The sequence below is a fragment of the Lolium perenne genome, chromosome 7, assembly GCF_019359855.2.
Source record: "Lolium perenne isolate Kyuss_39 chromosome 7, Kyuss_2.0, whole genome shotgun sequence".
Lineage (NCBI taxonomy): Eukaryota > Viridiplantae > Streptophyta > Magnoliopsida > Poales > Poaceae > Lolium > Lolium perenne.
Window position 1 is genome coordinate 281,271,378 of NC_067250.2, and position 70,764 is coordinate 281,342,141.

A 70,764-nucleotide genomic window follows, 5' to 3' on the forward strand; every position below is an offset into this window, starting at 1 on the left:
TATCTACTTGCGTTTTCGTGCTGAGCTTCGCAAAGTAACTTCCTATAACACCAACCAGTTAGATGAACACAATTTTGATGTAGTACCAATTTCAGGGTCTGTTTTTGGCTATGGCAAAAGGAGCTACAGAGTGGAAGCTAATTCAAATGAAGGTATATACAATTGTGAATGTGCTAAAATCAGTAGGGATGGGATATTATGCTGCCATGTGTTGCGTGTAATGGGACAGTTAGGTGATGTACAAGCAATTCCAGCACACTACATTTTGCCTAGATGGACAATGCCCCCAGATGACATTGTCCAAGAAAAAATGGAATTGCCTGATGTGCCAGCAGACAGGAAATTGTCTAATAAAGAGCGAAAACTACTGCAGTACGGAACACTTTGCAACAATTGGAGTGATTATGCTAAAATTGCAGCTGAATCAGAAAAAGGTACGGCGTTAGCTGATAAGTACATGCGTGAGTTGGGTAAAGAATTATCAGCAATGAAGATTACTGCCGCAGCCAAGAGGAAAGAGAAGAAAAAACAAGGTAAAGACCAAGGGGTGCCATCCATGTCTGAATTAGGGGGTGATGCTGGACAAGAAAGCAGTACCCGATACCATCATGTAAGGGACCCTATAATGACTTCAACTAAAGGTCGTCCTGAAGAAAAGCGGAAGAAATCAGGGCTACATCTAAAGGCTTCAAAACCTCCGAAGTGCAAAGGTTGTGGTTCTGCGCGACACTCAACTGCTGAGTGCCCTTCAAAGATCACTCCTGGCCCAGAACCAAACGAGATCATCTTCTTCCGTGATATGATTTAGTTGGTGATGGCGATGTAGTTATTTATGAGCTTAAATCTAAGTTGTTTTAATTGCTAGAGAAATATTGTTTGCTGAGACTTTGCGGAAATGATGAGATATTGCAACTATGTGTGGACGAGGTGAATCTCTGGTGTTATGCATACATAATCTTCCGCATGTATTATGTACTAAGGTTTATAAAATGATCAACTGTAAGAAAATGCTCTGCTGTTTATAATGTTTGAAATAAAGCTCTGGTGTTATGCATGAAATAAACTTCCGCAGCTACTGAAAGTCAATGGTAAATTGTAAAAAATTACAGGAAGGTTGTTGGTTTCCCAATTACTCATTTCACAACGAAATTGTAAATGTTTCAGGCCCATATATTACAAGCAGAAAAGCTGAGTTGTAAGAAAATTGCAACATACATATGCGGTTTTCTGAAATGTACCTCATTTTTTAGAAGAGGAGATCTTGCCAGGCTATCTTGTTATCGCACCATTCAAGCCACTTGAGTGTAAACTGCTTCCTAATGGTTTCCATGTCATTTTGGTTGATTGAAGCCAGTAGTTTCCTACCGTTCCATAGCTCGATGAACTTGAGCATGAAGTACCCGCAATCGTACCTTGCATGCCAACAAGTAGTTATAGGATGTATAAATAAAACAAAAGTACTTGTGAAACAACAACTAAGAAAAAATGTGATGAAAAGCACTTACGATGTTTTCTGCATCGGGGTAACGATGTGCTCTGTTGGCCAACACTCAATGTTTATCTTCGACTCGCTGTAGTTTGCAGCCCACAAGTACTTTACTGAACCAATGATAGACCTGTAATCTTTCTGGAATCCACGGTTCCCTTTAGCTCGTAGCGAATCCATCACCTCGAACCTCTCCGCCTTTAGGTTCAGCACGATCAGGTAATAATGCCCAGTGAACAACACAATGTCAGGAGTCAGGTCTTGCAACACTGGGAACAATACCTGTAGTAATTCAAAGCCACAAAAATATTTACAAAAAAATGCGGTGGACTGTGGGGAAACAAAATGGTAATGGTTACTCCAAGTGCAAAATGACAGAAGAGTTGAACAGTTACCTGCTCTTTGTGGTCTAGACGATTACTTGGATTCATTTTGAATGTTTTGGCTACATATCTGTCATGAATGCACATCACATCCCTAAGCTTGGTCTTCATGATATCCGGTATCAGCAAAATGGATAAACAGTTGATTATTAAACTACTTGATTGAAGTGTAAAAAAGGGATAAAATTACAATTTGGTTGATTGAAGTTGGAACTCACCGCCATCATCAATGGCATCACGTGTTTCTTCTGCTTTTCCATCTCTGGTGCAAGAATATGAAGTGCCAACTCACAAGTAGTATTGCTTAGTTGTGCTCCTGGCCTAACAGAATCTACTAGGTCTCGGACATGGATGTAGAATTTTCCATCATCAATGATTTTGCGTTTGTTGATGACATCTGTAGATTTCCCGCCATAGTCAAGAAGCCTGTTGTAGACCTCGTTAGCATATTTCGTTGCAGTCTCCTTCTTGCTACATCCTATAAATGGTGACTTCTGAGTTTGGGATGGCTTAACAATCCTTTTCTTGTGTGCTTCAGGAATGGGGGTGGAACTGTTTGGGGCATTCGCTGTAAGAGGAGCATCTTCGGCAACATGCCCCTTTCCGGTTGATGGAACCCTGGTTGGCATGGCAATACTGGCATAAATCTTATCTAAGGAATCCCCACTCTCATTACTTGAGATGACCACTAACTCTTCAGTTGTCCCCACTTCAGCTGTAGTTTTTGAAGAGTTGTGTTCATCGAAACCAAGATCAAAGGAGGGGTAGTACTCGATAAGCTCTTGTCGTTCAATCTGAGCCAATGTTTCAGGTCGATTCTCAGAACTGCCAAATTGGATCTCCAAATTTCTGTTCATGCTGTTTTGGACATCTATAGATTGTTCCACAGGCATATCGTCATCCATATCATTCTCCCTTGCTTGAGATGCAGCAAACCGTGTTAGTCTCCTAGGACTATCTGCAACTTTTCTTGCAAAACTGTTGCGCTGTTTGCTCAGGCTTGGACTTCCTTCTTTACTAACAGATGCCTTCAAAGGAGACATGGATCTGGTTATCGGCCTCCTGCTGTTTGGACTAGATTGCACTGCTACTTCAAGAGGGACTGCATTGCTACAGTCAGTTGCAGAAGTTGCATCCGCTTTGAGATTTTCCTCAGGGTTGTGTTCTGCCTGAAGCACAAATGATACAGTCTTCTTCCTTTTTGAAGATGAAATTCCTTTCATGTCACTACTACTGATGCTTCCCTCACATACTTTGTCTTGGAATTGCGGTGGTGCTGTGTTAGCTGAAGGATCTGCTGAAGAATCCTTGTGCAGAATGTCATTACTCGAAGTCGACCGGGACATTGTTCCATAACTCTGCAGCTGCTTCAAAGCATCAGGAGTTACATCGCAGAGGACAGATGGTTGGCCTATACTTGCAACCAATTCCTTTGTGTCAGGTTCTTCATCGTTCTTTTGTTTTCCCAATTCTTCAACTGGATTATCTTTTGTAGCTGTAACAGAGAATATATCTTCAGAACACAACTTCTCTGTAATCTCATCCTTGTTTGCAGTGTCTTCATGAACCTGATGCTCCTTATCTACATATTTCCTCTTCCTTGATTGGACATCATCAGAATGTGTATCCTCAACCAATGCAGCTTTATCGAGCGGAATGGTGTCCTCATGTACCTCTTGCTTTTGTCCTCCTTGACGGTAGAGCTGCCAGTAGGTACTCCTAGAACCCTGACAACTGATTCAGCGGTTACCAGAATCCTGCCCCTCTCCCCAAAGTCCAGCTGACATTTCACAGGGTCAAAGCATCCCATCAAGAAACGGCACATTTCAGGTATAAGCTTCGAGCACTTCATCTTAATCATCCCTCCAAAATTTGCATCTGTTAGCAAATTCTTTTGTTCTGGAGGCATATCCTTACAAACCCTGACAAGCTTCATGGGTGATGATCGATTGAATAGATTGTTCTGCATTAAAAAACAGAAAGGTAGGAATGCAGGGTTAATATACAAGGCATTATGAATATGTAGTTGAAAAAATCACTGTTATATTACATATCATAGTTACATAGTTGTTCTAAAAAGAGACAGTTACCTGGTTTTTAGTCTTAGTGGCCTTCATGCTGTGCTTCATCATCAGCTGCAGTTGATGCTACCACATTACCTTCTGCATCTGGAACTTTGAGTCCTGGCTCATAATCAACTGGAAGTTCATCAGCTACAACTTTGAGTCCTGGCTCATAATCAACTGGCTTTGAAACATTTGCATGCCCCTTGTCTTTCAACTGTAACTTCTTTTTCATGATGCTGAACTTTGAGTGTTTATCCTTTGCAGGATTCTTAGGTGTGCGAGATGGCTTCATGATGCTAAAAATGAAATGAAAGCCATGATATAACTAAGAAAAATTTGATCCTATCGACATGCAGATAATAACCATAAAAATATGCTGAATAAATGTAATAGGTGAGCAAAAATTACATCACATTACTATGAAAGAGAGGACCAGATTCAGTAAAAAACAACTAAGAACCAACAGAAACATATGCCTATGTTCCCAGGATGTATTTATTGCTGAAATTATAGATCCTATATGGACTGTTCTACATCAAGAGGAAAATCTTAGAAAAATCCATGTCCATGCCTTCCAGAATGTATTTATTTTCATGTCCATGCCACCCAGGATGTATTTATTGCTGAAATTATAGATCCTATATGGACTGTTCTACATCAAGAGAAAAATCTTAGAAAAATCCATGACCATGCCTTCCAGGATGTATTTATTTCATGTCCATGCCACGCAGGATGTAATTATTACTTAAATTTTACATCCTATATAGACTGTTCTACATCAAGAGAAAATTCTTAGAAAAATCCATGTCCATGCCTTCCAGGATGTATTTATTTCATAACCATGCCTACCATGAATGTAATTATTATTAAAAATATACATCCTAACAGAAAATCTCTAACAAGTACTCTTCATAAATTACACTAACACAGTACTGAGAGAAAACAACTGTGAAACACTAACAAGTCATCTGAATGTGATCATCTAACCCATCATCTAATTATGCCCAGCAAACATAGAACTAATGAGGACTATTGCATGATGAACACTATGAACAATGAAAACAAAGCAAGACCAAAATTGACCATGACTACATGACCCGCTGTGACAACAGCAAAATAGCACGGCCATACCACTACATTTGCGCAGCCATAACCTCTGCAACACGCATATGGACGCATATCGAACACCAAATTAGACAACCCCATTAGACAACAACAAAAAAGCACCACAGTGCCTAGATCTGTAGTCGCCGATGCTCTGCCGCAGATACAGGGAACTACCGAATCAATATACATGGATCGAGGATGGAGAACTCACCAAACAGGTCGCCGCAGCTGTCGACGCGAACTGAAATCACGTCCACCACGACTTAGAGGGGCGATTCGCGAGGTCACGGCACAAATTCGGCTTCGAAACCTCTTCAGCAGACTTCAGCCCCGCCTGAGAACCGTTGAATCGATGAGCCGCGGCACCGAAGGAACACTCCAGCCTCCGACGGGGGAATCCAGCTTCCGCGGAGAAAAATCCCTGCCGCTCCTCCGCGGAGAAACTCCAAGGAAACTACTAGTACTACCAGGAACCCCCTGCCGGGGATTCTGGTAGGACTAGTCGCCGCCGGGGAGCTACTGCAGCGAGTGGAGATCTAGGGCGGTGGAGGCTGCGGGGCAGAGCGGAGGAGCGGAAATGGGGATTTCGAAACGGAAGAAGGGAGAGGAAGAGGAAATCGCTCGCCAGCCTTGGACGGTAGCGCCGCTCAATCCACGACATCCAAAAACGATCCGACGGAGGAGCCGCGTGAGCACGCTGTAAGACACCAGAGTGCCCAGACAGTTATTAGATTATACGTTAGCCAAAACTGTTTTTTTTTCTTTTATTAATTGGTGCACCTCTTTTTGCATTCTTGGCAAGTCATGATGAGGCTGGCAAGGATGTAGAAGTGGAACAAGTGATATAAGAGGTAGTATCATTGACTTTCATTTAATTTTTATTTATACTGTAGACTCTTTTTTTTTTCTTTTTATTAATAAATCCGAATTTAATTATCACACTTTCCACATCCATATGGATCCTGGCCGGTGCCTCCTTGCGTCTCGGGCTAGCAAAGTGGCCATATCTCGCCGTGGCCCGTGGCGATGGCAACTCCTATATACCGACCAGGTCGGCAGCTACCGCGCGCCGCACACCGCGCGTTTTTCTGTTTTCTGTTTTCTAGTTTCTTTTTTCTGTTTCTTTTTTATTTTTTAAAAATTTAAAAATGTACAAATATAAAAATGTTCAAAAATGAAAAATGTTTAACTTTTTTAAAAATGTTCAGATTTGGGAATATTTAACTTAAAAAATCTTCAATTTTTTAAAAATGTTCAAATTTGGAAATCATACTAACGTTAAAAATCGTTCAAATTTAAAAATCGTTCAAACATAAAAATCGTTCAAACTTAAAATCGTTCAAACGTAAAATCTTTCAAACTCAAAAATCATTCAAACTTAAAAATCGTTCAAACATGAAAATTGTTTAAATTTAAAAATCGTTCAAAATTAAAAATCGTTCAAATTTAAGAACTGTTCTATTTTTTAAAAAATATATTTTTAAGAACACTCGTATTTGAAAAATGTTCATGTTTGTGAAAAAATATTTTTTTTCGAAAATTACTCAGATTATGGAAAATAAAAAAAACAGCAGAAAAAGAAAAGGAAACAAAACCAGAAAAGAAAAACGAAATTTACCTTCTTGTGGGCCGCGGCCCAGCTAGCCACCGCAGGTTCTCAGCCGGAATCGTGGGCCGGCCCAACAACGGCCGGTGGGTGTGCGGCTCGTCGCTGAGCACCGACCAGGTCGGTGTAAAGCACCTCCCCGTGGCGATGGACGCTTTAAGTAAAGCAGGAGGACAACGAGGCCGCCAGGCGTGCGCGACGCGATATCCCCTTGTGGGCACTGGTGGGCCGGCGCGCGTGGCCAACGCCCATGGGCGGTTATGGTGCGTTTTCTAGTCTGCACCGAAGGAAGAGCACGTCTCTGCTGCCGGCCAGGAATAAGAAACTGAGAGAGCAGAAAATGCTGCCCAAGAGGATCTCAACCCGCGCGCTCTATAATGTTTTGGAGATCGGCGGTGAAAACAAACTCACACCGGTGCGCCTCAAAGAGCGTCGACGTTTTTTCGAGTCCAATAAAAACGCCGGCAACCCTATGCCGGTCCCTTGGCGAACGGCGGAATTAGGCGCACCGGCACCTCGCGAGGCGGAAAATTTTAAGGTGAGAGTCTATCAGCCACACATCCCAAAATTATACATCTTTTTCATCAAAACCCTGTCCCCTCCGTCGTTCATTTCTCCCGCCCGTCGTTCCATCTCCCATCCAGCCTCCAACCCGAAAACCCTCGCCGCCGCCATGCCGCCAAAGAGAAAGGCTCAGGCAAGGCAGCGAAGGTGCCGATGAAGGTGTCGCCGAAGCCGCATGCCGTGGCGCCGAAGGAGAAGCCGACGAACATGTCGCAGGAGGCGTGGGACGACGAGAACCTCCGCTGCTCCATGATGACGTCTGATCGTAGAATGCGCCGCATCGTCGCTCTCGAAGCCGCGAAAGCGCTGGCTGCTGCCGAAGTGTGTCTCAGCTTGGGCGGCGGCCAGTCCGAAGGGAGCTAGCAGCCCGCCAGCCGCAACGTCTCGAGCTCACCATTGTCGCCGGGGTACTATGTGGGGTACTACGCGGAGGGGTCGTCGCTCTCGCAGATGCGTCTATCGCAGATGGACGGCCGCCCCCCTACTCCCCCGAGTGCCCCGACAACGACATGACCTTCGACCCCAACGCGCCGTTCTCGCGGGGTTCGGCGGCGAGGGGCAGCGGTGCCTTTCGCTTCCCCGTCGACCTGAACTCGTCGCCTGACCTGCGCCGCACCGACGGCCACGTGACAGATGGCACCGGCCTTCCCCGCGACCTCTTCCCCTACGAGGGCACGAGCACCCACCAGGTGTTCAGCAACGCGTCCGGCGTGTCCATGGGCGAGGACGAGGTGATTTTACTAACTTTTTATGTGTTATGTGCATCGTAGACACCGGCGGCGATTGAAAGTAGGTAACTTGTTGCGTAGATTGCCGCCGGGGACGAGATCCTCACCGGCTTCATATGCGGCTAAACCTATGAACCCCCAGTCGACGAGTATGAAGAAGAGGCCGAGGAGGACGAAGGTGAGGAGGGGGTCCAGGAGGAGCTGATCGACGCCGACACTGGTGTGACCACGATGAGGACAACGACACGCAGACGTTTCGGCGGCACTCATGGTTCGAGGTGGAGGTCTTTGGAGGATGAATGTCTCATTGAGGCGTGGAAGCAAGTGAGCTTTTGCCCTATCACCGGTGCCAACCAAACCGGAGGCAAGTACTACAAGCGCATCGTCGATTCCTTCAACGAGAAGAAGAACTATGGTGACTACGCCACCATCAACATGAACCGGAACGAGGGCGCCCTCTCCCACCGTTGGAACCACATCAAGGCGGTGTGTAGCAAGTTCCATGACTACTATGAGAATATTAAGAACCGAAAGGAGAGCGACAAGACGATGGTGGATTAGGTATGATCTACGCCCACTTAGTGATGTCTATTTCATAATGCATTATAGTGTATCTATGTGATGATCCATCTTGTTCTATATCTTGTCATTGCATCATGTATTGTTAGATGCTCAACGCCCTCGAGATGTACAAGTACAAAAATGAGGACAAAGACTTCCCCTTCATGCATTGCTTCAACAAGCTACAAGGGTGCAACAAATGGGACGACCTCCGCCTTACTCTAAACAAGGATGGGGTAGAAGGGCCAGTCGATCCAGCCGGCGCCTCCACCGGGCGCCCCATTGGCAACAAGAAGGCCAAGACCGAGAGAAATGCGACGCCGGCATTGGCCGCCATGGACGCCTCCCTCGAGAAGATGATAACCTCGTTCTAAATGGAGAACAATGAAGCGGTGAATAGGGCTGCCGTCGTGTGGAAGGCAATCCTCGACAAGCAAGACATGAAGATCGAGTTGAAGAGGGAGAAGGTGGAAGTGGCGAAGATGGAAGCTCACACCGCTGCCATGAAGGCCACCAATGAAGCGACGCAGTTTTCGTTGGCCAAGATGTCTCAACAATCCAAGATCTTGATGGCCGACATGGATAAGATGGACCCGTTGGCGCGGGCGTGGCACGAGATGTACGACGAGCGCATCAGCCTAGAGGTGATGGCGGCACGAGCTGCCCGGCACCCTCCATGTTAATGTCTCCGTCGGCACCGTCGACGTTCATACCTCCCCCGGTGATCGTGGATCCTGTTGCAGCGACGGAGCTACGGCCAGGGCTCGCCGACGATGAGGAAATCGTCCAGGTTGAGCCGCTCTTGATCCCGTTCATATGATCAGTTGGCTTGGAAGTCGAAGTTGTTTTTTACAGCCGGAGAGGGCGATTCGGTGGCCGTATGTTGGCCAAAGTTTATATTCAAAAACCTATTCGAATTTGGTGGTTGTGCGTTAGCTCAAACTTTTAATTAGAAAACTTATTCGAATTTCTATGCTTTTGTTTGAGTTTTCAATTCAAATCATCTATTGGGGCTGTCGTATGAGGCGTGCCGGTGTTGGAGCAGCTCCCCCAAATGGAGGATGATGTGCCTACGCGCCCCATACGATAATGACGACGCCCCTGCCAGCGACTATATAGGGTGCGGCGGTGGAGATGCTCTAAGTCTACTCACTGATCTCACATCAATTCTACTCCCTCTGTTCCAAATTAATTGATTTAACTGTAGTATAAAAGTCCTACAGCTGCTGATGCATACTGAAATTATTAGCTTCGCATTCAGATGCGTTGCATTCTGTTACCGATCCAACTTCTCAACAGTCCTAAAGATGATGTGTACCTAGCACCTTGCACGGTTCGCATCTAAGCAAAAAAAAAGTTCAGATATCTTGGCAGCCTGATCACTCAAATTCGCAAAAAAAAAAGGAGTCAAATATTGCCTCGCAGTTTCATGGAATGCCACAAGTGTCCAACCTAGATATGTCTACATTCTCAAGACATCAGAAGATAATAATTAGAAGGTATTTCTCGTGCCATCGCCGCCCTGAACCTGAAGTCGTATGATGAAACTGAAGCCATTGATGGGCATGCATGTGCTTTGATGCCAATCCATCACCGGACGGCTGCTCTGAGCTAAATTGAATCATGGCCAAATGCAGCCAAAGAACTTTAGCATATACCCCTTATATATCCCTGTCGATTTGACCTGCAAATGGATCATCCTTGATCATAGGCTCAACCGTTAAAGTACATAAGTACTACTATATGTACGTCAAGTTTGTGAACATGGTATGCTCCCAGACCGCGTGCAATTAACTACTGATTGGACCACTTCTGTATCGCCACATTGCTAGAACTGCACATTCACATGCACCCAACTCTTGTACTAATTGGTCTACATCATTTAAGATATACAATTTGCATCATTGTGAGAGCACATAGATAACTGCATTATTGTTAGTACACATAATTTACAGCATGATTGCGGGGGATATTGGATTTTTTCTTCAAAATAGGTAAGCACGCTACTGATTGACTGGGCAAAACAGAAATGACTGGGGTGGGTACACACAATTATTGCATTATTATGAGGGAACATAAATTATAGCATGATTGTGGAGACTAATGGATTTTTTTCAAATTCATTGACTAATTGAAGCAAGCATAATTGCATAGTAAGCATTTAATTAATCACTGTCCTATGATTGAATTTTATAGTCTGGAATCAATTTCCTAATATATCGAGTCAACGGTGCATTGCACACTATAAGTAGCGCAAATATGAGCCCAATCTTGGGGCATCCATGTATTCATTTGTCACACTAATACATAGCACCATGGATCAGGTGAAGAGATTTTACCATGATTTCTTCCATATCAAGATGCATAACTTCAGTCGCATCAGCAGATGCATTGTCGACTCGGTTCTTTTCCTCTACCGATTCGTTGCATTGCATGTTCATCCATTATGGATCCAACTCTCATATTTCATTGCCATTGATATACTCGGTTCAGTCCTCTTGATGTCGCTGAAACCAAGCAACCCTGAGTTCAGCCCTCCTTTTATTGACATGCTATACTTGTCAACTTCTGCTCTCACAGTTTCCGGCCTTAGCACCATCAAAATGGAGGACCTCTCAAGCTCCCAGATTGTGGTCTTGACACTGCTCATGCTTGTAGGAGGGGAGATCTTTGTTTCGCTCCTAGGCCTCATGCTCAGAGTGAATCATCAAGACAACCAAGATCTTCCAAGCGTGAAGATCAGCTCAGTTCCCGTTGAACTTGAAGCTATAGATGGTGATGATTTTCCGCTTGACGAAGCAGCTCATTCAAATCCACCTAAGAGTTCTGAAGAGTTTAAGAGGAGAAGGTCTGTCAAGCGCTTAGGATATGTGGTCTTTGGGTACTTTTCTGTGATCCATGTCGTGGGCTTTCTGCTGGTTCTTCTGTATATAACTCGTGTGCCAACTGCAAGCGCGCCACTGAACAAGAAAGGGATCAACATCGTGCTCTTCTCAATGTCGATCACCGTCGCCTCCTTTGCTAATGCAGGGCTCGTGCCGACGAATGAGAACATGGTCATCTTCTCAAAGAATCCAGGCCTCTTGCTACTGCTCAGTGGCCAGATTCTCGCAGGCAACACACTGTTCCCTCTTTTCCTGAGGATGCTGGTATGGTTCCTAGGGAGGCTGACAAAGGTGAAGGATCTGCGGCTCATGATCAAGAACCCTGAGGAGATGCATTTTGGTAGTTTGCTTCCAAGGTTGCCAACTGTGTTTCTATCCTCAACTGTCATTGGCCTGGTAGCAGCTGCCGCTACATTGTTCTGCGCTGTTGACTGGAATTCTTCAGTGTTTGATGGGCTCAGCTCTTATCAGAAGACTGTCAATGCATTCTTCATGGTGGTGAATGCGAGGCACTCAGGGGAGAATTCCATCGACTGCTCGCTCATGTCCCCCGCCATTGTAGTACTATTCATCATCATGATGTAAGTTCATGACTGCATGACACCTCATTGATTAATGTTTCATGTCACTTGACTAGTATACAACTTGGTTTAGAATATCACGATACATGTCTGACATTTTCTTTTTTTGGTTTCAGGTATTTGCCATCAACAGCAACATTTGCACCATCCAATGGAGATACTAAAACCACCAACGAGAACACGAAAGGCAGGAGATGGTCATTTGTGCAGAACTTCGTCTTTTCACCGCTTGGGTGTAATGCCATCTTTGTGATAGTTGCCTGCATCACTGAAAGGAGAAGGCTCAGAAACGATCCACTCAACTTCTCCACCTTGAACATGATATTCGAGGTCATCAGGTGTGTTCCTCTTTGTTCCTTCATATGATCAAAATCCTTCCATTACTCAGTAAGGCTACCATAGAGTAAAGGTAAAGGGAAATTGCAGCATAACAAAAGAATTAACTTAATTCATAAATAGAGCAACTTGTGTTTGCAAGAGCTAAACACAACACTAGACTAAACTATGTTAGGAGATAAGATCTAACTCATAAATGCCTCTGAGTAAGGAGAATAATTTTGTAAGCTTTATTTTGCAGCGCATATGCCAACGCAGGGTTATCCACTGGTTACAGTTGTTCAAGGCTACATCAGCTGCACCCAGAGATCATCTGTCAGGACAACCCATACAGCTTTTCTGGATGGTGGAGCGATGGAGGAAAGTCTCTGCTGGTCTTGGTCATGCTTTATGGCAGACTTAAGGCCTTCAGTATGGGCACTGGTAAATCTTGGAAGGTGGCACACAGCTGAACAACACTACTTGCAAAAGCATGTGTATTGGATCGGTATAACCATTGTCAGCATACTGCCTGAAGATTCAGGTTTCTAGTTGGATCATAGTAGATAAATATACATATCTGTTCGTCCATGTTGCACTTGCAACAGAAAACACATTTGTTTCCACCACTCAAATGTGCTTTGATCTTTATGTTAGCAGTCAAGATCAAGAAATCAATGCAACTAAAGCAATGAGCCATCTGTCCTCATGTTGATGTAAGAGCAGGGTGAATTTTTTGCATGTTGCAGTGGAAAAACACAAATTATTATGCTTATTGTTGGAGTGAGCGGTTTAATATTGTTACACAATTTACAAAGTAAGTGACGGAAACACCCACACCCATGTGTGAGTGTACAAAAGTATTTCCCCAAAGTAAATATAGTTGGTTTTCACACCATGTACACACACACGATGACAATGTTGTCCTGTTCTAGTAAACAAAATTCCAAGACAAACTCAAAAAAGGTTTATGGAAATTGAAAGCCTAAACTGGCATGATAATAATGAACAATATCTCTGTATACTTTGTTGAGGCATCAGGACAGCGTGCCATAAAGTTAATCAGCCTTCTTGATGGGCAAGCCGACCAGGTGAGCTAACATGAAGGTTCAGCTACCCACTAATTCTAAATTACTTAGTGATGTGAATATGTGATGAGGATATGAATCCACGTGAAGAAATAATTGTAGTAACAAAACATTAAAGATTGAAAGGCCACCAGAGAAGCTAAAGCCACAACAAATGTGCAAATAATGCAAGGGATAGAGCAATTGAGTTCCAAACTGAGACGAATTCATTAGCATCTTTTGATCAGACATCTACTGACTTTACCTCAAGTTTTAAATCAAGCAACACCTCTCCATTCGAGCAAAGAAATGAAGTGTGTTGGCCCTAAGAAAAGTCCTAACCATATGCACCAGGACAACCTTAGGTATCATCCTACCTCCTCAGCACAGGATCAATCAAGATGTAACCGTGTCCTGGATTTACGATTCATGGCTAGCAAGGAAGTAACTAGGAAGTGACTAACTGAGGAAGGTTATGATGCATTATCATAGATAAGAATCATATGATCAAATTATCCTCAGAGGCATGAATGCTTTTGTGTCACACGCATATATAGCATCATGGATCGGGCGAGAAGATTTTACCATGATTTCATCCATATCAAGCTGCATAGCTTCAGTCATCTCAGAAGACTTGTCGATTCGATCATTCCCGTCTATCAACTCCTTACACTGCATATTCATCCATTTTGGATCCAACTCTCATATTTCATTGCCATTGCTATAATCGGTTCAGTCCTTTTGATGTCGCTAAAACCAAGCAACACTGAGTTCAGCCCTCCTTATATTGACATGCTATACGTGTCAACTTCTGCTCTAACAGTTTCCGGGCTAAGCACCGTCAAAATGGAGGACCCCTCGAGCTCCCAGATTGTTGTCCTAAAACTGCTCATGCTTGTAGGAGGGGAGATCTTTGTTTCGTTCTTAGGCCTCATGCTCAGAGTGAATCATCAAGACAACCAAGATCTTCCAAGTGTGAAGATCAGCTCAGTTCCCGTTGAGCTTGAAGCTATAGACAGTGTGGCACTCTGATGATTTTCCGCTTGACGAAGCAGCTCATGCAATTCCACCTAAGAGTTCTGAAGAGTTTAAGAGGAGAAAGTCCATCAAGTGCTTAGGATATGTGGTCTTTGGATACTTTTCTGTGATCCATGTCGTGGGCTTTCTGCTGGTTCTTCCGTATATAACTCGTGTGCCAACTGCAAGCGCGCCACTGAACAAGAAAGGGATCAACATCGTGCTCTTCTCAATGTCGGCCACCATAGCCTACTTTGCAAATGCAGGACTTGTGCCGATGAATGAGAACATGGCCATCTTCTTGAAGAATTCAGGCCTCTTGCTGCTGCTGAGTGGCCAGATTCTCGCTGGCAACACACTGTTCCCTCTCTTCCTGAGGCTACTGGTATGTTTCCTGGGGAACCTGACAATGGTAAAGAACCCTGAGAAGATATACTTTGGTAATTAGCTTCCAAGGATACCAACTGTGTTTCTCTCCTCGACGATCTTTGGCATGGTAGCAGTCGCCACCACACTGTTCTGCGCTGTTGACTGGAATTCGTCAGTGTTTGATCGGCTCAGTTCTTATCAAAGGATTGTCAATGCATTCTTCATGGCCGTGAATGCAAGGCACGTAGGGAGAACTCCATCGACTGCTCGCTCATGTCCCCTCCCATTCTAGTACTATTCATTTTAATGATGTACGTTCATGACATCATGGCACATCAGTAATTGATGTTTCATGTCATTCGACTAATAATACTTGATTTAGAATCTCATCAGACATGTCTTTTGCGTTTTCTCGAAAAGAAAAAAGAATCTCATCATACATGTCTGAGAAATTACCTTTTGGTCTTGTCTTAGGTCTTTGCCATCATCAGCAACATTTGCAGCACCCATGGGAGATACTAAAACCACTGGGACAGCGCTAAATGCAAAGTAGGATGACTGGTGCAGAACTTGGCATTTTCACCACCCATCTGTAACATTGTCTTTGTGACAGTTGTCTGCATCACCGACCAGAGAAGACTCAGAAATGATCCGCTCAACTTCTCCACCTTGAACATGATCTTCGAGGTCATCATGTGTGTTATTGTTTGATATGATCAAAATCCTTTATTACTCTGCCGATTAGAAAAGAAAAAAATACAGTAAGGCAATGGTAGCATAGGTTAAAGGTAAATGATAATTCCAGCAAAACAGAATAATGAACTTAATTCACAAACAAAGCACCTCGTGCTTGCAAGAGCTGCACCACACTAAGCTAAACTATCTTACAAGTTGCAATATAATCTAACTCATGAATGCCACTTTAGTGGGGGGAATAATCGTGCGTGCTTTATTTTTCAGTGCATATGGCAACACTGGGCTATCCACTGGTTACAGCTGCTCTAGGCTGCAGCAGATACACCCAGAGAGCATCTGCCAGGACAGGCCATACAGCTTTTCTGGATGGTGGAGTGGTGGAGGAAAGTATGTGCTGGTCTTCATCATGCTCTGCGCAAGGCCCAAGGTCTTCACTATGGCCACAGGTAAATGTAGGAAAATACGACACAGCTGAAAAAGACTACTTCGAAAGGCAAATATCAAATTAGTATGACTATCGTTAGCGTACTTTCTGAAGTTCAGGCTTCTAGTTGGATCATAGTGGATACAAATACATAATAAATTCCACCAATCAAATCTGATTTGAACTTTATATTAGCAGTCAACATCAAGAAATCAATGCAACTAAATATTGAGCCATTTGTCCTCATGTTAATGTAAGATGTATCAAGGTGAATCCTCTGCACTAATGTTAGATTATTTAGTGATGTGAACATGTGATGAGCATCTGAATTAAAAGAACACCCAGATCATGCAAATGGAAAATGAAAGGCCACCAGAGAAGCCAAAGTCACCAAAAACACGCAAATCATGCAAAGGAATAGACATCTTCTGTTCAGTAACATTTACAGGTTTCACCTCGAGTTTTCAATCAAGCAACACCTCTCCATTCGAGCAAATATTTATGTCGGCCCTAAGTGAAGTCCTAGCCATATGCACTAGATTAACCTTGACTCATCCTACCTCCTCGGCGCAGGACCAATCAAGATATAACCACATCCTGGATTTATGATACCATGGCTAGTAAGGAACTAACTAGGAAGCTAACTGAGGACGGTTCTTGTCCACTTGTGTCTGTACATTTCCCTTGAAGCATGTCATTAGAATACTTCCTGGCCATGGGTTTGATTACAGCTAAACAGGCTCTGTGTCATTGTTTCATAGCAGCTGCAATCGCTTTCCGACTCATTATTGCTGGACATCTTCAAGGGAAGAGCCAAATGCAAAGCACCAAAATAGTTCTATACATGCATATTCTTGTTTACAATGCAAGCTTCAGAGATTCTCTTACATCCATTTAAAAAACAAAGTATATACCATAACTTCCAGGCAATTCCACTACCAACACTTACGAGCTGTTACACCACCTGATCAAGGTTGCCCTCAGTGGCATGGCAATTGGAAAATTGCCTTCATATGTAAACAGCACTATCACTTGCCGACTCTGGTGAGCTGGTAATAGTTGCCTTTAGCAAGATGACAATTGGCAAAGGGTTGGACAAATATTTAGCACGCATGCAAACTGTTCTTTCCTAAGGTCTAACGCTCCTTTGAGCATATTGCTGCATGCTCCGCACGCATAGCATTAAGTTCTGAAAGGTATCTTTATTCCGTATTATTTTTATTTTTTTACAAAAGGCATCTCAAAACCATATTGTGCATGTCTGGCTCTCCACTAACTTCAACCGACGGGCTGTATATATACTCCCATCAATCACTTTTCACTTGTAGCCTGCTGAATCAAGGAACATACAGCAAAGAGAAAGAGGCACCGCCATCTAACTCCAATGCCTATCCAGCTGAATGTCATTGTTAGTTCTGCAAGACATGCCATCCATTCATCTGTGTTCATTTTTCAGTTCACTGCTTTCCATTTTAGCCCCCTTTTGATTCACTTGTCCTATTTTGTTATCATTGATGTACTTGGTTTTGTTGCCTTGATGGCGCTGAAGCCAAGCAAACCCAACTACAGTCCTCGCCATGTCGACATGTTTTTCCTCTCGACATCCGCAGTCACAGTTACAGGATTAGCCACCATCAAAATGGAGGATATTTCTAGCTCCCAAATAGTGGTCCTAACTATCTTGATGTTCTTAGGCAGTGAAATGTTTGTTGGCTTGCTTGGCCTTGTTCTTGAGTGGAGCAAGCAAAACAAGCATGATCCTGAAGATAGTAGAGTGAGATCGGTTATCAACCTCGACGAGTCGCAGGTAGAAGAGGCAATCCCGGCAACACCATCAACAAATTCCAATGGGCTCGAGAAGAGTTGCCTCAAATACTTAGGGTTTGTGCTCCTGTCCTACATGGTCATGATTCTTCTTGTAGGTTCTCTATTGGTGTACTTGTATATAGCAAATGTTTCAAGTGCAAGAGATGTGCTATCAAGGAAAACTATCAACACAGTGCTCTTCTCGATATCAGTCACTGTGTCTTCTTTCACCAATGGAGGGTTGATTCCGACGAATGAAAGCATGGCGGTGTTCGCCTCGAACCAGGGCCTCCTCCTGCTACTCACTGGTCAAATTCTTGCAGGCAATATTCTGCTTCCTGTGTTTCTCAGGCTGGTGATATGGGCATTAAAAGGACTAGGAATAACTAGAGCTGGAACTGCCGAGTTTAAGCTCATGATGAACAACCCAAGGACAATAGTTTTCAACCACCTGCTTCCTAACCTGCAGACAGTATTATTCCTTGGAGCCACAGTTGGTGCCCTTGTAACCATGGCAGTCACACTCTTCTGCAGCTTGAACTGGGATTCTGCAGTGTTTGCAGGGCTCACCCCAAATCAGAAGATCACCAATGCATTTTTCATGGCGGTGAATGCAATGCAGGCAGGAGAGAACTCCATCGACTGCTCCCTCATCGCGCCTGCAGCTTTAGTATTGTTCATCACTATGATGTCAGTTCTGCACTCTAAGCTCTTGTCTTCAGGCAAACAGTAGCATAAACAGTTGGCTGACATGTGTAGATTTGCAGGTACATTCCAGCCTCTACAACATTTTTCTCAATGCAACATTATGACAAGAGAGGTGGCGAAGAACAAAAGGATGGACCAGCGAAGAGAAGCCTAAGGCTGAATAACATGTTGTTTTCACCGCTCACCTGCAATGCTGCACTGATAATGCTCGTCTGCGTCACCGAGAGGAGATCACTCTTCAGAGACCCTCTCAATTTCTCCACATTCAATATGATATTCGAGGTGATAAGGTAATCAACCGGACATATCAAAATCTTCTTTCCCAAAACTGCATGTGGTCTCTCATGCGTGCAGAACATATTCGAAAATTTACCACCTGGCTGCTTGCCGTGCCTGCAGTGCATATGGGAATGTGGGGCTGTCCACCGGCTACAGCTGCTCGAGGCTGCCGCACCTGGAGAAGGAGAGCATCTGCCAAGACAAGCCGTACAGCTTCTCGGGGTGGTGGAGCGACCAAGGGAAGGTGGTTCTTGTTCTGGTGATGTTCTATGGGAGGCTCAAAGGGTTCCACAAGCGCAGGAGCTAGTTTATTGAGCCAATGCCAGATCAGCTGGCCCTTATTTTCTTTTCTTAAGTTCTTCATCCTGGTGATGTTCTACGGAGTCTAATATGAACCTATGTGATGTCCATATGCATCACTTCATGAGTTTGTAAACATCTTGAAATTTTCTCAAAATATTCAGTGTACTACAAAATGTTAATTCAGGTTCATGTAAAAAACTTAAGAGGAAAAAATATGATCACATGTTGTAGAATGTACAGAACGAACAGATCGCTATTGTATAACTTAATCTACTCTTGTTTTACTACAGTACACAAATGATGATATGTTTTATGGAGTTTTCTTTGGGGGTACGGTGCCTAAATTCACATGAACCCAATGTTCACAAAATCTGCTTTAGGAGAGATACGCTAGTACGTACTACCGGGTAGCGGGCGCTGTGGTCACCGAGCTTGAGGCGCTTCGCAGCACGCCGGAGCTTGAGGCGGTTCCCATCGCCACTCGCCAGCTATGGCGGAGAAAGCCACCACAGCTTCTGCCCCCGCGAAGATAGATATGCCGGTCGAGTGGCGACGGAAAAACAGGCCAGGCGGGGCGGCGGCGGCGGCGGCGGCGGCGGTCGCCGCTTCGGCAAGGGGGGGCGGCATTCCGGGCTTCGGCGAGAGAAAACTTTCAGTAGTGGTTATGTCGATCCGGCCCAATAAGCCTTACAATCGAGGCCCATTTCTGTTAACACGGCCCAGTAGTTGCCATCCCCGCCACTGCTACATAAGCCCGCCCCCGAGCTAGGGTTTGCGTCTCTTGCATCCACCCATCACCAACCTCCAAACCCCTGCTCCGCCGCCGCCGTCGCCGATCCCAGACCGGAGCCATGGGCGTGTTCACCTTCGTGTGCCGCAAGTCCGGCGGCGAGTGGGAGGCCAAGCAGCACAAGGGCGAGCTCGAGGGCTCCGCGGCCTCGACGTACGACCTGGAGCGCCAGCTCGTCTCCGCCGCCTACGCCAAGGACCCGTGCGGCGGCGTCCAGTCCTCCTTCACCATGGTCTCCCCCGACTCCGCCGTCTGCCAGGTACGGAACCCCCTCCCGCGCTTACTGTCTTGTGCTGCGTCGGCCCTGCTGATCTAGCTTTATGCGCGTGTCCTGCACTGTGAGCTAGTTGCGATCCATGAGCTCTGATGAGTAATCGTTGTAGTGATTTTTGTTAGATCTGAATAGCTTGGTCTTCTTGTTTGTATTTGTGAATTCAATAACGCAATTCAGCATTCGATCTATCGAAGGTTCGTGGAGCTGTCAGTAAATTGATTCACATTCATTCGTTTGCTTGTGATTTGTTGTTCAAGATAAGTAGGTTGATAAGTACCGAAAGCACATCTTACATCAGCTGGTGGATGAATTATTTCTGTAGATTGTGGAAGAAAGTCATTATGGCTTTTTGTTTCATGAAGCTGTAGTTTTAGTTCAGCGTTGCATTTAGCGTCTTAGAGGTAAAAATTTGTTTATTTTCTTGTGGATGTGAAAAGATGCTAGCATCTTAGGCTGCACTTATTGTAAACCGTCTTCTAGTTCTTGGAGGCATGATTCCCATTAGTTGTAGCACTAGGGGTCAGTCCTAGTGATCTTTCTTCATGTGTTGTGTACTGAACCCAGCTAAGATTGTGTGGTAGCTGATTGCCAGAAGTGATATTAGCTACTTGTATATTCATTCTTCAACGAAAATTTTCTGTAATGCTGATCTGAAATTTTCATGCAGGTGATCATTGGAGCTGCCGCTGCTGGTCCGGCAGTTGCTTCCGCTGGTGGTGCTGCTGCATCAGGTGGAGGTGCCGCTGAGGCCCCAAAGGCCGAGGAGAAGAAGAAGGAAGAGGAGAAGGAGGAGAGCGAGGACGATCTTGGCTTCTCTCTCTTTGATTAGATCTTGTTTCCTATATTGCATTGCCCCACGAGTTATGCCATGGTCGTATTGCAGTAATTTTGGGTTGTGAACTTGCCTAGTTGACTGTTAAGAGATCTATGTTGTCACTCTTCCGTTCATGTGAGGATTGGTTATGTTATTCAGCATCAAAATATCCAGCCACTGCTTTTGATCTCACTAGCGTAGTTTCTGTGTTGCATCCATGTATTGCTTGTTTCTTGTTTGGCTTAAATCAGTGGTTCAGAAAGCAAATTTTTGATGTCTTATTCTTTTGGCTGCTATTTTGGAATTTCTTCTGTCGTCACCTTCACCGAAATGTATCATCGGCGTTCTCTGGTGTTGGCACATTCCCATGGGTATCCCAAATCTTCTGCAAGACATTTTTTGTGTTCCATCCTGGGCTTAAATGAGTTAAAAACTTGAGTGACTGCTGTTCTACATTTGCTTGCAAATTGTGTAATCATATCTGCTGAAAAGATTTGGAGACACGTTATTGTAGCACAGATAAATGCGGAAACGTCTATAGGTACTCCAAAGCAATAACACGTAATCAGCACATATAGAATGGAGAAAAAAAAAGGGAAACCCAGCTTCTTCTACTTTTTTTTTCTGAAATAATTTCTATATTAAGCTAGCAAGCCGCTTCATTAAAAACCTAAGGCAGGAAAAGAATGCGTCTAATACTTGCTTCACCAACACAAAAGGTTATATCATGAAGAGATTTACATCGTTTGCTAACTCAATCCATATACAATCTAGGGGGTCATCAATACAAACGACAGAGTGATACCCATTGGCATTAGCAGCTAACTTATGAACAATCTGATTACTTTTCCTTGAACAGTAACTAAAACACACCTTAACAAAACCCCTAGCTAGGAAAGCACACCTCAAAAATCGCTGCAGCCGCACCCGATGAATTACCATTGTCTTTCATAGTATCAATCACCTCTATGCAAACACTCTCCACTTCAAGCTTGGTGCACCCAATATGACCCACCAAGATCAAGCCATCCCGGACCGCCCTTGCCTCCGATGTAGAAGCATATTGATATGCTCAATACCACAGCTACTCCTGATCATAAAAGTCTCTTTCTCATCCCTTATCACTGCCCCGTAGCACCAGAACAAGAATCCGGAGAGAAAGTTGCATCCACGTTTAATTTCACATAATCCTCCTTTGGCTTCTCCCACCCGAGACATCGATCCCTTACGTTCTTCTTCAAGGCACGCCAATAATTAAGTCCAATTGCAGCTATTGGCTGTGCCGATCTAGCAGGCTTCTGGACTTTTTCATCGGGAGCTATTTTCTTTCTCTCCCACCAAATGTACCAGCAAGCAATGGTAACTAGCTCTTTCATCCCAAGCTCTGGAATATGTGGCGTTTTCTTATCTACTTGTCTCAGCATGGCCTCAAAAGCCCCAGACCCCCCGCACGGTCTTCATTGCAAGCATCCAGAATGACATTTGCAATGCCCAAATTTTCCCATATCTCGAACACCCTTGGACACTTAAAAAACAGGTGTTGAGTATCCTCACAGTGAGCCAAGCAAACCGGGCATACACTGCTAGTAATTATGTGTCTATTGGCCAGAATTTCCTTACATGGAATTGCCCCATGCAAAAAGCGCCAAGCAAATATTTTCATCTTAGCTGGAATGCGGAGAGACCAACCATTGACCCAGACCGGGTTCACATTGGCCGACCCGATAGTTCTTGGAACCTTCTCCCCATGTTGATGATCTCATTCCAAATGGTACGCTGAGCGAACCGAGAATATACCAGTCTTCGTAAAATTCCATGACACAAAGTCATCCATCATTCCAACCGAGAGTGGAATCCTTAATATTCTCGTCACGTCCACACTCCGGAATATGGACCTAATCAAATCCTCGTCCCATGTTCTTGTTGCAGGATCAATAAGTTCGGATACTTTAGTGTACACTGTATTGCCTCGTGGAGTAATAATCTTCTTGGAACAGTCACTCGGTATCCAACAATCAGACCAAATATTGATGTTCGAACCGTCCCCAACTCTCCGGATATGACCTCTCTTCAGTGTTTGTAAACCAGCCCAAATACTCTGCCAAGAATAAGAGGACCCTTTTTCAGCTGAGCATTAAGAATATCTTCCGAATGGGTAGTATTTTGCTTTTAGAATCTGAGCACATAAGGAATCTGGCTCACACAGGAGCCTCCAACTATGTTTAGCTAACATAGCTAGGTTAAAACAATATAGATCTCAAATCCCATACCACCCTTCGCCTTCGGAACACACATCTTCCACCAAACAAATCAATGCATATGTTTCTGCTCATCATCATCTCCCCACCAGTAACGGGACATAGCATCTTGTATCCCTTTAATTACTTGTTTGCGCAGCTTGAAGACTGACATAGCATATGCGGGGATCGCCTGGATCACCGCTTTCAACATCACCTCCTTCCCACCATAGGATAACAACATCTCTTTGTACCCCGCCAGCCGAGCACATATTCTGTCAATAAGATGCAGGAAACAATCAGTTCTATCCATACCAATTAGAGGGGGAAGACCCAAGTATTTGTCCGTAATTGCTTCCGTCATAATATTCTACTCGGTGCACACTTCTTCTCTGGTCTCCACACGTGTACAAGGAATGAAAAGAATACTAGATTCCGCCTCACTCACCAACTGTCGTGAGGCAGTACAATAATCCTCCAGAATTTTTCGAAGGCACCTGGCGTTTCGTAAGTCTGCTCTCATAAGAACTAGAGAGTCATCATCAAATAGCAAATGAGAAACCGTTGGTGCCCCTCTACACACCTTAACACCCAGAATATTACCCGCCTCCTCTTCATATCGTAAGAGGCTGGATAGTCCTTCAGCACACAAAAAAAATAAGTAAGGGGACAAGGGATCACCCTGTCATAGCCCCCTCGTTGGACTGAATTGTTCTGTCCTTTTACTATTAAATCGGACTTGGTATTTAACTGACCCGACGCAGGACATAATCAAATCAATCCAAACTTGGGCAAAACCAAATCTGGTAAGAATCTTCTGCAGGAAACTCCATTCAACTCGATCATAAGCCTTGAGCATATCCAACTTGATCGCGCAAGTACCGTATTTACCTTCCATCTTCCTCTTTATCGCATGGTAGCACTCAAAATCCACCAACACATTATCAGTGATCATCCGTCCAGGAACAAAAGCACTCTGCGTAGGTGAGATAATTTCAGGAAGAATTGCTTTTAGTCTTGCTGCCAGTATCTTTGAAATCACCTTATATAATACATTGCAAAGGCTTATCGGCCTATACTGAGAAATACTCTCTGGATTATCAACCTTGGGTATAAGCACGATGTTGGTATTGTTCCATCCTTCTGGTACAGCCCCAGAACTAATAGCGGTCATAACTTCATTTGTAAGCTCCTCCCCAATAAGACTCCAGTATCTTTTGTAGAAAATAGCGTGGAGACCGTCCGGACCTGGAGCTTTTAGATCCCCAATATTAAACAAGGCCTTCTTAACCTCCTCACGTGAATAGGGAGCACAAAGACTTGCATTCATATCTTCGGTGACACAAGGAGTCACCTTGTTAACAACCTCCTCGTCCGGATCCGTCACCTCCCTGGGAACCAAAGACTCAAAATAGTGATTAATATGCACTTCCAAGTGCTTCTCCTCTTCTATCCAACCTCCTCCTTCTTCCTTCAAGCGCTTTATCAAGTTCCTCTTCTTTCGAGCCGTCGCAAAATTGTGAAAAAAGAGGTGTTTCGATCCCCAGATTTCATCCAATTCGCCCTACTTCTTCTACCCTTTTTAATAAAAGGGCCATTTCAACGAAAAGTGTATTTGGCTCCTGGGTACCGGTGCTTCTGTTTAAAAAAAATCGAAAGTCATACATATTTATTTTAAAAATAAATCTGGACATTACAAGCGTGACAACTTTTGATATCAAATTCTTTATATTGTAGGCTACACAAAAAAGACAAAATCTGTTGAAATTTAATATTAGAAATATGCATACCCAGATCCACTTGTCATTTTTGTGTAGCCTAGAATATTTTGTATTTGAAATTAAAATTTTGCACGTTTACGAAATAATTTATTGGCTACACCATAATTTTTTAATGTTTTTTAAACACATAAATGTGATTTTTATTTTTTAAATGGCAGGAGCACGGGTGCCTAGGAGCCAAAGATCTATGTCCCCATTTCAATTAATAGATTAAATTTGGATATCGGTACCCTTTTTTCGCCTCCATGTCAAACGGGGATGGCACATGGTAGAGTGCTCTTGGATCCTTCATTCGATGAAGTGATCTCCTTCCTGATGTCGATGATGGTGTTGGAAGATAAGAATTGTCCCGCAATATTTGTTCCGGTTGTTTTTGAAAATGGTGACTCGTACTTCGGTCCATCACGATGGTTACCCTACTTTTTGACTCAAACTAATTCATTAAATATATTTATTACATTACTAAATTACTAAATTGTCTTATTTACGCTAAGCTATTTATTACTATTTTTACTAAATATATATAAAAAATTCTCTACTAATATTGATTTTATATTGTAAATATTTATATTTTTAGTAACAATAGTTAAACTTAGAGGTGTCAATTTTTTGACGAAATTTATATGGCTTATTTACTTCTTTTTTGAAGTGGAGTACTTCTGTCTCTGCATCAATTGATGCACTCTTTATTAAAACAAATCACATCAAAGCAGTTATAGCGTAAGTATCACTAAGGAGCGTAAGAGTCTCAACATGGATAAACCACCTAAAAAAAGCTAGAAGAAAAAAAAGTGATGGCCATCATAATGTGAGCCTCTTCTCGGACTGCCAACTATAAAAATCCCGTGATTTTGCTCATAGCACATCTTTGATCATATTTATTTAATGTGAAAATTATCCTACCTATTTACACCCCTAATAAATAAATAAGAGATCAACATATGCACGGTAAAGAAACACACTTTTTCTTTTGCAGATATCTAGTATATATGCTCCAAGATCAGACCGTGAGGAGTAGTATCTTTCCCTAACTCGAGCTACGGTTGTATCGGCCGTAGTCCGTAAACGTAACGTATTCCGTCTCGGGCTCCTATGCTGGATTCTACTACAAGTATAGATCGCTTTGACATCGATCCTCCTCCTAGGTCAACGTAAGAAGACGCCGTAGTCCCGTTCTGACGATGGAGTCCACAGCGACCACCACCAAGCCGCTCGGCCCGACGGCGCTCGCCCTACGCCTCCTCGGCGAGCTCGACGAAACGGGCGCCGGCGGCAGCAACCTCGTCTTCTCGCCTTTGTCCATCTACGCCGCGCTCGCCCTCACGGCCGCCGGCGCCCGAGGCGCCACTCTCCAGGAGTTTCTCGCCGTCCTCGGCGCGAGTTCCCGCGACGAGCTCGCCGACACCGTGCGCGGCCTGGCCGAGCAGGCCCTCGCCGACCGCTCGCTCAAGGGCGGGCCGCGCGTGTCCTTCGCATGCGTGTCCTTCGCTCAAGGGCAGATCCGGAGCCACTCCGCCGAAATAGCCGGCCGGAGGCAGTGAAGGTGACGCGCCGGAGTAGTATAGGTTAGTCTAGGTCTTTCCTTTCTCAAGATTTGCTGTTTACCCTTGTGGATCTTGGCTTGATGCCCGTGTTGAGGTGGTGGCGGTGGAGTCTGGGCTTCTCCATGCTGCTGGCGGCGGTGCTGCAGCTGCTCGTGGTGCTCCGGTGGTCGGAGCCAGAGGCGAGCGGCGGCAGGACGGCGTCATCCTCTCCAATAAAGGCCTTCTTCGAGTCTCCAGATCTGGGCGAGCTCGTCTTCGATCCCCCTCTCTCTAGCCACCGCGGCGGTGGAGATTGGGAGAGGATCTCCGACGACCCTGCTTTTGGCAGATCTGCGGGCTCCTTCTCTGGAGCTGATCTTCGACGAGCGAAATACACGGTGACCAAGCTTGTCACTATGATCCATGGCCAATATGGTGGCCCGATTTCAACTACCTCCATGACGGAGGCCCTCTCGGTCGGCTGCTGAAGCTCGACGGCACGAGGGAGACAAGTGGTTCGTCCCCGTCTCTCTGGTGATTGCCAGGGGCTTGACCTTTGCGTCGGCAAGGAGCGTTCGAGCATCATGCGCTCGGAATTCGGCGGAGATGTCTGGAGTTCGCCGGCGGCGCGTGGCGGAGATTACCCTGGACCCGATTGCTTTTTCTCCTTTTTGGTCAGGGTGATTTTTGTAAAGTGGAAGACCCTTTCTTCAAAGTTTAGGTTTATCTGGGCAAGAGATGTAAAAGGGCTTTTCTGTAAAATGTACCTGCCACTTGGTTCAATATAAGAGCTCCACCGGGGTCTTCTGACCCCTTTTATGTTCAAAAAAAAAAGAAGATCAGACCGTAAGGGAGTAGTATCTTTCCCTAACTCGAGCTACGGTTGGATCGGCCGTAGTCCGTAAACGTAACGTATTCCGTCTCGGACTCCTATGCTGGATTCTACTACAAGTATAGATCGCTTTGACATTGATCCTCCTCCTAGGTCAACGTACGAAGACGCCGTGGTCTCGATCTCACGATGGACTCCACAGCGACCACCACCAAGCCGCTCGGCCCGACGGCGCTCGCCCTACGCCTCCTGGGCGAACTCGCCGAAACGGGCGCCCACGGCAGCAACCTCATCTTCTCGCCTTTGTCCATCTACGCCGCGCTCGCCCTCACGGCCGCCGGCGCCCGAGGCGCCACTCTCCAGGAGTTTCTCGCCGTCCTCGGCGCGAGTTCCCGCGACGAGCTCGCCGACACCGTGCGCGGCCTGGCCGAGCAGGCCCTCGCCGACCGCTCGCTCAAGGGCGGGCCGCGCGTGTCCTTCGCATGCGGCGTGTGGCACGACCAGACCCGGCAGCTCAAGCCCGCGTTCCGCCGCGCCGCCGCCCAGGCCTACAAGGCCGACACCCGCGCCGTCGACTTCCGCCAACAGGTCAGTCGGTAACTGCTCTTTCTCCATCTTGTCGTGTCCAAAGTAAGAAACTAAATCTCCAAGGGGCAAGGATTTCGTGAAATAATGGGACAAGCTTTTCAAGTAAAATTTGAATTTCAAACTCAATAATGTTTAAACATCGTGTGAATATTAATGTTCAGGGAAGGAGGAATTCGAAAGATTCTGTACACATGAGTTGGGCATAGCTAGGGTTCTAGCCGATGAAGAGCACACATATATACGGAGGAGTATATGATTTAGTCTAGACTAACCGAACAGCCCAAATTAAAACATAATTTAAATGAACTGATTTTTTTTCCATGGCTAAACTCATTCACTCGTGTCGTGCCTTCTTGTTTCCCAACTTCCCAAGTGACTCTAATCATTCCTTACGCCTACGTACGTGTGGTGCAGCCAGCAAAAGCCGTGAAACAAATCAACGCGTGGGCGGCCGCCGCGACCAACAACCTCATCGATTCGCTCCTCACCGACGGGCAAGTCTCCAGGCAGACCGACGTCATCGTCGCCAATGCCGTCTACTTCAAGGGCAGGTGGCAGGATCCTTTCCTCAAGGAGTACACCGTGGACGGCAAGTTCCACCGCCTCGACGGAAGCACCTTCGACGTGCCCTTCATGCGCAGCTGGGGGCGCGAGTACATCGCCTGCCACGACGGGTTCAAGGTGCTCCAACTCCCGTACAAGCAAGGCATGCACGACCGCTTCTCGCCCCCGCCCAGATTCTCCATGTGTATCTTCCTCCCGGACGCGCGCAACGGTCTCGCGGGCCTCATAAACACCATCGCGTCGTCATCCAGCTCGGACTTCATGCGGGAGCACCTGCCGACGAGTCTCGTCAAGGTCGGAAAATTCCGGCTGCCCAGGTTCAAGCTAACCTTCTCGGGGGACATGTCCACCGTTCTCCAGAGCCTGGGACTCCAGGCGGCGTTCGACGAGGAAGAAGCCGACCTGCACGACATGGCGGAGGGCGAAAGGCCGCTAGCTCTGCAAAGTATCGTCCACAAGGCTGTTATCGAGGTGAACGAGGACGGTACCGAGGCAGCGGCGGTCACCGGCTCCATGATGTGCGGCGCGAGCTTCGTGACGCATGCACCCGTGGATTTCGTCGCTGACCATCCGTTTGCCTTCTTTGTAATCGAGGAGAGGTCTGGTGCCATCGTCTTTGCTGGGACCGTCCTTGAACCATCTCCAACCGTGCCTGGCGAGAAGCGTCTTCGCCGCACCCGAGTGCACGCCAACAATGTTGATGTCAGGCCAGTTCAGTGGCCAACCACAAACGAGAACGCCAACCAGGGCCAACCGTCACGTCTTCATCGCTGCTTAAGAAACATATTAATATGTGTTTTCGTTTACTACTTTATACATTTTCTATTCTTTTAGAGAATGTGACGTACTTTGTTTATGCAGTCCCACTATATATTATCATTATGTTGATCTAGAGGAGAATCGGTTCATAGTACAGAGCACATCATTGCATGTCAATATTTGATCCATGTGCCCGTGTCATCTAGCTAAACATTGGCCTTAATTGCGTACTTGAAACGAAACGATGGGATGTATGCAATGGCAACTATTGTTTTTTCAATGTTAATGGCTGTCAAAGTGGTCCAGCTCCTTTTTAGGAGACTTTGAAAGTTGAATGGAAAGGAAGTTACATATGATGGACATGTATCCAGTCATAATGGAAAAACGGCTCTGAAAACCGCACAACAACATATCCTAGTTGTACACACGGGGCTAATTACTTTTAGGAAAATTTATTGCGCGAACGTGACAACTCTGGGGTAACACCTGACATGATCCGTAAATCCGCCCCGATCGTAGCGAGCGGCCCGATTTCATCCACCAGTGACACCCTGTTGTATCAATTTCCGACTGGGTCACATGTTATGGCAGTCCATTACTTTTAGGTTCTCAAGCTAAGTGTCACTTTCTCTAAGGTCCCAGATCGTTTGTAATAGAGGCTATTTGGAAAGTTCAATGTCCAATTGATAAAATGTTTATTTATATCTTGTAAAAGAGAGAGATGGTTGCAGGCTGCAACTTTTTTGGTGAATGTAGCTCCAAATTAACAGGCCGGCCCGGTGGATGCAGAATTAAAAGTTTCCGACAAAGTAACTTACAAGATTATAAGTGTCATGGCAACTGAGCAAACATATAGTAGTAAAAAAAAAGTTTGCACCACAAATTAATTGTATATAAGTTAATCTTTGAATGCGCTTGCATTTTCTCGAAAATCTCCAATCATGCAAGGGGTGTATAGGAATGACTCCTCTATGCACAATCTAGAACTGCCGTGGCTCAAGATTGTGCAACCTATGTATTGAACTTTTGAGCTATCCAAATGGTAAGCCACTGCTACAGTTGGCTCAATGATGAAGAAAGCGATCTCCTTGTAGGGGTGAAGTCCAAGTAACTGATTGTATGGATGACGGTATCCATAATCATCGTTGGTATCCAGAATATTATCTTCATCCGAGTTAAAATCAAAAGTCTCTCCCGCTAGCAATTTGTTATTGCCATATTCATCAAGAACATGCTTATTATCTAAGATCCAAGGTTTGCAGATTCCCTTCGTGAAGATGCAAGAAATTGATGGCTCAAAGTCAATATTATACTTTAACACCCACTTTACCTGTCCGCCTGATTCACTCGGGTCCAAATCCGAATTCGATCATTAACGACCTCTGCAAACAACACATTCTTCTCTGATCGCCCAAGGTGATGTTGTACATATTTGGGTTCCTTGCTGTAATAACCCAGAACATAGGAACAACGAAGGGTAGATTTAGAAATGGGATGTGCATTTCATCGCAAAACTGGGGAAATTTTCGCGCCTTATTGCAACTAAACCTAAGAGGGATCGAGGTTCTCTCTCATTTTGCACTTAGGGTTAGGCAATGTGAGTTAGGGAAATTTCGACATGATCTCTTTTGTATCTTGTTGATTTGGGGAATTGATTTCATTTGACAAGTGTTACTACATTAAACAATAAACATTGAACAATATAAATGGAATTTAGAATTCAAACAACTTTGAATTTCAAAGTAAATCATAAATACAATGTTTATTTCAGAATATAAATGTCACATAATCAAAAGCTCATAAACAAAAACCTTGGGCTTTATTGATATCAACACAGATTACAAAGTCTTTACAATATTCTTGATACAAGAATGGATGAATAATAAACAGAAATGAAAATAAAGATTACAATTTTGCTCCTAAACTAAAACCTAGACTAAATGACTTGGAGTATATCTTCATGGTCATATTCATCTTGAAAACCTGCAAAACAAAGAACAAATCCTAGCCAGAATGCTAGTGTTAGCCAAATATTCAGTTTGGACAGTTAGCAATAACACAAGATTCAGTTTGGACAGTACAAATTGTCACAGCACACTTGTGCTTGTCCAAAACCAGGGACAGCACAGGATAAGGGCAGCAGCAGACCAAACCTGAGCACACACCAGGGCTCAAGTTTCAGCATATGAGAGCACACAGCTCAAGTGTGCTGGGCAGCAACAGCAAGGCCATGCAAAAGCATAGTCACCAAGCATGCCAGGCTTGTGTGTCAATACAGAGAGAGAAGTAGGGATCATATAAAAGGAGCACAAACCCTAGAACCAAGGACTGACCGATCGAGATAAGATCACCAGGTAAGGGTGAAGCAAAAACAAGCATAGTTCATCTGTTCTTGAGCAAGAACAGAACCAACACACACAACTCCTCAAGCCACCAGAGATCATGGTGACCTAGAAGATCATCCAAGCTCTGGAGGTGAAGGGCTGTGAACAAACCCAAGTCTGCATCAACAAAGCATTACTTTCTAGGAGCTGGAACAAGGTATACCTAGTTCCTGGAAAAGATCCAATGGATCTAATCCATCATATGCATGACATAGTCATGGGGTTGAGCAGATGCTCAACAGGGTGAATCATCACTTGGTTTTCACCAAGGATCATTGCTAGTCTAAAAAGCCACCAAAAATAGAAACCATCCAGATACAGATCTTGTGCACAGAAGCAAGATCACATGCACAGATAGCACCAGTAGATAGCATAGATTAGCAGCTAAGACTACACAGAAGATCCTAAGCAAGAAACCATCAGAAAACCCTAGATTTCTTCACAGGCAAGCATATTGGCATTCATACTTACTATGATCCCCTAATATGCAAGCAAAGTTGAGTAGCCAACAAGATCCAACCAACTAGGTGAGCAACCAGTCAGTAGCAAGGCTACTGAGGTCACATCACACTTAGCACCAATTAAGAGAAAGCCAAATAGATCACATCACTACCCAGAAATGGATTCAGACTTTAATTGCTTGTAAAAGAATCATGAACAGCAAATTCATATACAAGCAAGTCATTTAAATCATCACTGCATAAGCAGTTCATCATAATTAAGTAATCCAAGCATGAATTTATCACAGATCCATGCTAAGCATGACATCAGTATACTGTTAAGCAACAGCACAAGTAAGCAACAGCACAGTGATGCTTGAGCATCAGCATCACCAGATAATTAACTCATATAGCCACAGTATTAGACAGTGAGCCATCACTGACAATCAATTGATCAAATGGATCAATTATAGCAAGCCAAGTTACACATAGAGGTTAGCCAACAAGCAAGAAATGATCCAATGGATCATTGGCTTGCAGAGGTAGCACTGAAGCATATCACAGGCACCACTGGCATACACACAAGTGTCACAGATGCAACACAGGTACACCTAGGCAAGCAAGTATGATAAACCAGTAAGCATAGCAAGCCCATAAGCATGAACAGCAGGGTATATCAAGCCAAAGCAAGCACAGTAGAGCAGGGCAAGTGTAGAGCAAGCTAGAAGTAGCAGAGAAGCAGGCATAGCATGAACAACAAGCAAATCGACATGTGCCGCATTTGATGAATCGGTAATCCGACCATTAGATTGCAAGAAACCGAAGCTACGCAAGATTGCGCAAGAAGAGCATGACTCTAGATGATCACAAGATCACCAGAGAGTGACATAGCATGAGGAGGAAGAAGCACAGTAACAAGGGGAGGCGCACAGAAGAGAAGGAGGAGAAGCATAGGACCTTACCCGCGCCTGGAAGCAGAAGCTATGGCATGGCGAGGCAGTGCCCGCGCGGCCATAGCAGCTGCAAAGCCAGGGAAGTCGCCGGCGTTACGCCGACGAACACCACCACAGCAGCACAGCATGGAGACGACGGCACAGGCGCTGCGAGCAGCACCCGCGCCAGGTCGATCTCGGAGGCGCGCACGTCGACGGCGAAGGCGAGAGCTCGTCGGAGATTCCAAATCGCCCGAGGCGATTCTCCACGAGATCCAGATCGAGGCAATTTGCCAGGAGAGGACGAGAGGGGAAAAACGGCGCGGACAGATCGATAGATCTGCTCGCGGCGGTTCAGGAGCTATAGATGGCTACTGCGGAGGAGGCCGGCGATGGCCGGAGCAGGGCGGCGGCCATGGCGGCGACGCCATCGCCACGGGATCGCCAGAGGCTAGGGTTAGGTTGAGTGAGGAGAAGACCGAGTGAGAGTGAGTGAGGTGGGCCGCTTCGGCGCCACCGAACCCAAAAAGGGGGCCAGCCTATTTGGGCCGTCCCTGGGTTAGTTTAATTGGGCTGGGCCCAATAGGGGTCCAGGGGGTATTTTGGTCATTTTACATTTAATAAAAGACCAAAACTTTACCAAATTTTTATAAATCATAACAACTCTAAAAATCCAATAAAAATTGGATTTATAAATGAAAAATAAATCTTAACCAGAATAAAATATGAAATGGAATTTATGGAACAAATTCAAAATTATGAATTTTCAGAATTTAAATAATAACTCGGAATTTAAATTATTATTTCTTTGAATTTAAAATTCAAGGAAAAATCTCAAATAAGTTCAAATACTTATTTTCCAACATTTCAAAATGAGATTCTATTATTCCAAGTCATTTCTTTTGAACAAGGGAATTTTTCCCAGAAAACTACTATATTCCTTTTTATTCCAAAAACTATAGAGGTTACTCTATAATTTCAAATTATTTTTGGAATGATTAAGGTAATCATTAAGTAAAATCATTTTACTTTGAATTGTTGTACTTTGTGTGAATTACAATGATCAATACTTTTAAATCAATTGTAAATTACCGTCAAAGACATAAATCTTAAATACAACCCTAAATTGTAATAACTCATTGGGGTAAAGGGATTCAACATAAAATAATCCATCCATTATTGCATTATTTGGATTTTTATAACATTGTCCTTACCGGACAATGATGCTTCTTACAGAACCCGAGGTCCAGGTTCCATCAACTGCATTGAACTGCACTATCTCGCGTCCACGTGCAAGTTCACCCTTGCTCATGTCAACTTGATTATTTTCTACTACTTTAATGCAAAGCTATATACTTATCATTCCTGCATCGCAAATGAAATGTTATTTTCCAACTATGAATATGACTATGTGGATGGCAATGGAACCATGGTATGTGTTGATATGGTGGAGGTTCCATTGCAATGGGTTATATCACCCTAGGATTAAATTACCAATGTCGTCCCAGTTGATTCTAGCGCCGTACAAACCGCGTTGACCATGAGATCTATAATGGCTCGGAAAAGCCAGCCGTATCTTTTCCCTTCTGCACGCCAACGGATCGGAGAGACGGTGGGGTGCTGGAGGCACTGCCGCAATAGGTTGGGAAATCCTTTTAAATCCCCATCCATTGGTGATGTTAATCTCTTTCGATCTATGAGGGATTGTCCGGAGTACACCATGAGTAAAGCCGTATTATCGGGGGAAGTCTACTGGAGGTGTACGGTCGGACAAAAGGGTGGGTTTGCAGTCGCGGAGAAGGCGGTGTGGGCTTGGATCTTTATACCTGGCCTCACACCAAAGGAAGTGTGAACGGGGGCAAGTCCCTGCGGATGGCAAAAAGGGTGAGATCTCTTGTGGGAAAAGTAACGCACCTCTGCAGAGTGTATCAAATTGTGGCTGTCACTCCTTGTTCCGGGAAGGGAACTGCGAACGCGGCAGGAAAGGAACTCCACGAAGTTCTGGTCAACCTGTGAAGACTGACGGGCATAGTTTTCATAATAAAAGCAACCTTTTGAAGAAATGTTTTCAAAACATGCATTGACCTGCGATTTCCTGATCAATGGTCGTAGCTAGTGCATCAAACACCTTTTATTCTTTTAGAACTTGCTGAGTACCTCTGTACTCACTTTCTTTCGACACCCTTGCTAGACTGTGATCCGGAAGTAGAGGCTATCAACGATGGAGCACCAGAAGGAAGCTACGAGCTGGTCTACGAAGAACCTGATCTTACCGGCGGAGTGGAAGGCGTAGACTATGGGATAGTCTACGGACCAGATGACACGGAGGTGGAGGAGTAGTGATATACCCTAGTATCATAGAGCCGAGCAACGTAGAACTTACCTAAATAAGTTGTTGAGCTCTTTCATCTTTAGTATGAGTTGTAATTGTACTTTAGTAGTATCTTAAGGTGTTCTCATAGGACCTGTGAGAATACCAACTTGTTAAGACAATGTTTGTAATAAAGTATGGAGTGTTATGACCTGCAATGTTTCTGTTGTACCACTCTGAGGGATATGGCAATTTGTGAGGAAGCCCCTTCACAAAGATCATATCAACGACTTGTATACTACAACATGCGGTGGTATCTTTGGGTCACCGCAGCTGGTATCAGAGCAAATGTTGCGACCTTAGGTTGGAAAAACCTAGTATAGGGAAGAACCTGTAGGAGTCTAGTAGAAATAGTAAAGGATTCTCTAGAAGTATGGTGGTTATTCATTTGAGAATAGCAAAACCATATATTCTAGTGCGATAATTCTTTATTATAGCTATTATGATGCATTATCACTACTAATATTCTGCTTTTGTATACAGCCATAATGGCGAACACTTTTCCTAAGAGGACTTTGAGGAAGGTTGAGGGTTGGCTCGGTGATTATGATGGACCAATAACAGCTCTCCTGTGTGGGATGCTGAAGGAACTTCATTGTGATTCACGGATACCTGTTATCAAGTATACCTACTATGATGGGGAAATCCTAGCCAAGTGCAGAGTATCGGTCCAACTACCGGAAAAACTGCTGATGAGTCGTATAATGCCATACGGAGAAGCCAAAACTATCACCACAGCCTATCATATGGGCCTATTCAAGGCAATCCTTGAGATAAGGCAGCACAAGTCAGTAGAACTGCTATGTTCGTAGTTTTCTCATATACCTCATGCCGAGGAAGATGAGGATCCCACTCAATCATTTGGTGTTAGCACACAAGTCCTGAAGGCTGCAGCCACATCACATGGATAGCTGTAAGTCTTTATTGACCACGATGTATCTTTTACACATGAAGATGAGAGGTGAGATTGACCACATGCTAGCTGAGTTCACGGACCCTGATAAAGTCCAAACTCGGATGCATGATTTGAGGGCACAACCACAACATACTACACCCTTCTTTAACCCAGACAGTGATGTAGATTTGAGTGACCAGTGGTTCAAGAGAAATCTACCTACAAGAGATCCACTTACACCTAACTTTGTTCCGCACTATCCACACGTGTCAGCATCGTATGATACTGGATATGGGGGAGACCACTCATGGAACATAAACTGCTCGGAGTCACCGATTGAAAACTCGACGGGTTGGCGTTTCGGGGAACCTTTCGGTGATGAGGAGGAGCCAATTCCATGTGATACAGGAGATGAGAGTGATGCGGTCAACCCGAATGTTAACCAAAGCTTTGAGCAGAAAGAGAAAGACACCAACTCCATTTCTTTAGATTTGGAGATGGGATTACCCAAAACATCCCAGTACGTTGTAGGTGAGAGTTCTGGAACCAAGAAAAAGAAGAAGAAGAAGATGAGGGGTCAAGTGAATAGGAATCCTCCATGGATGACTGGAGAAGAGGCGCTGTATTCCACTGGGGATATGTATGAGTCTTTATCTAGTTACTTTGGAATGACAGATCTCTGTCTCGGCACTTCGTCCGATTCAGACTACATACCTACGGGAAGAACCTTCATTCCGGACGGTCTTCGGAGGACAGACCGTTGTACCGGATGGACCCCAGGGATGTACGCGGAGGCGAATGAAGACGATGAGGAGTAGAGCTCCAATGAAGAATAAAGTAATTTAGGTGGTATTGTAATAGAACGTATTTTAAATTCCCGTTGGCTTGGGCTTGGAGCCAAATAAGTGGTTTATATATACCACATGTAATATAAGTTTGTGAGTGTGTTATGTATTATACGGTGTATATACATAATAAATGTTTGTTTTGGATTTGCTTTTTGATTTCATTGTGTGACTAGTTCTGGGCATTGAGTTGAGCTCAGAAAACATTCGCATGGTGTAATTATGAGTAATCGCTCTTTGTTACAGGACTAGGGGGAAATGGCGTTAGTAGAAACCGAAGAGGCTCGCAGAGAGCAGGAAGCCAGAGAGAAAGAGGAGGCAGATGCAACAGCTAGAGTAGAAAACGCACCACCACCACCACACCCAATGTTGCACCCAGACTTCCAACAGTATATGAGGTCAATGGAGGAAGATAGGAGGCGTTACCAGGAAAGCCAGAGCAAGAATATGCAGGATTTCTTTACCCATGTCATCAATGATAGGGGTAATGAAGGCAAGGGAGTAACACTATCGGACTTCCAAAATGCAAGACCACTACCATTCACATCAGCCCCAGAACCAATGGACGCTGAAGATTGGCTTATGGATACTGAACGGAAATTGAAGACCGTTGGTTGCAACGATGAGGAGAAGATCAGATATACCACTTATCTGTTGTCAGGACCAGCAGCATCATGGTGGGAGAACCTTGTAGCAGTACACCCTCCAGATAAAGTATTCACCTGGGAGGAGTTCAAGAAGAAGTTTCGGGATGCTCATGTTCCGGACAGCGTGGTGGAGCTGAAGAAGAGGGAGTTTGAAGAACTAAGATGCACACTGCACCAATCATGCAGTATGTTCGGGATTTCAATAGGTTAGCCAGGTATGCACCTGAGGATGTAGATACAGAGGAGAAGCGGAAGAAGCGGTTCATGAAAGGCATGAATCCATACATGAAGATGCAACTGAGGTTGGCACGGACTGCCGAATTCCAGGAACTGATTGACTCGGCAATCACTTTCGAGGATGACTACAGGCAAGTCCAGGAGGACAGGAGGAAGAGGGCTCGTATAGAGCCAAGGAAGTACCCAATCAGTAAACCATTACCTGATCGGAGTTTCAAACCTCGATAAAGACCTACTACTGGTAATCAATACAACCGGGGAGGTCGAAGTCAGAACCCAATTAACCAGATCATCTGCAACAGTTGTGGCCTGAGAGGGCATTTGCAGAAGGATTGTCAGAAACCCAGAATCATTTGTTATGGTTGTGGGAAGGAGGGACACATCAAGCCGGATTGTCCAAACAAGGCGTCCTGGAGCGGACAGAGCTCTGGAGGACGAGGTGGAAACAACAACAACAACAACAACAACAACAACAACAACCGCAATTACAACTACAACAACAAGAAGGGAAAGCCTTATGGAAAGCTGAATTGCACATCTTTGGAACAAGCGGAAGAGTCGGATCAAACAGTCTTAGGTACGCTAAGCATTCTTACTCATCCTGGCAAAGTATTATTTGATACTGGAGCAACCACATCATTTCTTGCATTGGAATTTGTGGAAAAATTCGGGCTTAGATGTTCTAAGTTAGAAACCCCTATAAATGTTCTATCCGCGGGGGGGGGGACGATCTTAGTAACCCACGTGAAAGAATCACAAGTCCTAACCATATGTGACTGTGTGTATTTCGCGGACCTATTCATCATACCCATGAAAGACATATCAGTCATCCTAGGGATGGATTGGTTAACAGAAAATGGAGCGGTGATTAACTGTGGAGACAAAACAGTATCACTTCGCAACTCCATCGGAGGTAGAATAGTGTTCCAAGGAGATAAGTACAGTGAGTTGGAGATCGGATTGGAACTCAATAGCTTGAAGGAAGTGAGAATTGAAGATATTCCTGTAGTGAATGAGTTTAAGGATGTATTTCCTAAGGAACTACCGGGAATGCCACCTGATAGAGAGATAGAATTCACAATCGACCTGATTCCAGGCACAGCACCAATAGCACAACCACCATATAAGATGGGGCCAAAGGAGTTAGTGGAACTGAAAGCTCAGATAGATGAACTGGAACAAAAGGGATTTATTCAAGAAAGTGTGTCACCATGGGGTACACCAGTTATTTTTGTGGATAAAAGAGATGGAGGAAAGAGGATGTGTGGAGATTACAGAAATCTGAACAATGTAACTATCAAGAACAAGTATCCTTTACCCAGAATTCAAGATCTTTTTGATCAAGTTCAAGGAGCAGGAGTCTTCTCGAAGATAGATTTAAGGTCAGGATACCATCAAATCAAGATCAAGAAGGAAGATGTACCAAAAACAGCGTTTGTATCAAGGTATGGACACCATGAATACTTGGTTGTACCATTTGGACTAACAAATGCACCAGCAATTTTCATGAATTTGATGAACAAGATATTCATGAAGTACTTGGACAAGTTTGTGATAGTGTTCATAGATGATATTCTAATCTATTCCAAAGATAAAGAGGAACATGCCAAGCATTTGAAGATAGTTTTGCAGACTTTGAGGGAACATCAGCTATATGCGAAGTTTAGCAAGTGCAAATTTTGGTTAGATAGTGTTGAATTTATTGGACATGTCATAACCAAAGAAGGCATAGCGGTGAATCCAAGCAAGGTTCAGTCCGTATTGGAATGGAAATCACCTAAAAATGCTAAGGAAATACGAGGATTCCTTGGTATGGCTGGCTACTATAGAAGATTCATTGAGGGATTTTCGAAGATTGCAGGACCAATGACCAAGTTACTCAAGAAAAATACTCCATTTGTGTGGACTGATGAGTGTGAAGTCAGCTTCCAAACACTCAAGGATAAGTTAACCACAGCACCGGTGTTAGCAGTTCCTGAGCCTGGAAAGGATTACACGGTGTATTGTGATGCTTCCAAGAATGGACTTGGATGTGTTCTTATGCAAGATCGGAAGGTAATAGCTTATGGATCAAGACAGTTGAAACCACATGAACACAACTACCCAGTACATGATCTCGAGTTAGCGGCAGTTGTGTATGCTTTGAAGAGTTGGAGACAATTTTTATATGGATCCAAGTGTGAGTTATACACCGATCACAAAAGATTGAAATATTTCTTCACCCAGAAAGAATTAAATATGAGGCAGAAGAGATGGCTAGAGTTGATTAAGGATTACGATCTTAAGATCAACTATACACCAGGCAAAGCTAATGTAGTAGCAGATGCCCTAAGTAGGAAGAGTACGGAGAATCAACCTACGGAATGGGAAATTCCAAAGGAACTTCGGAAAGAGTTAGAAGATGCTCAGATTCTGTTTATTCAAGGTGATGCCAAAGGAAGTATAGCAACCATAAGGATTATGGATGAGATGTACTCAGACTTGAAATATGAGATTATCCGAAAGCAAGCGGATGATTTGTTCATCCAAGAGGAAATCAAAAGGATTGGAGAAGGAAGACCATCGGAATTCCATCTAGGGGATTTTGATTCATTATATTTCCAGAAAAGGATCTGTGTACCAGATGATACAGAAGTGAAGTCAATCATATTAAAGGAAGCACATGAAACCCCTTATTCAATACATCCGGGAAGTACCAAGATGTATATGGATTTGAAGGAGATGTTCTGGTGGAACAACATGAAAAGAGAAATAGCACAATATGTCTCGGAATGTCATACATGTCAACGAGTGAAGGCAGAACATCAGAGTCCTGCGGGATTACTCAAACCACTAGAGATACCGGAATGGAAATGGGACGAAATAGGAATGGATTTTGTTACTGGTTTACCAATGACTAGTAAGAGGAAGGATATGATATGGGTAATAGTGGACAGACTTACCAAGAGTGCTCATTTCATAGCCGTAAACACAAAAGATACTGCAGAAAAGCTTGTGGATATATATGTGAAGGAAGTTGTGAGTAAGCATGGAGTACCAAAGAAGATAGTTTCAGATAGAGGTTCGATTTTCACATCAGCATTCTGGAAACAACTACAAGAATCTTTGGGATCCAAGTTGGATTTCAAAGACAAGATATCATCCACAAACCGGAGGACAAACCGAAAGAACCAATCAGATACTTGAGGACATGCTTAGAGCTTGTGCTCTGAACTTTGGAGGCTCATGGGAGGACCATTTACCTTTAGCGGAGTTCTCATATAACAATAGTTATCAGAGTAGCATTCAGATTGCACCGTACGAAGCATTGTACGGAAGGAAGTGTAGATCACCGATTTGTTGGTTTGAAACCGGAGAGAATAAGGAATTTACACCGGACTACATCAAAGAGAGAGACAAGACGTCATCGAGGTGATCCGGGATAGACTCAAGATAGCTCAGAGTCGTCAGAAGAGTTACGCCGACTTAAAGAGAAGAGATTGGGAACCGAAAGTGGGAGACATGGTCTATCTGAAGGTTAGCCCAATGAAAGGACTTAAGAGGTTCGGAGTGAAAGGAAAGTTAAGCCCTCGATATATAGGACCATTTAAGATACTCAGTCAGAATCGAGGAACAGCATTTGAGTTGGAGTTACCGGCACAACTAAGTCAAGTTCATAATGTATTTCATGTATCACAACTCAGAAAGTGTTTGAAGGCACCGGATGATCCTATCACATATGAGGAAATAGAATTGCAATCTGACCTAACTTATGTGGAAAGGCCTGAAAAGATCTTAGAAGTACAATGGAAGAAGTTAAGAAATAGGGCAATCAAATATTGTAAAGTGCAATGGCAACATCATCCTGAGCGAGAAGCTACTTGGGAGACAGAAGAAGAACTCAGGAAGTCTTACCCCGAGATGTTCAGGTACCAATCTTAACTTCGGGATGAAGTTTCTGTTAAGGGGGAGAGGCTGTAATAACCCAGAACATAGGAACAACGAAGGGTAGATTTAGAAATGGGATGTGCATTTCATCGCAAAACTGGGGAAATTTTCGCGCCTTATTGCAACTAAACATAAGAGGGATCGAGGTTCTCTCTCATTTTGCACTTAGGGTTAGGCAATGTGAGTTAGGGAAATTTCGACATGATCTCTTTTGTATCTTGTTGATTTGGGGAATTGATTTCATTTGACAAGTGTTACTACATTAAACAATAAACATTGAACAATATAAATGGAATTTAGAATTCAAACAACTTTGAATTTCAAAGTAAATCATAAATACAATGTTTATTTCAGAATATAAATGTCACATAATCTAAAGCTCATAAACAAAAACCTTGGGCTTTATTGATATCAACACAGATTACAAAGTCTTTACAATATTCTTGATACAAGAATGGATGAATAATAAACAGAAATGAAAATACAGATTACAATTTTGCTCCTAAACTAAAACCTAGACTAAATGACTTGGAGTATATCTTCATGGTCATATTCATCTTCAAAACCTGCAAAACAAAGAACAAATCCTAGCCAGAATGCTAGTGTTAGCCAAATATTCAGTTTGGACAGTTAGCAATAACACAAGATTCAGTTTGGATAGTACAAATTGTCACAGCACACTTGTGCTTGTCCAAAACCAGGGACAGCACAGGATAAGGGCAGCAGCAGACCAAACCTGAGCACACACCAGGGCTCAAGTTTCAGCATATGAGAGCACACAGCTCAAGTGTCGGCAAGAAGCAAAGAAGGCCATGCAAAAGCATAGTCACCAAGCATGCCAGGCTTGTGTGTCAATACAGAGAGAGAAGTAGGGATCATATAAAAGGAGCACAAACCCTAGAACCAGTGACCAGTCGACCAGATAAGATCACCAGGTAAGGGTGAAGCAAAAACAAGCATAGTTCATCTGTTCTTGAGCAAGAACAGAACCAACACACACAACTCCTCAAGCCACCAGAGATCATGGTGACCTAGAAGATCATCCAAGCTCTGGAGGTGAAGGGTTGTGAACAAACCCAAGTCTGCATCAACAAAGCATTACTTTCTAGGAGCTGGAACAAGGTATACCTAGTTCCTGGAAAAGATCCAATGGATCTAATCCATCATATGCATGACATAGTCATGGGGTTGAGCAGATGCTCAACAGGGTGAATCATCACTTGGTTTTCACCAAGGATCATTGCTAGTCTAAAAAGCCACCAAAAATAGAAACCATCCAGATACAGATCTTGTGCACAGAAGCAAGATCACATGCACAGATAGCACCAGTAGATAGCATAGATTAGCAGCTAAGACTACACAGAAGATCCTAAGCAAGCAACCATCAGAAAACCCTAGATTTCTTCACAGGCAAGCATATTGGCATTCATACTTACTATGATCCCCTAATATGCAAGCAAAGTTGAGTAGCCAACAAGATCCAACCAACTAGGTGAGCAACCAGTCAGTAGCAAGGCTACTGAGGTCACATCACACTTAGCACCAATTAAGAGAAAGCCAAATAGATCACATCACTACCCAGAAATGGATTCAGACTTTAATTGCTTGTAAAAGAATCATGAACAGCAAATTCATATACAAGCAAGTCATTTAAATCATCACTGCATAAGCAGTTCATCATAATTAAGTAATCCAAGCATGAATTTATCACAGATCCATGCTAAGCATGACAGCAGTATACTGTTAAGCAACAGCACAAGTAAGCAACAGCACAGTGATGCTTGAGCATCAGCATCACCAGATAATTAACTCATATAGCCACAGTATTAGACAGTGAGCCATCATTGACAATCAATTGATCAAATGGATCAATTATAGCAAGCCAAGTTACACAGAGAGGTTAGCCAACAAGCAAGAAATGATCCAATGGATCATTGGCTTGCAGAGGTAGCACTGAAGCATATCACAGGCACCACTGGCACACACACAAGTGTCACAGATGCAACACAGGTACACCTAGGCAAGCAAGTATGATAAACCAGTAAGCATAGCAAGCCCATAAGCATGAACAGCAGGGTATATCAAGCCAAAGCAAGCACAGTAGAGCAGGGCAAGTGTAGAGCAAGCTAGAAGTAGCAGAGAAGCAGGCATAGCATGAACAGCAAGCAAATCGACATGTGCCAGTACCAGTAACTGGTAATCTGACCATTAGATTGCAGTAAACCGAAGCACAGTAAGATTGCGCAGCAGTAGCATGACTCTAGATGATCACAAGATCACCAGAGAGTGACATAGCATGAGGAGGAAGAAGCACAGTAACAAGGGGAGGCGCACAGAAGAGAAGGAGGAGAAGCATAGGACCTTACCCGCGCCTGGAAGCAGAAGCTATGGCATGGCGAGGCAGTGCCCGCGCGGCCATAGCAGCTGCAAAGCCAGGGAAGTCGCCGGCGTTACGCCGACGAACACCACCACAAAGAAGACAAAGCATGGAGACGACGGCACAGGCGCTGCGAGCAGCACCCGCGCCAGGTCGATCTCGGAGGCGCGCACGTCGACGGCGAAGGCGAGAGCTCGTCGGAGATTCCAAATCGCCCGAGGCGATTCTCCACGAGATCCAGATCGAGGCAATTTGCCAGGAGAGGACGAGAGGGGAAAAACGGCGCGGACAGATCGATAGATCTGCTCGCGGCGGTTCAGGAGCTATAGATGGCTACTGCGGAGGAGGCCGGCGATGGCCGGAGCAGGGCGGCGGCCATGGCGGCGACGCCATCGCCACGGGATCGCCAGAGGCTAGGGTTAGGTCGAGTGAGGAGAAGACCGAGTGAGAGTGAGTGAGGTGGGCCGCTTCGGCGCCACCGAACCCAAAAAGGGGGCCAGCCTATTTGGGCCGTCCCTGGGTTAGTTTAATTGGGCTGGGCCCAATAGGGGTCCAGGGGGTATTTTGGTCATTTTACATTTAATAAAAGATCAAAACTTTACCAAATTTTTATAAATCATAACAACTCTAAAAATCCAATAAAAATTGGATTTATAAATGAAAAATAAATCTTAACCAGAATAAAATATGAAATGGAATTTATGGAACAAATTCAAAATTATGAATTTTCAGAATTTAAATAATAACTCGGAATTTAAATTATTATTTCTTTGAATTTAAAATTCAAGGAAAAATCTCAAATAAGTTCAAATACTTATTTTCCAACATTTCAAAATGAGATTCTATTATTCCAAGTCATTTCTTTTGAACAAGGGAATTTTTCCCAGAAAACTACTATATTCCTTTTTATTCCAAAAACTATAGAGGTTACTCTATAATTTCAAATTATTTTTGGAATGATTAAGGTAATCATTAAGTAAAATCATTTTACTTTGAATTGTTGTACTTTGTGTGAATTACAATGATCAATACTTTTAAATCAATTGTAAATTACCGTCAAAGACATAAATCTTAAATACAACCCTAAATTGTAATAACTCATTGGGGTAAAGGGATTCAACATAAAATAATCCATCCATTATTGCATTATTTGGATTTTTATAACATTGTCCTTACCGGACAATGATGCTTCTTACAGAACCCGAGGTCCAGGTTCCATCAACTGCATTGAACTGCACTATCTCGCAGTCCACAGGCAAGTTCACCCTTGCTCATGTCAACTTGATTATTTTCTACTACTTTAATGCAAAGCTATATACTTATCATTCCTGCATCGCAAATGAAATGTTATTTTCCAACTATGAATATGACTATGTGGATGGCAATGGAACCATGGTATGTGTTGATATGGTGGAGGTTCCATTGCAATGGGTTATATCACCCTAGGATTAAATTACCAATGCCGTCCAGTGATTCTAGCGCCGTACAAACCGCGTTGACCATGAGATCTATAATGGCTCTGGAAAAGCCAACAGATCTTTTCCCTTCGCACGCCAACGGATCGGAGAGACGGTGGGGTGCCGGAGGCACCGCCGCAATAGGTTGGGAAATCCTTTTAAATCCCCATCCATTGGTGATGTTAATCTCTTTCGATCTATGAGGGATTGTCCTGAGTACACCATGAGTAAAGCCGTATTATCTGGGAAGTCTACCGGAGGTGTACGGTCGGACAAAAGGGTGGGTTTGCGGTCGCGGAGAAGGCGGTGTGGGCTTGGATCTTTATACCTGGCCTCACACCAAAGGAAGTGTGAACGGGGCAAGTTCCTCGCGGATGGCAAAAAGGGTGAGATCTCTTGTGGGAAAAGTAACGCACCTCTGCAGAGTGTATCAAATTGTGGCTGTCACTCCTTGTTCCGGGAAGGAACTGCGAACGCGGGCAGAAAGGAACTCCACGAAGTTCGGTCAACTCCGTGAAGACTGACGGGCATAGTTTTCATAATAAAAGCAACCTTTTGAAGAAATGTTTTCAAAACATGCATTGACCTGCGATTTCCTGATCAATGGTCGTAGCTAGTGCATCAAACACCTTTTATTCTTTTAGAACTTGCTGAGTACCTCTGTACTCACTTTCTTTCGACACCCTTGCTAGACTCGTGATCCTAAGTAGAGGCTATCAACGATGGAGCACCAGAAGGAAGCTACGAGCTGGTCTACGAAGAACCTGATCTTACCGGCGGAGTGGAAGGCGTAGACTATGGGATAGTCTACGGACCAGATGACACGGAGGTGGAGGAGTAGTGATATACCCTAGTATCATAGAGCCGAGCAACGTAGAACTTACCTAAATAAGTTGTTGAGCTCTTTCATCTTTAGTATGAGTTGTAATTGTACTTTAGTAGTATCTTAAGGTGTTCTCACAGGACCTGTGAGAATACCAACTTGTTAAGACAATGTTTGTAATAAAGTATGGAGTGTTATGACCTGCAATGTTTCTGTTGTACCACTCTGAGGGATATGGCAATTTGTGAGGAAGCCCCTTCACAAAGATCATATCAACGACTTGTATACTACAACATGCAGTGGTATGCTGGGTCACCGCACTTGTCATCTATTGGAGTTCTTACTACTTGGTACTTGCCATCAGACAATGATAACCTACAAAAACGCCATCAAAATTGTCAACAATTGTTAAGGGAGGTTATCCAAATTCCAGCACACAAGCTAGAGCTGACAAGGGAACTTAGCTTCATTTTTTTCATGATTTCTATTACCTCATGACAAATGTGCCGTGGCATAGTGTTGCGGTCAGAAACCCACCGGCGAGCAGCGACGGGCAACACAGTAGAGCCGGGAGGCTCCCAGGACTGCGGCTGGCCCTGGTCCCTCCGAGCGACGGCCCGCAAAGACTCAGCACGCACGTCTGATGCTGGTGCAAGGGCGTGCCACCTGACCTATACCTGGTCAGGAAGGTGATGGATGTGCCTGATACGTCCCCGACGTATCCATAATTTCTGTTGTTCCATGCTTGTTTTATGACAATACTTACATGTTTTGCTTGCACTTTATGATGTTTTCATGCATTTTCCGGAACTAACCTATTAACGAGATGCCACAGTGCCAGTTCCTGTTTTCTGCTGTTTTTGGTTCCAGAAAGGCTGTTCGAGCAATATTCTCGGAATTGGACGAAATCAACGCCAAACCTCCTATTTTTCCCTAAGGCTCGAACACCGAAGAAGAGTCGGAGAGGGGCCAGGGGGCCACCACACCACATGGCGGCGCGAGCCAGACCCTGGCCGCGCCGGCCTAGGGTGTGGCGCCCCCAGGTGCCCCCCTGCGCCGCCTCTTCGCCTATAAAATCCCCTTCGACCTAAAAACACAGTACCAATTGACGAAACTCCAGAAAAGTTACTGTGGCGCTGCCGCCATCGCGAAACTCCAATTCGGGGGACAGAAGTCTCTGTCCCGGCACCCTGCCGGGACGGGGAAGTGCCCCCGGAAGCCATCTCCATCGACGCCACCGCCTCCATCATGCTCCGTGAGTAGTTCCCCCATGGACTACGGGTTCTAGCAGTAGCTATGTCGGTATACTCTCCCCCATGTACTTCAATACAATGGTCTCATGAGCTGCCTTACATGATTGAGATTCATCTGATGTAATCGGTGTTGTGTTTATTGGGATCCGATGGATGATACATTATGATTAGTCTACCTATAAAGTTTGTGAAGTTATTGTTGCTGCAATCTTGTTATGCTTAATGCTTGTCACTAGGGCCCGAGTGGCATGATCTTAGATTTGAGCTTTATACTTATTGCTTAGATTGTATCTACAAGTTGTATGCACATGTCGCTGTCCGGAACCAATGGCCCCGAAGTGACAGAAATCGGGACAACCGGAGGGGATGGTAGTGATGTGAGGATCACATGTTTTCACGGTGTGTTAATGCTTTGCTCCGGTACTCTATTAAAAGGAGTACCTTAATATCCAGTAGTTTCCCTTGAGGCCTGGCTGCCACCGGCTGGTAGGACAAAAGATGTTGTGCAAGTTTCTCATTGCGAGCACGTACGACTATATACGGAAAACATGCCTACATAATTAATAAGCCTGATGTTCTTTCTTAATGCTTTGAATCCTATCAATTGCTCAACTGTAATTTGTTCACCCAACACTTGTCACTTATTGGAAAGTTACCACTAGTGTAGATCGCTGGGAACCCCGGTCCATCTCTCATCATAATATACTTGTTCTACATGTCATTGGAAGTAGTATCAACTATTTTCCGGTGCCATTGCTCTCATATTGCTATTATCGGCTGTGTTATCGTTACTATTGCTCTCATATTATCGCTACTTTCACATCACCCTCGTTGCTAGTGCTTTTCCAGGTGCAGCTGAATTGACAACTCAGTTGTTAAGGCTTATCAGTATTCTTTACCTCCCCTTGTGTCGAATCAATAAATTTGGGTTATACTACCCTCGAAGACTGTTGCGATCCCCTATACTTGTGGGTCATCAAGACTATTTTCTGGCGCCGTTGCCGGGGAGGCATAGCTCTACTCATAAGTTCACCTGGGGAGTACACTCTACCTCTCTCTCTGTTTTTAATTTGTTTTATTTTGTTTTGCTTAGTTTACTTTTGTCTAGTTTACTTGTGCTTAGTTTATTTCTGTCTAGTATTATTTTGCTTAGTTTACTTTTGCTTAGTTTCTTTTTGTCTTGTTTTATTTGTCTCATATACCCAAAAACCCATAAAAATTTGAAAAACCGAAAAATTAAAAACTGCTATTATGGGAGAACCTACAACCTACTTGGAGCTTATGGAATGTTATAATTGTTATAGAGAATCAAGAACTGGTAAAATAATGAGTGCTATGATAGATAAATTAAATACAATTGCTAGAATCTTGCTTAGACGCCATGATATAAACTGTTGCTCTCGACAGGATACTAAACATCTTAAATTTCAATGTGGCTTTAGTGAGGAATATTTTATTAAGAGCTATAATCGGAATTGCTATATTCATTATGGGTTCGAAGAGGTAGAACAATTTGTCTTATTTATGGGAGCCTCCGAGATAGATCCTTCATGGTTGAGAATTATGAAACTTGTGCTATTTGTAAGGACCTTAAAGATTATGTCTCTACTATCCTTAATTCTTGCATAGAATGCTACAGTAGGAATCCTTATATCCTTGATTATAAAGAGAGACACATTAATGCACAAGAATGCACTCACAATTTGCAGGAACCGGTGGAAGAAGAAACTGATGAACCTGAAAGCTCATTGGATGAAAAAGAGGAGGAAATTGATGAACCTGAAAGCTCATTGGATGAAAAAGAAGAGGAGAGTGACGAACAAAAGGAGGAAGAATGGATTAGCTACCCATGCCAACCTTCTAATGAGAGTAACTCTTCATCTCTTACACTATTTGATTGTCCTCCATGCTTACCAAAAGAGGTTGAATGTTATGTTCCTGTGGATTCTCTTGAAATATTACCTACGAGTAAAACTTGTGAGAATAATTATGCTACTGTTATATATGATAATCCATGCTACTTTGATAAATCTTATGATAATGCTTTGTTTGTGCCTGATGTCGAAATGCATGGTACTAAAGAATTTTGCTTAGCAAATGTTTATGATAAAGCTCTAGATGATGGTCCTATGTTACTTGATAATATTAATTGTACTACTAATGAAAATGGGATTGGAGAGTTCTTGACTTATTCTATGAGTCCCATATCTCTTGAGATTGATCAACTACCTTGTTATATTATTAATAAAAGTAAGTTTGAAAGTTTTAATTCCACTATTCTTGAACTTGATAAAAATTATGTTTTTGGAAATCATGAAAAGTATGCTGCATGTGATAGTTATATTGTTGAGTTTATTCATGAAGCTACTGAAAATTATTATGAGAGAGGAAAATGTGGTTGTAGAAATTTGCATGGTACTAAAACACCTCTCTATATGCTTAAAAATTTGAAGTTACTCTTGTTTTATCTTCTTATGCTTGCTACTTCGTTCTTCATGAATTTATTTGTGTACAAGATTCCTATGCATAGGAAGTGGGTTAGACTTAAATGTGTTATGGATTTGCCTCTTGATGCTCTCTTTTGCTTCAAATACTATTTCTTGCGAGTGCATCATTAAAACTGCTGAGCCCATCTTAATGGCTATAAAGAAAGCAACTTCTTGGGAGATAACCCATGTGTTATTTTGCTACAGTACTTTGTTTTATATTTGTGTCTTGGAAGTTGTTTACTACTGTAGCAACCGCTCCTTATCTTAGTTTTGTGTTTTGTTGTGCCAAGTGAAGCCTCTAATCGAAGGTTGATGCTAGATTTGGATTTCTGCGCAGAAACAGATTTCTATCTGTCACGAATCTGGGCTGTTTTCTCTGTAGAAAAATCAGAAAAATATGCCAATTTACGTGCGTGTTCCTCAGATATGTACGCAACTTTCATTAGTTTTAAGTTTTCTGATTTGAGCAACGGAAGTATTTATTTAAAATTCGTCTTTACTGGCTGTTCTGTTTTGGCAAATTCTGTCTCTGTTTTTTTGCATTGTCTCTTGTGGACTTTAAGCGAGGTTTTCTAGACGTAGAGGACTGTAGCTAATGTTTTATTGAGTTCTTGCAATGTGCCACTACAGGACCAAGGTGGATTCAAATTTTTTGTTGAGTACTAACCCCTCTAATGAAGTTTATGAGAAGTTTGTTGTGAAGGAAGTTTTCAAGGGTCAAGAGAGGAGGATGATATATGATCAAGAAGAGTGAAAAGTCTAAGCTTGGGGATGCCCCCGTGGTTCATCCCTGCATATTTCGAGGAGACTCAAGCGTCTAAGCTTGGGGATGCCCAAGGCATCCCCTTCTTCATCAACTTATCAGGTTCCTCCCCTGAAACTATATTTTTATTCGGTCACATCATATGTGCTTTACTTGGAGCGTCTATGTGTTTATTTTCGTTTTGTTTGTTTGAATAAGATCGGATCCTAGCAATCCTTGTTTGGGAGAGAGACACGCTCCGCTTTTTCATATGAACACTTGTTCTTCGTTTTATTTTTAATGTTCAATGATAAAAGTTGGAAGCTACAATACTTATTATTATTTGGTTGGAAAAGGAAAATGCCTCATATGTCTTGGATAATTTGACACTTGGCAATTGTTTTGAGCTCTCAAGTAGATCATGATTAAGTTTTTTTTCATGTAGTTTAAACCTATTAGTGGAGAACTACTGTAGAGCTTGTTAAAATTGGTTTGCATAATTGGTCTCTCTTAAGGTCTAGATATTTTCTGGTAAAAGTGTTTGAGCAACAAGGAAGACGATTAGTAGAGTATTATAATGCTTGCAATATGTTCTTATGTAAGTTTTGCTGTACCGGTTCATACTTGTGTTTGCTTCAAACAACCTTGCTAGCCTAAGCCTTTGTACTGAGAGGGAATACTTCTCGTGCATCCAAAATCCTTGAGCCAAAAACTATGCCAATTGTGTCCACCATACCTACCTACTATGTGGTATTTCCTGCCATTCCAAAGTAAATTGCTTGAGTGCTACCTTTAAACAATTCAAAATGCTTCTCAATTTGTGTCAATGTTTTATAGCTCATGAGGAAGTATGTGGTGTTTAGCTTTCAACCTTGTCATTTACTTTTGACGGACTCTCATATGGACTAGTGGCACATCCGCTTATCCAATAATTTTGCAAAAAGAGCTGGCAACGGGATTCCCAGTCCCAAATTAATTAACCTAAATAGACACTCCTCCATGGTTTGTGATTGTTGGACGGCACCCGAAGGATTCAGTTAGCCATGGCTTGTGTAAGCAAAGGTTGGGGGGAGTGTCATCATCATAATAAAACTAAAATAAAAAGGCACTCCTTCATGGTATGAGATTGTTGGTAGGCACCCGAGGATTCGGTTAGCCATGGTTTGTGTAAGAAAGGTTGGAAGGAGTGCCACATAAATATGCAAATAATTCATGGGAGCCGCTCTTGAAAGTCCGGTTGGCGAGGTAGTTAGAGTGCCCACTACCATTCGTTGACAACAACAAACACCTCTCAAAACTTTAATTTTGTGCTCTCTTTATGTTTTCAAAACCAAAGCTCTAGCACAAATATAGCAATCGATGCTTTCCTCTTTGAAGGACCATTCTTTTACTTTATGTTGAGTCAGTTTACCTACTTTCTTCCACCTTAGAAGCAAACACTTGTGTTAACTGTGCATTGATTATTACATACTTGCATATTTGCATTCATCATATTACTTTATGTTGACAATGTCCATGAGATATGCATGTTGAAAGTTGAAAGCAACCGCTGAAACTTATATCTTCCTTTGTGTTGCTTCGATGCCTTTACTTTGAATTTATTACTTTATGAGTTAACTCTTGTGCAAGACTTTTGATGCTTGTCTTGAAAGTACTCTTCAGGAAAAGTTTTGCTATATGTTACCTATTTGTTAGCAACTATAGATTATTGCCTTGAGTCACTTCATTCATTTCATATGCTTTGTAATAGTATGATCAACGTTATGTAAGTAGCATGTCACTACAGAAATTATTCTTTTTTATCGTTTACCTGCTCGGGACGAGCAGGAACTAAGCTTGGGGATGCTGATACGTCCCTGACGTATCCATAATTTCTGTTGTTCCATGCTTGTTTTATGACAATACTTACATGTTTTGCTTGCACTTTATGATGTTTTCATGCATTTTCCGGAACTAACCTATTAACGAGATGCCACAGTGCCAGTTCCTGTTTTCTGCTGTTTTTGGTTCCAGAAAGGCTGTTCGAGCAATATTCTCGGAATTGGACGAAATCAACGCCAAACCTCCTATTTTTCCCGGAAGGCTCCAGAACACCGAAGAAGAGTCGGAGAGGGGCCAGGGGGCCACCACACCACATGGCGGCGCGGGCCAGACCCTGGCCGCGCCGGCCTAGGGTGTGGCGCCCCCAGGTGCCCCCCTGCGCCGCCTCTTCGCCTATAAAATCCCTTTCGACCTAAAAACGCAGTACCAATTGACGAAACTCCAGAAAAGTTACTGTGGCGCCACCGCCATCGCGAAACTCCAATTCGGGGGACAGAAGTCTCTGTCCCGGCACCCTACCGGGACGGGGAAGTGCCCCCGGAAGCCATCTCCATCGACGCCACCGCCTCCATCATGCTCCGTGAGTAGTTCCCCCATGGACTACGGGTTCTAGCAGTAGCTATGTCGGTATACTCTCCCCCATGTACTTCAATACAATGGTCTCATGAGCTGCCTTACATGATTGAGATTCATCTGATGTAATCGGTGTTGTGTTTGTTGGGATCCGATGGATGATACATTATGATTAGTCTATCTATAAAGTTTGTGAAGTTATTGTTGCTGCAATCTTGTTATGCTTAATGCTTGTCACTAGGGCCCGAGTGGCATGATCTTAGATTTGAGCTTTATACTTATTGCTTAGATTGTATCTTCAAGTTGTATGCACATGTCGCTGTCCGGAACCAATGGCCCCGAAGTGACAGAAATCGGGACAACCGGAGGGGATGGTAGTGATGTGAGGATCACATGTTTTCACGGTGTGTTAATGCTTTGCTCCGGTACTCTATTAAAAGGAGTACCTTAATATCCAGTAGTTTCCCTTGAGGCCCGGCTGCCACCGGCTGGTAGGACAAAAGATGTTGTGCAAGTTTCTCATTGCGAGCACGTACGACTATATACGGAAAACATGCCTACATAATTAATAAGCCTGATGTTCTTTCTTAATGCTTTGAATCCTATCAATTGCCCAACTGTAATTTGTTCACCCAACACTTGTCACTTATTGGAGAGTTACCACTAGTGTAGATCGCTGGGAACCCCGGTCCATCTCTCATCATAATATACTTGTTCTACATGTCATTGGAAGTAGTATCAACTATTTTCCGGTGCCATTGCTCTCATATTGCTATTCTTCTTTGTGTATTCTTGTTACTATTGCTCTCATATTACTGCTACTTTCACATCACCCCTGTTGCTAGTGCTTTTCCAGGTGCAGCTGAATTGACAACTCAGTTGTTAAGGCTTATCAGTATTCTTTACCTCCCCTTGTGTCGAATCAATAAATTTGGGTTATACTACCCTCGAAGACTGTTGCGATCCCCTATACTTGTGGGTCATCAGTGCCTCTCTTAGTTTCCTGCATGGCATACACGTAAATATTAAATACGAGCCTCAATCGGCTCTCAGGTTGTCCTGTGAATCGGCTCAAAGAGCCGATCCACCCATGATCCGTACGAGGTGTACGAATATATGGTGGTCCTGCTTGATCAAAATAAAGCTAAAACGACCTACTACGATTTAGGGTTTCACCACATAATCGGAACATCCTACTCGTGATTGAGCCTGGCGGCCACGCACGGTGATCGTAAACCGACCCTAGACAAGGCCTAAAAACCAACACGAAGTTGATCCCCGGAACATCCTGTCTAGGGCTAGCAAACTACACCCTACGCGCCACTGGATCCTTCAACCCGTTTGTAAGGCCTAACTATGCGGATATTAAACTAATCCTTGAAGAACAAGGAGCAATCATAACGGATCGGATCTACTAAATAATGATCAAGCGGGGTGCCGCCCTTACACCTAAGATAGGTGTAAGGGCGGCTAGACGTCTAAGGGTTGCACGACGACAGCATATGATACGATGAACAATGCTAACCCTAACACGTCTAAGATAACTACGTTGCTCGCCATCAACAAGGCTTCAGCACGAGCAACGCATGAACAGCGAATAAACATGTACTGCCTAGACCGCAAGATGCGATCTAGGCAGCATGATGCTTACCCGGAAGTAACCATCGAGACAAGGGAGTTGGCGATGCGCCTAGATTGGTTTGTGGTGAACGTTATTGTTGTTTATTTCATAAACCCTAGATACATATTTATAGTCCGTAGACTTTCTAACGTGGGAATAATCCCAACCGGGCACGAGCCAAACTCTATCTAACCGACACGTATCCTACTATATTACAGATACACGGGCAAACTAGCCCAAACTTTGCATATAAGGCCGATTCATGTATTTCTTCCATGTATATCCTTCAAGCCCATCTTTAATCGCGGCCCACCTCTGATCCGGTCAAATTCTGGTGATAACACATAGCAGCACATATAATGCTCCATGCCAATACGCGCTGAATCGCCATCTACTGATCCATTCGAGATCCAACGACCCATGAACCATAATCCTGCCCGCACGTTAACCACTCTCGTCGTAGCCTTGCCTTCCCTAACAAACGACCTCTCCCGCCACTCTCCCGTGCTTGACGAGAAAACTTGGAGTGCCAACATGGGTGGCGGCCATTCTGTCGAGTGCTGAGGAACCTCCACGCTCCACCGAACTTTTGAGAAATAGCTCGAACTTACCGTGAAGTTCTCTTCGACGAGCTCTTCTGGTGGCACTTTGGCTGGTTTGCAGTCACTCAGGTCAAACAAGCCTAGATCCTTGGGCGGGATCGAGAACACCTCGTAATGCGGCGACACGGCAGGATCAAACGCCAAATAGGAGGCACAACATTCTCCGTAGAAAGCCGTGTCTGCCGGAAGACGCTCCCACCATCGCGTCGCGGGGTTGACCACACACAACTCCCTCTCGTAGTCGTAGAGCAGGAGGCCATTGCACTGATCCACGATGGCTGCGGCGTAATCTTCGTCGGTGTAGCCGGGTAGGAAGTGGAGGTTGCCGTAGTCGACGCCGGGATGCTGCGTGGAGGGGCGGCCGAGGAAGTGCGGCCGATGGTATTCGTGGTAGTTTTCATGATTGTAGTCGCTACAGTTTGCGAAGATGCCCTCCACCGAGTGCGGGAGGAGGTGTGGGAGCAGCAGCCGCCGGGCGTCCACGATGGCGCGCCACGCCTTGCGCACGCAGCGGGACGCGGCGAGGTCCCGCGGCCGTAGGCGGCCGAGGATGGCGGCAAGCGCGTCCTCAGCCAGCTCTTCCGTGTGATCCATTAGATCTCAGCTGTTTGAGATTTGGCTGCGACGCCCCGGGTTCCTAAATAGTATTATTATATGCAAAAGATGTACAGAGACCTGATTCTTTGTTGTGTTTATACCGAACTCGTGTACTTTTCTCCCCCTTCCAAATCTGTACCGAAGAACTCAACACCAAAAACAATAAAAACTGAAAGGTGGTAGCAACATCCCTGAGAAAAAAAAGCGATATATAGCAACAAATTTTCGGAGCAGCCATAGCCCAAAGTATACCTCTGTTTCCATAAATAAGATGCATGTATTTCAAGATGAATTTTAACTGAAAATTTGAGCAACAAAATCTTAATTATATTATACTATGTAATTAGTATCGTTGGATTTGTATTGAAAAACAATTTCTAATGATATTAACTTTATACCGACAATCTTTATATTTAGAGTAATTGTTAGTCAAGCAAAAGCATAGAAAATAAAGATGTCTTATTCATTGAAATAGATGGAGTATGTTCATCTAGGCATGGCGACAGCTGCAGAGTATCATCCACAACCACAAGGCTATCATCAATGTGAACGAGGACGGTACCCAAGCGGTGGTGGGCACTTCCTCTAGGATGCTTGGCGCGAGCTTCCCCAAGGAACCCCCGCTTGTGCCCGTGGATTTCTTCATTGACCAGCCATTTGTCATATTTGTAACTGAGGAGTTTGGCACCATTGTCTATGTAGGGGTCGTCCATGAACATCGCCATCGGTGCCTCGAGAAAAGGTTCTTCGGTGCGGCCGAGTGCACGCCATCGTTGACATCATGCCAGCTCAGTGGCCAATCACAAATGAAAACGAGCAATGCATGGGGTCCTACTGTTGTGTCTTAGTCACTTCTTCCGCTGCTTGTTTAGCGAATGACTTAAGTAGGGATGTAAACAGATAAGATAATTTCCACACCAAAAACCGGCACCGAATCCATTTTAAGGTATCCATATTCGATTTTAAATAATTTGGTGGTTAAGGATATCCAATTTTGAAGTGGTGCTCCAGATACGATGTAGAATATAGTATAGCAAATAGCATGTAAATATAGATTATCTAAATTTTAATTAGAATAATTCGAAGATTTTAAATCTACGGTACTCATTTTCACGGCGGCCGCTGCGTGCGCGTGGCGTACGTGTGGCTCTCCCTGTCGCACGAATCTGCGCGGCGACGGCGCGACCTCCACGAGACGGTGGCGAAGAATCTCACGCGAAGCCGCGAGGCCGGGCGACGCTTCTCAACGGGGCGCACGACATGTGGCTGTCAAAAACGCCCCCAAACAAGATTCATTTGACCCACATTGCGTACAAGGGGCGTTGGTGACAACCACACGCATGCAGCTGCTGGTGAGCTACCGCCCACAACCGGCCAGCGACTCCGCCGTCCCACAATGACTACCGGTGCTGCTGACCATTGGAAGTCTCGCAATGCAAGTTATCAGCTGTACTACGAATTTTGTGTTAGTCGAACCAAGTGTGTGCGAGTGTGGGTGAATGCATGATCTTTTATGCACTAGGCTCAGTTTCCAAATCCGGGTGCATGCCAAAATTCACTGTCAAATTTTCAAATCTTTTATGTCGCAAGTAGCAGTCTCTTCAAGTTTCACCTTGGCTTGATGAAGCTTAGGGCTAGATACTGCATGCTTTGTCGGGGAGCTTTCTAGTTTTGTGTTCCCCATCTCTTTTTGGCAGGAGTTGAGATTATCTTTCGGTCCACCGGGAAGATGATCTCCTAAGATCGTGGGAGGTGGTATCGAGCTTTACTCAAAGCGTGCCATCAAGGAATGCATGTGGAAGATGATAACTTTTCAAACTTTTGAGTTTTATTTTCTTTTCTTGTAAATATGTTATTGTAAGAGCAGTTTTAAATAATATATGGTCTTAGGCCTTTTTTTCGTGGAAAAGGAAGAAACGAAAATACCGGTTAAATGGTTGTGCCCTCCTCACCCTGTCGACTAGAATATCGCGTCCCGAATAAAGGATATTATGATTTAGTGGGATACGCATTTTGCCTTCTAAAGAGTTGGAACACTTGCTTCGTGTCGAGAATCCTTTGTGTCATCACGACTCTCATGGGTTGCTGCCAACCTCGTTTTGTTGTCCTTCCACCTTCTTCGGATCCTTTCATATACTTCCTCTCACATTTTTTTTCTGGGAAAGGAGAATATGTCCCAACCTATGCATCGATCGATGCATATGACCTTCTTTATTAATTTATTTAACAATGATCTAATAAAGACCATACATCAAACAAACGAAGCTACTACACAACACCTATACATCCGAGAATGAGTGGAGATCATGCCAACATGGTCATATATCTTAAAAACATGAAAACCCTCAATAACTAAGAGTCCAGAACATCGGATATCCCGAGATGCTCTCTAGGCAAAACGGGAACGCTCATACGATTTACGAGACGCTTAGCGAGCACCTCATGCCCATGCTACAAAACCCGTCACTTTAGAACCACAAATCAATCCCATCTTGCGCGGGTACATCAGGACATGTCGTCACCGAGACACCACTTCACCATGCCAGCGAGACCTACCATCGTCCACATGGCATATGCAACTGCTCCACCTGTTGCCTTCCCCATCTAGCCCTTGCTCCTAAAACAATGCCCTAGGAGGGAGAGAGACACGAGCCATCGTCTGATTCAGGAGACCCAGATTTAGGGGTTCCCCCGGAGCAGCCTGAGCGGCGAACATGCTATGGTTACAAAGTCGTCACCTTCAACGGCGCAAAGATGCCGCCATTACCCGCCCTAACCGCAGTTGGAGCTCGGTTTTCACCGGTTGCCACGCCTCCCGTACTCACATCCGGCTAGGTCACCGCTGGGTGGTGCAGATCAGCTCCGCACTAGCCTCTGCTGACAACGAGGTGGAGAAGTTGTTGCCAGCCGCCGCCGCCTGGCCAGGGGGGGGGGGCATTGCCATGACCATTGCCCTCGGTTATATCCGATGTGACCTCCCCTGCCACCCAAAGAAAAAATGTAGTGGCCTGATCGATCCTGGGCGCCTTTGGCACCACGGCTTGTCGCCACCGCGGTCCAATCCGCAGTCGGTGGCGGGACAGCCGCTCGGGTGCCCCGGGAACGATAAGGGAGCTAGGGGTTCGCGGTGAACGTTTGTTTTTTATAGTTTTCGCTTCACATACTGACTTTTTTGCGGGGTTCACATACACAACTTGTCACCAACCAGAGGTGCAATTAACCGGACAACCATATCATATACCCCAACCAACATGATCTCATCATGTTCCATTTTTCTTGGTAGAGTCGATGGTACCCTTCACTTGCAAAAGAATAAAGGAACAGTCTCGCTCCTGTTGCACTGCTGCTTCTAGATGATGATTTATTTAAGTGGAATGTAAGATTGACCGACTGACGAGTGATGATTAGAACTCGTGTGATCGCTAGGACAACACACGGCTGCAAATATAAAAAGAGCACTGCTACATGTACGACGAAATTCGTCCGATTTTTGTCCGACCGTGGCACATAACCCTTGGATTAAATAGCTGCATCAACAAGGATCACTGGATGATACAGTCGTACGGGATTCGTACAGGAAATGTCGTGTGCAGAGCAATTCCGATATAAAAACGAGATGACGTAAGGGCTTAGGGGCAAGATCACCCGCCTGGAATAAATACCTCGCGCACTGGCTCAAGTACACTGCTCCGACCAAACCTCACAAAAACTTTTTTTCCCTTTTTTCCCCCAATCCCGCGGAGAAATACTCCTAGCTGCCTTTTCCTTTTTTGTTCTTTTCCCAGGTCGTCGGATCCCCGGGGGAATTCGCCGATTTGCTTCCGCGACTGACACGAATCGAGGTAATTTGGTCTCTAGCCTCTTTGCCGATTTCTCGGGGGATAATTTTGCGTCTCTGGCGATCTAGTGGAGCATAAAATTTGCCGCCTTGGGGGTCAAAATTTGTTTCCGTGGTCGTGGATGGCCGGGAGGGGATTCGTTTGTGGGGGTTCCACACGCAGCTGGATGTGATCAGGCGAAAAAAATCGTCGCTTTGATGCTAAGAAATCTCCGCATGCCGTTGGTGATTGAGTTAGATATCGCCTGCGTTTTGGACCCCTGTTTTGTTCAGCAAATGGTTGGTGTTCATCGTCTCCTTAATGGATTTTATTGTTCATGCTTATTTGAGCGAAGTTTCTGTAATCTGTACCCATATGTGGGGGAACTCTTTAGGAAAGGAGGGGACAAGAACAGTCGTAGCTGTACTGCTACCACCGTACACGCAGCACAGGATTCTGCATTTTTTCTGTTGCCGCATGTTGTGCTTTTTCTTCTGCGGTGGTTGTGGTTGTTATAAGCGGTGTTGTCTTGGAAACTACCACTTGCTCATCATCCCATTTTCATGTCACATAGTTTGTGTTAAGCCGGGAGCTTGGGCCTTCTTTTTTAAGTATGCTCTTGCTTTTAAAGTTTTACTCTGCATTTAGTTGCATTAATGCTAGGAAGTGAAAAGCTAATCAACGCAAGCGAATTTGTTTATCATGTCAAGTATTCTCTGAATAACTGCCCTGATAATGAGTTTAAAAATCTTGAACAGTTCAACTCACTTTTGAAGGCCAAGAAAGTTGCTGATTTCATTTTGCGTTCTTGAACTTGTGGCATTGCAGTTGCAGAAGACAAACTGGCCTGCTAGGAACCAAGCTATAGTTGCCAACGCAGCGCCAGACTCTCTTGCCGCCTCTTCTCCTAACTAGCTGACCTCCAATGGGATGGGGAACCATCATATCCAGGCGCCTCAAAGTTTTTTCATTGGCACTGTTTGTCTACTTTGACTATAAGGTGTGGTTCTGCTTCTCTCTATGCTGTTGTTTCATCAATCAGTATCTTCTGTTGTTCTGGTATGAACAGATTAACAACTTCTTGAGGTATGAGCAGGCTGTTCAGAAGAGAGTGCAATGGGTTAGTGCTGTTAAAAAGAATTCTATATGGGCAAAGACACACGAGCGAAATGCTCGCCGTGTTCTCAACCTGATGATAGAATTAGAAGGTCTATGGGTGAAAATGGGTCAGTATTTGTCCACAAGAGCCGATGTGCTTCCTGAGCCATACATAACTGTCCTGAAGCAGTTGCAGGACTCGCTTCCTCCACGCCCCCTTGAAGAGGTATGCATACTTGTTCATTCAAGTTAGTTTCTCATAAGTATTTCCATTCATTTGTGACCAATCGAACTGACATCATATAACATAACTGCAACGCAATTTATCTTAATTTCTTTTTTCCCCTGTGTGCAGGTTCGTGGAACCATCGAGAAAGAACTTGGGAAACCCATGAGTGAACTATTTGCTAATTTTGACAATAACCCTCTTGCAACTGCATCAGTAAGTTGTTTTGCTCCCAAATGAACTATAGATTCTCTGATGTAAATTTATTGTATGCTCATGTGAATCTTCGTGAACACTTCTTGACAGATAGCACAAGTTCATCGTGCAACTCTGGAAGATGGCAGAGAAGTAGTTGTGAAAATTCAGCATGATGGTATCAAAGAGATCATATTAGAGGTTCCTCTTTTTTTTGCTGGAAATAGTGTTTTGTAAAATAAGTAGGATTGCTATGACAGTTTTTCATCGGTAATCAGGATCTGAAGAACGCAAAATCACTAATTGAATGGATTGCATGGGCAGAACCTCAGTATGATTTCAATCCGATGATTGATGAATGGTGCAAGGAGGCACCAAAGGAGCTTGATTTCAATCATGAAGCAGGTAGTTCTCCTTGCTCAGATTCTTAAGCACGTGCTCCTCTCCATCTGTTACCAAATTCTCTTGTCATTAGTTATAGGCACTCATAAAGAGGTCATCGTGGTAATGTATGATGCGAAATTAAATTCTTGCAGAGAACACTAGGACTGTCTCCAGAAACCTTAGTCAGAAAACTGAAGGTGGAACTGGCAGTGTTTCCAGTGATGTTGATGTACTTATTCCAGAAGTTATCCAGGTCTATCGCCTATTCTGCTTTTAAAAAAAAATTGTGCTTGTGAATCACGTGACCATCATCTGACCCATGCTTCTTTTGTATCAGTCGACTGAGAGAGTTCTAGTTTTGCAATATATGGATGGGATCCGCTTACATGACAATGATTCACTGGAAGCATATGGTGTTGATAAGAAAAGACTTGTTGAAGAGATAACCCGTGCGTATGCTCATCAATTATACATTGACGGTTTCTTCAATGGCGATCCTCACCCTGGTATTTCAATTCTATGCCTCTTAGGAACTTCTATTATCTTATCTGATTGTTCCATTGGATTTCTCTGTATTGCTTTCACATAGATTCATCTTAACATGAACTTTCTTCTATAGGCAATTTCCTTGTTAGCAAGGAACCTCCACACAAACCGATTCTCCTTGATTTTGGACTCACGAAACGCATATCACAATCAATGAGGCAGGCACTAGCAAAGATGTTTTTGTCATGCGCTGAGGTTTGTAACACTTTGATCTTTCAAATAACAGTCATGGCATCGCAACAAGGAACAGAGTTAATCAAGAGAAGTTGTATCTTTTGTTAGCTATAAAATATAAGCAGACAGCCATTTCCTTTGGAGTAAATGCAAACTTTTCACATATTGCAATTGAACGCACACAAACTTGTCTTATAATCTTCCTACCCTATTTGTGTAGTATTATTATTTCTAGTCATTAATCATTTATCACTGAGAAATGGCACGCCACATTCAACAACCATAAACCAGATAGAATTAGTAACCATGCTTTGTTTTTACTCTGTTTTTTCAAGTGTCATGCAACATCAAGTGATCACAGTCACTAATAATTTGAAGTATCAAAATCTGATAAATAACGTTTTGCAAGATATTCTCCTTATTATACCTTTTGTTTTTTATTTTTATCAGCCTGTCATTATTTTGTTAAATTTATGCATTTCACAATTCTTGGGTCAATGTGTAGGGAGACCAAGTGGCATTGCTATCAGCCTTTGCAGAGATGGGGCTTAAGCTGCGGGTTGACATGCCTCAGCAGTCTATGGATATTGCCACAATATTCTTTCGCCAGTCGACCACAGCAGATGAAGCAAAGGAGAACATTAAAGCACTGAATGAGCAGCGAGAACGGAACACCAAAGCCCTTCAAGAAAAGATGAAACTGAACAAGAAGGAGGTTAAACATTTTAATCCTGTGAGTCGGCATGCTCTGTTAACAACTTTCCTGTAAGCTGTGTTGAGTTTATCAAGCAAGAGACTGATTTTAAATGAAAATTTTGTCGCTATCAGGTTGATGCTTTCCCTGGGGATGCAATAATATTTATGAGGGTGTTAAATCTTCTTAGAGGTATCTCCTTGTCTCTTGAATGTATCCATCCCTCTGAACGGCCCAGCATCGCAGTGACATTGTCTCAATTATACCTGCAGGGCTCTCAGCTTCACTAAATGTTAGGATAGTTTATCTTGACATCATGAGGCCATTCGCTGAATCCACTTTGCTAGGGTAAGACACATGTCATGTCAGTGGTTTGCAGCAGCTTTATGGTGAACCATTCTATATAAATTTCTATTCTGTGCTTTCATTTATATCAGGAGTATAACGCGTGGGCCTTCAACAAATAGTCAGTGGATTTATGACTCGCCTGTTAACTCTGAAGTGGAGTCTAAACTGAGGAATCTTCTACTTGAGATGGGAAGTGAGAAAATTTTGGGAATACAAGTGGGTTGACTCATTTACATGCCATGACATTGATGTAACATACATTTGTTCTGCCATATCATCAGTTCAGCACTAATATCTGCATCTCGTTAGCTTGTTGCAATGGAGGCTTACTGGTCTTTCTTTCACAGGTATGTGCATATAAAGACGGAAAAGTCATAATAGATACTGCTGCGGGTTCCTTAGGGAAGTATGACCCTCGTCCTGTTCAACCTGATTCTCTGTTTCCAGTTTTCTCAGTGACAAAGGGTATCACTGCTGGGATGGTACATTGGCTTGTTGACAAAGGGTGAGTGGTTCATATCCGTACTGAGTTATTTCACATGTCAATCCAAATCTGATTGCAGGCCACCAGGTTAAATTATATTGTAGAATATATACAAATTGTTGGTCCTTTCATGTTAACCTTAGTTTACATGTGCAAACAAAAAATGGCCTGACAGTATGAGCATGGTAGCATGCCACTTTATTTTAATTGGCGTCTACATTTTTCAGTAAAAAAAGTTGTTCCATCTTTGTATATTGAGAAAGCAAAACTGCGCACAGTTCACTTTTATTCTGAAGTACAGACTCAGCCACATATGTTTTAATTTAAAAAAAATATTATGTACGTAGGTTCTAATGCACCTAAAAGATCTGGGCTTCTAACTTAGTCTTGTAGCATCTACTTTGTGTGTGGAGCAGATCCTTCAGACCTCCGCTACTTGTGCATGATACAGTTCGGGAATATTGATCATCTTTTCCATGTTACCTTATGCTTATATGCTATGTAGTGACAGCATGCTCTGATCTTTTAGGAAGTTGAAGTATGACGAAACAGTTGCCGATATATGGCCGGAATTCGGAACTAACAAAAAGGAGCTAATAAAGGTACACAAATTTCTGAACTTCTGTTATTTGATGAGGCATGGTTGTCCACTTCACTAACAGACTAATTTGCCACTTCCTAATGAAGGTGCATCATCTTCTTAATCATACATCTGGTCTGCAAAATGCACTGGGAGATGTAGTCAAAACCGATCCTATGTCGGTATGTGACTGGGAAGAGACGCTACACCAGATTGCAAAATCTACGCCTGAAACTGAGCCTGGTTCATCACAAATTTATCACTACCTATCCTTTGGTTGGCTCTGTGGCGGTCTCATAGAGGTATGTCTCCCCTACCTTGACATAAACCGAACCTTGCATCTTTTTTAGATAAATGAGCCTTCATAATTGGATCAGTGTCATTTATTTTTTCTCGAACTGGCATGCGTCATTGTATATTAGAAGAAGCCATCAAGAAGACGGGAGGATCAGTGTCATATGATTGTACTAATTCGTAATCTGACCAAGGGTCGGCTAAATTTAAATTCAAGTCCCAAACGAGTTATAGTTGACCTTTTAGGTTATAGGCTAAGTAAATGTAATTAATCTAAGAAATTGTGTTGTATTGCTACTGTTATAGCTTGATTTCATGAATCCTAACACTGCTATTTGACAAAAATAGCATGCGTCTGGGAAGAAGTTCCAGGAGATCCTAGAAGAGGCTATTGTTCGTCCTCTTCAAATTGAAGGGGAGCTATATATCGGCATTCCTCCAGGTACGCAGCAGATAGAAATAACAGTGTTTAGATTGTTCACATGATCTGTTATTTAGTTTTCCATGATCATACAAATAGTCCTGTATATGCTGAGTAAAATCTTGTTATTCTTCAGGTGTTGAATCTCGCCTGGCGGCACTGACAGTCGACATGGAAGAAATCAAGAAGCTATCAGGGTTGAAGCCAGGGCCGGACGTTCCACCGGAGTTGCTGAGCAGTATCGTGCAGATGGCGGCGGGTGTACCGGCTCTGTTTAACACGTTGAACATGCGCCGTGCCATCATCCCCGCCGGCAACGGGCATATATCTGCCCGCGCGCTTGCTCGGTACTACGCGGCCCTGGGAGCCAGCGGCACCATTCCCCCGCCGCACTCCAGTTCCTCCAAGCCACCCCTGGGCAGCCATGTGCACATCCCCACGCTCCCCACGGCCGCGCCCAAGAAGAAGAAGAAAGGCTCCGCAAAGAAGGGCGGCAGCACGCCTGACAAGGGCGAGTACGCCCAGCTACGCACCAGCGACGCCGACAGCGAAGCGTCGGCAGCTGCAGGGAGCACCGGCGGCACAATGTTCACCAACAGCAGCGGCAGCATCCTGGACGCCTTCATGGGCGTGGGCGAGTACTCGGGCATGATCCACCCTGACGGCAAGTTTGGGCTCGGGTTCAGGAGGTACGGCAAGGCTGGCTGCGCCCCGACAGGATTCGGGCACTCCGGGATGGGCGGGTCGAATGGGTTCTGCGACCCGGAGCACGCGTTCGCCATCGTGGTGACGCTGAACAGGATGTCGCTGGGGAGCGTGACACGGCGCGTGGTGCGGCTCGTGTGCGAGGAGCTGGGCGTGCCGGTGCCCGACGAGTTCTCCGTCGATGGGGAGAAGGGGCCTGACATGGTGCTCAACCTCGCGACGCCGCCGGAGTAGATTGATTGACCTGTAGGAATTAATTGTATACACGCGGGTGGTGTCATTTTGACGGAGGTGTTTTACACTGTGAACTCTAGCGGTTTGTACGTATGGGAATGTGCGGAAAAGAGGAGAATGAAATAGACAAATACATCAGTATTTTTAAAATTTTGCTCATGGCCTTCACGAATTGCTTTGACAAACTCAAGATTTATGGCACATGCATTATGCTATCTTAGCTGGTTGCTGAGTTGTAAGAGCTGTTGAAATATTGGGCCTGCACTTAGTGGCTCATACAAGATTTCAGATTTTCCTATAAATCTCAAAGCCCATATAGTGGCAGCCTTGTGAGTTTGAGCCCAAGTTGGTGGCAGCTCACTAGGGAGTGGCAAGATGTGAGAAGTTTAGTCCCACATGGAAAGTTGGGAGAAAGTTAGACCACCTTATAAGGTGGGTTGTTCCACCACTAGTAAGTGAGTAAGAATAGGAGTGGTTCACGCGCGCTCCTCCTCCTCGCTCGTCTCGTCTCGACACGTCCTGACGCGCGCCGCGCTCGTGGTAAGTGGATTGAGCCTCGAGCCGAGACTTAGTCGGTTCGGGTCGCTCCCGGACCGTGGGCTATCTGTAACCGACTCGAAAACGTGCACGCGATGTGGGTGTGCCCCACGTTGCCTAGGGTTTCCTGAGCCTATATAATCTCTTGCCCGGCTACCGTCTCTGCTTGCGCCGCCATCGTAGCCTACTCCATCCCGCGCGCCGACGTGCATCGGTGAACGGGAGAGCAGGTCTCCGGAACCACTCGTCCAAATTAGGTTTTTGGGAAGCGCTCTGCGCGACTGCTCAAGTTCTTCATCACGGGTCGCCTTCCGTCCAAGTCGGGCGGTGCTGCCTACCGTCGTCTTCAACGCCGTCTGCTTCGACCCGTCGTCCCCGTCGTCAACAACGTTGTCATCAACAATGTTACTGCTGCGACATCGTCTGCTACACCTTCACCGCCACCTCCACCAGATCGGTACGTGCGACATATCTCGATCTGTTTAGCGATGGATGTTGTATTGTCTGCTCTGCTACTGTTCATGTTGATCACTGCATCTAGTATGTTCGAGTTTCACATGTTAGTAGTTATTGTCGTCATGCTTAATATTCTGAAATTAATCATGGAAATTGTGCCTAATTATCCAACAATCCAAAAACCTAATTGTAGGCAATTTCCTGAGTTAACTATGGCTGGTTTTGCTGATGCACTGAGGCCGGATAAGTTTACCGGTGTGCACTTTAAGAGGTGGCAGATTAAGGCCACGCTCTGGCTTACTCATCTGAAAGTATTCCAAGTTAGTAATGGCTTACCTGAAGGAACTATATCTGACCAATATCAGAACAAGTTCAAGGAAGACAATACTCTCTTTATCGGATGCGTTCTGAGTATTCTTGCTGATCGTCTATGTGATGTGTACATGCACATAGTAGACGGTAAAGAGATCTGGGATGCACTAAATGCTGAATTCGGTGCAACCAATGCTGGCAGTGAATTGTACATCATGGAGAGCTTCCACGACATCAGGATGGTGAACAGCCGTTCTGTAGTCGAACAAGCTCATGAGATACAGTGCATTGCGAAAGAGCTTGAACTCCTTAAGTGTGCCTTACGTGACAAGTTTGTGGCTGGATGCATCATCGCTAAGTTGCCCCCTTCATGGAGGAACTTTGCCACAACTCTCAAACACAAGAGACAGGAAATATCAGTTGAAAATCTGATAGCGTCTCTTGATGTTGAGGAGAAAGCTCGGGCTAAGGATACTACTGAGAAAGGATAGGGTCAGTCTAGCGCCAACATGGTGCAGAAGAAACCCTACAGCAAGAATAAAGGGAATAACAAGCCCTCCTTCAATAAGCCTATGAAGACTACAACCTTCAAGAGGAAGAAGATGATAAACAAAGCAGATCTGAGCTGCTTTACCTGTGGAAAGACTGGCCACTTTTTTAAGGACTGTCCAGAGAGGGCAGACCGCAAGAAAAAGGCGAGGCAAGTCAACACGGTGACCGCTAGCAATGCTGATGGGTACGGTAATCTTTTTACTGTTCTTTCAGTATTTCAATCTCCATGTTGGTGGATTGATACATGTGCTAATGTTCATGTGTGTGCTGACATATCCATGTTCACTTCTTACCAAGTCGTCCGGGATTCTTCCGTCTTGATGGGGAATGGGTCACATGCTTCTGTTCGTGGTGTTGGCACAGTAGATCTGAAGTTCACTTCGGGGAAGATCGTGCGGCTAAGGAACGTGCAGCATGTCCCTATGATGTCTGCGGGTGCTTCTATTCTTGTAGACAGTGTTGGGCCTCCAAGAGCAGAGGTTTGTAGAACAGCAGCAAGTTTCCCTTAAGTGGATCACCCAAGGTTTATCGAACTCAGGGAGGAAGAGGTCAAAGATATCCCTCTCATGCAACCCTGCAACCACAAAGCAAGAAGTCTCTTGTGTCCCCAACACACCTAATAGGTGCACTAGTTCGGCGAAGAGATAGTGAAATACAGGTGGTATGAATAAGTATATGAGCAGTAGTAACGGCGCCAGAAAAGTGCTTGCTGGCGTGCAGTAAGTAAACATGCAGTAAAACAGTAAACAAGCGGAGATTGCAGTATTTGAAACAAGGCCTAGGGATTATACTTTCACTAGTGGACACTCTCAACATTGATCACATAATAAAACCACTCTACACTCTCTTGTTGGATGATGAACACCGCTATTTGTGTAGGGCTACAAGAGCACCTCAATGCCGGAGTTAACAAGCTCCACAACATTCGATATTCATGTTTAATTAACCTTAGAGTGCATGATAGATCAACACAACTATACCAAGTACTAACATAGCATGCACACTGTCACCTTCATACTATGAAAGGAGGAATAGATCACATTAATACCATCATAGTAATAGTTAACTTCATAATCTACAAGAGATCATAATCATAAACTACGCCAAGTACTACATGATGCACACACTGTCACCATTACATCATGAAGGAGGAATAGAGTACTTTAATAACATCACTAGAGTAGCACATAGATGAATAGTGATACAAAACATATTGCAATCATAAAGGGATATAAATAAGCACTTCACTTTGCCATTCATAACAGTGAATAAGTATTCTGTGAAATATAGCCTAAGAGACCCACACGGTGCACACACTGTCACCTTTACACACGTGGGACAAGGAGTCTCCGGAGATCACATAAGTAAAATTCACTTGACTAGCATAACGACATCTAGATTACAATCATCATCATATGGATCTCAATCATGTAAGGCAGCTCATGAGATCATTGTATTGAAGTACATAGAGAGAGAGATTAACCACATAGCTACCGGTACAGCCCTTAGCCTCGATGGAGAACTACTCCCTCCTCATGGGAGACAGCAGCGGTGATGAAGATGGCGGTGGTGTCGATGGAGAAGCCTTCCGGGGGCACTTCCCCGTCCCGGCGGCGTGCCGGAACAGAGACTCCTGTCCCCCAAATCTTGGCTTCGCGATGGCGGCGGCTCTGGAAGGTTTTTGCGGGTTTCGTCAATCGTCCTAGGGTTTTTGCGACGGAGGCTTTAAATAGGCGGAAGGGCAAGGTCGGTGGAGTCCTGGTGGGGCCACACACCAAGGCGGCGCGCCCTACCCCCTGGCCGCGTCGGCCACAAGTGTGGGCCCACCAGGGCTCCCCTCTGGCGGCTCTCGGGTGTTCTGGAAGCTTCGTGTGAAAATAGGATGCTGGGCGTTGATTTCGTCCGATTCCGAGAATATTTCCTTACTAGGATTTCTGAAACCAAAAACAGCAGAAAACAGGAACTGGCACTGCGGCATCTCGTCAATAGGTTAGTGCCGGAAAATGCATAATAATGACATATAATGTGCATAAAACATGTAGATATCATCAATAATGTGGCATGGAACATAAGAAATTATCGATACGTCGGAGACGTATCAGCATCCCCAAGCTTAGTTCCTGCTCGTCTCGAGCAGGTAAACGATAACAAAGATAATTTCTGGAGTGACATGCGATCATAACCTTGATCATAATATTGTAAGCATATGTAATGAATGCAGCGATCAAAACAATGGTAATGACATGAGAAAACAACTTAATCATAAAGCAAAGACTTTTCATTAATAGTACTTCAAGACAAGCATCAATAAGTCTTGCATAAGAGTTAACTCATAAAGCAATAATTCAAAGTAAAGGTATTGAAGCAACATAAAGGAAGATGAAGTTTCAGCGGTTGCTTTCAACTTGTAACATGTATATCTCATGGATAGTTGTCAATGCAAAGCAATATAACAAGTGCAATATGCAAGTATGTAGGAATCAATGCACAGTTCACACAAGTGTTTGCTTCTTGAGGTGGAGAGAAATAGGCGAACTGACTCAACATAAAAAGTAGAAGA

General features: G+C 44.1%; 6 protein-coding genes and 1 pseudogene across 6 annotated transcripts; 6 read left to right on the forward strand and 1 right to left on the reverse strand.

Moving 5' to 3' along the window:
• Nucleotides 1-10,750: 10,750 nt before the first annotated feature.
• Nucleotides 10,751-13,057, forward strand: LOC127312525 (cation transporter HKT2;2). The gene is made up of 3 exons (XM_051343044.2): nt 10,751-11,967; nt 12,084-12,305; nt 12,545-13,057. Exons 1-3 carry the CDS (start codon nt 10,784-10,786, stop codon nt 12,753-12,755), a joined length of 1,617 nt encoding a protein of 538 aa, XP_051199004.1. The 5' UTR covers nt 10,751-10,783; the 3' UTR covers nt 12,756-13,057.
• Nucleotides 13,058-13,761: 704 nt separating this feature from the next.
• On the forward strand, nt 13,762-15,906 carry LOC127315231 (cation transporter HKT2;1-like; annotated as a pseudogene).
• Nucleotides 15,907-17,160: 1,254 nt separating this feature from the next.
• LOC127312526 (cation transporter HKT2;4-like) lies at nt 17,161-19,111 on the forward strand. The gene is made up of 3 exons (XM_051343045.2): nt 17,161-18,351; nt 18,429-18,659; nt 18,769-19,111. Exons 1-3 carry the CDS (start codon nt 17,240-17,242, stop codon nt 18,953-18,955), a joined length of 1,530 nt encoding a protein of 509 aa, XP_051199005.1. The 5' UTR covers nt 17,161-17,239; the 3' UTR covers nt 18,956-19,111.
• A 607-nt stretch (nt 19,112-19,718) lies between these two features.
• LOC127312524 (large ribosomal subunit protein P3) lies at nt 19,719-21,021 on the forward strand. The gene is made up of 2 exons (XM_051343043.2): nt 19,719-20,000; nt 20,683-21,021. Exons 1-2 carry the CDS (start codon nt 19,803-19,805, stop codon nt 20,842-20,844), a joined length of 360 nt encoding a protein of 119 aa, XP_051199003.1. The 5' UTR covers nt 19,719-19,802; the 3' UTR covers nt 20,845-21,021.
• Nucleotides 21,022-27,391: 6,370 nt separating this feature from the next.
• LOC127315230 (putative serpin-Z5) lies at nt 27,392-29,188 on the forward strand. The gene is made up of 2 exons (XM_051345735.2): nt 27,392-27,790; nt 28,205-29,188. The coding sequence occupies exons 1-2, from the start codon at nt 27,392-27,394 to the stop codon at nt 29,186-29,188; spliced, it is 1,383 nt and encodes a 460-aa protein (XP_051201695.1).
• A 3,051-nt stretch (nt 29,189-32,239) lies between these two features.
• Nucleotides 32,240-56,143, reverse strand: LOC127315229 (uncharacterized). The gene is made up of 2 exons (XM_071824329.1): nt 55,559-56,143; nt 32,240-32,272 (listed from the first exon to the last, which is right to left on the reverse strand). Exons 1-2 carry the CDS (start codon nt 56,141-56,143, stop codon nt 32,240-32,242), a joined length of 618 nt encoding a protein of 205 aa, XP_071680430.1.
• Nucleotides 56,144-59,819: 3,676 nt separating this feature from the next.
• Nucleotides 59,820-66,497, forward strand: LOC127312523 (uncharacterized). Its single transcript, XM_051343041.2, has 18 exons — nt 59,820-59,988; nt 60,793-60,964; nt 61,061-61,288; nt 61,418-61,504; nt 61,595-61,684; nt 61,762-61,888; nt 62,020-62,120; nt 62,205-62,373; nt 62,487-62,608; nt 63,093-63,320; nt 63,416-63,473; nt 63,554-63,629; nt 63,719-63,845; nt 63,977-64,134; nt 64,643-64,715; nt 64,801-64,995; nt 65,336-65,429; nt 65,545-66,497. Exons 2-18 carry the CDS (start codon nt 60,890-60,892, stop codon nt 66,345-66,347), a joined length of 2,811 nt encoding a protein of 936 aa, XP_051199001.1. The 5' UTR covers nt 59,820-59,988; nt 60,793-60,889; the 3' UTR covers nt 66,348-66,497.
• Nucleotides 66,498-70,764: the final 4,267 nt, after the last annotated feature.

Excerpts from the sequence above, each read along its gene's own strand:
- LOC127315230 (XM_051345735.2), top strand. The coding sequence starts at position 27,392 with ATGGACTCCACAGCGACCACCACCAAGCCGCTCGGCCCGACGGCGCTC. Across the intron at positions 27,791-28,204 it reads CCGTCGACTTCCGCCAACAG|CCAGCAAAAGCCGTGAAACA; the intron begins GTCAGTCGGTAA and ends CGTGTGGTGCAG.
- LOC127315229 (XM_071824329.1), bottom strand. The coding sequence starts at position 56,143 with ATGGATCACACGGAAGAGCTGGCTGAGGACGCGCTTGCCGCCATCCTC. Across the intron at positions 32,273-55,558 it reads TCGTCGAAGAGAACTTCACG|TATACTGATGTCATGCTTAG; the intron begins GTAAGTTCGAGC and ends GTTGCTTAACAG.
- LOC127312526 (XM_051343045.2), top strand. The coding sequence starts at position 17,240 with ATGCCTATCCAGCTGAATGTCATTGTTAGTTCTGCAAGACATGCCATC. Across the intron at positions 18,352-18,428 it reads GTATTGTTCATCACTATGAT|GTACATTCCAGCCTCTACAA; the intron begins GTCAGTTCTGCA and ends GTAGATTTGCAG. Across the intron at positions 18,660-18,768 it reads ATGATATTCGAGGTGATAAG|TGCATATGGGAATGTGGGGC; the intron begins GTAATCAACCGG and ends CCGTGCCTGCAG.
- LOC127312525 (XM_051343044.2), top strand. The coding sequence starts at position 10,784 with ATGTATTCATTTGTCACACTAATACATAGCACCATGGATCAGGTGAAG. Across the intron at positions 11,968-12,083 it reads GTACTATTCATCATCATGAT|GTATTTGCCATCAACAGCAA; the intron begins GTAAGTTCATGA and ends TTTTGGTTTCAG. Across the intron at positions 12,306-12,544 it reads ATGATATTCGAGGTCATCAG|CGCATATGCCAACGCAGGGT; the intron begins GTGTGTTCCTCT and ends TTTATTTTGCAG.
- LOC127312524 (XM_051343043.2), top strand. The coding sequence starts at position 19,803 with ATGGGCGTGTTCACCTTCGTGTGCCGCAAGTCCGGCGGCGAGTGGGAG. Across the intron at positions 20,001-20,682 it reads CCGACTCCGCCGTCTGCCAG|GTGATCATTGGAGCTGCCGC; the intron begins GTACGGAACCCC and ends ATTTTCATGCAG.
- LOC127312523 (XM_051343041.2), top strand. The coding sequence starts at position 60,890 with ATGGGATGGGGAACCATCATATCCAGGCGCCTCAAAGTTTTTTCATTG. Across the intron at positions 62,374-62,486 it reads CAATGGCGATCCTCACCCTG|GCAATTTCCTTGTTAGCAAG; the intron begins GTATTTCAATTC and ends TTTCTTCTATAG. Across the intron at positions 62,609-63,092 it reads TGTTTTTGTCATGCGCTGAG|GGAGACCAAGTGGCATTGCT; the intron begins GTTTGTAACACT and ends GTCAATGTGTAG.